Source organism: Rosa chinensis, chromosome 6 (genome assembly GCF_002994745.2).
Source record: "Rosa chinensis cultivar Old Blush chromosome 6, RchiOBHm-V2, whole genome shotgun sequence".
Classification (NCBI taxonomy): Eukaryota; Viridiplantae; Streptophyta; class Magnoliopsida; order Rosales; family Rosaceae; genus Rosa; species Rosa chinensis.
The window spans coordinates 27,689,207-27,756,361 of record NC_037093.1 but is presented as its reverse complement, the minus strand read 5'-3'; the positions used below and the strand labels follow the sequence as shown (position 1 = coordinate 27,756,361).

At 38.9% G+C, this 67,155-nt stretch overlaps 4 protein-coding genes across 4 annotated transcripts; 2 read left to right on the top strand and 2 right to left on the bottom strand.

Annotated features, from left to right (window-relative positions):
* The first annotated feature begins 16,855 nt into the window (after positions 1–16,855).
* LOC112172025 (rop guanine nucleotide exchange factor 3-like) lies at positions 16,856–20,384 on the top strand. The gene is made up of 7 exons (XM_040508507.1): positions 16,856–16,894; positions 17,316–17,354; positions 17,448–17,522; positions 17,634–17,750; positions 19,367–19,520; positions 19,646–19,775; positions 20,306–20,384. The coding sequence occupies exons 1-7, from the start codon at positions 16,856–16,858 to the stop codon at positions 20,328–20,330; spliced, it is 579 nt and encodes a 192-aa protein (XP_040364441.1). The 3' UTR covers positions 20,331–20,384.
* Positions 20,385–37,711: 17,327 nt separating this feature from the next.
* On the bottom strand, positions 37,712–50,319 carry LOC112172024 (methylmalonate-semialdehyde dehydrogenase [acylating], mitochondrial). Its single transcript, XM_024309180.2, has 20 exons — positions 50,160–50,319; positions 48,551–49,124; positions 46,985–47,079; positions 46,753–46,824; positions 46,504–46,665; positions 46,337–46,415; positions 46,103–46,257; positions 45,219–45,282; positions 42,984–43,063; positions 42,609–42,674; positions 41,141–41,191; positions 40,881–41,032; positions 40,660–40,750; positions 39,902–39,982; positions 38,740–38,817; positions 38,580–38,615; positions 38,444–38,487; positions 38,281–38,359; positions 38,057–38,147; positions 37,712–37,919 (listed from the first exon to the last, which is right to left on the bottom strand). The coding sequence occupies exons 2-20, from the start codon at positions 49,104–49,106 to the stop codon at positions 37,819–37,821; spliced, it is 2,133 nt and encodes a 710-aa protein (XP_024164948.1). The 5' UTR covers positions 49,107–49,124; positions 50,160–50,319; the 3' UTR covers positions 37,712–37,818.
* A 2,643-nt stretch (positions 50,320–52,962) lies between these two features.
* On the bottom strand, positions 52,963–54,444 carry LOC112174880 (protein FLOURY 1-like). Its single transcript, XM_024312709.2, has one exon. The coding sequence runs from the start codon at positions 54,218–54,220 to the stop codon at positions 53,339–53,341; it is 882 nt and encodes a 293-aa protein (XP_024168477.1). The 5' UTR covers positions 54,221–54,444; the 3' UTR covers positions 52,963–53,338.
* A 4,211-nt stretch (positions 54,445–58,655) lies between these two features.
* LOC112171156 lies at positions 58,656–59,069 on the top strand. Its single transcript, XM_024308380.2, has one exon. The coding sequence runs from the start codon at positions 58,656–58,658 to the stop codon at positions 59,067–59,069; it is 414 nt and encodes a 137-aa protein (XP_024164148.2).
* Positions 59,070–67,155: the final 8,086 nt, after the last annotated feature.

Below are 67,155 nucleotides of genomic sequence, written 5' to 3'. Positions count from 1 at the left end.
CAGATCAAGAGGAAGAGGTCGTTGTCGAGGATCATTTAGAGGAAGTGATAGGAACATTTTAATGTGACGTATTAATATTTAATTCCCCATATTTTGCTTAGTTATTTCCTTTACTTAATGATTTTTAATTTAGTTTCTATTTTCTAGATACATCGGAGAAAATGACAAGAAAATGAGTTTAAAGACACATGAGAAGGATGTGAGACGTTGGAGATGGCAAAGGCAAGGCACAAGGGATGCATAAATGAGCTAAAATGAAGAAATGGAGTATTCCAAGTCCGACTAGGAATCCCAGTCAAAGTAGGAATCCTGATGAGTTTAGGAAACCTGAGGGCATTAGGAGACAATGTGGCTTCAAGATGACTCAAAACTGAAGATTCTTCTAGAATACTTGGGAATTTTCGGCAAAATGAAGAACCCTAGATATTATATGGGTCTTGGAGGTAAAAGGAGTAATTTTTTGGGATAAATACATGATTTTCCGTGAGAAGATTCTGGAAAGTGACGTTTTGAACTTATCATGGAGAGTTTTAAGGGATTTACAATATTCAGGAAGGTTGAAACAGGTCCAGATACATTCATTGAGCTCCACACTCCATCCTTGGCCAAAATTGAGGAGATAAATCAGAAAATAATCATGTAATTAATGCAAAAATAATCTCCCTAGAATCAAGGTGATAATTTGAAGACTTCTGATTGGTTGGATGACATAGCAGAGCTGACGTGGCATTATTTGATTGGTTGAAGCTGTGTGGCATGAGCAGATAATTCCCAGGAAATTAATAGAAGATTCATGAAGACATGGAGACTAAGTTGTCATCCTCCTATAAATAGGAGCATCATTGAGACCATACACCACTTCACACACCACTTCTCCCATAATTCTAAATACCAAAATTTCTCTCCATTCTCTAGTCTTCAGAAGCTCTGCGTCTCAATTGAGGAGGAGAATAAGTCATGCAATACATCAAGATCCTACTGCCATCCACCCTTGTATCGTCCCTAGAAGATTGCTTGCTTTCAAGGATCTTCAAGTTCTTCATCTCAAGGCTTGTCATCCATCTTTCACGGTGTATTTCATACTTTCTTTTGTTTTCCTTTATTTGATTCGTAGAGTTATGAATTCTAGTTAACATGACATTAAGGGCAAAATTTGAAGCCCGTTTATATGTTTTGAAATAAAGTTGTGATTTTTATATGTTGATTTCTATGTTGCTTATGTGAGATTGCTTGATTGATTTTAGATTACAGAAAACTTTTATATGTATGTGTTCTTTGGTGGCCAACTTAGGATATATGCATGTAATTGGTGCTAGATTTAGGTAAACAATTCACCTAATAGTTTTGTGAACCTAAATCATAAGTAATAAAGGCTTTGGACAAAAGTCGAAATCAATTAAGGAGGATTGCAAATAGATGAACTTTCTCATACTAGGTTGTGCACTTTGGTTGACATCCTTTCTTTGTTCTTCATGCATTGTTGAGTGTTACAAGTGCCACAAGCTCAGACACCTTCAATATGAGTATCCTAGCTGGGAAGCCAATTATGCTGAGCTCGATGAGAAGGAAGAAATGATGTTAATGTCATATGTGGAGCTGAATGAAGCAAAAAGAGAAGACGTGTGGTTTCTGGATTCAGGATGCAGCAATCATATGTGCGTAGACAAATTTTTTTAGTAATCTCAACGAAAGTTTCAGGTAGATGGTGAAACTTGGAAATAACTCGAAGATGTCAGTGATGGGAAAAGGGAATGTGAGACTGCATGTGAGTGAATTTGTGCATGTGGTTACCAAGGTGTTCTATGTGCCGGAGTTAAGGAACAACTTGTTGAGTATTGGCCAACTGCAGGAAAGAGGGTTAGCAATCCTAATCGAACATGGCAAGTGTCGGATTTACCATCCAGTGAAGGGCTTGATCATCCAAACTGAGATGTCAGCCAATAGAATGTTCTTTCTGTTGGCTAGGTCTCAACCAAGAAAGGAAGCTTGTTTTCATACAACCTCTCAGGATTGGTCTCATTTCTGGCACTGTAGGTTTGGTCATCTGAGTTATAAAGGACTAAGAACCCTTCAGTTCAAGAAAATGGTGCATGGACTACCACAATTCTCTGCCTCAACAACAGTATGTATAGCATGCATGGTAGGAAAGCAGCACCAAGACCCTATTCCAAAGAAGAGCAATTGGAGAGCATCACAGAAGCATCAACTGATCCATGCAAACTTGTGTGGTCCGATCACTCCTATATTAAATAGCAACAAAAGGTACTCAATATGTTTCATTGATGATTTTTCTCGAAAAATATGGATATACTTTTTGGTTGAGAAGTTAGAAGCATTCATCTCTTTTAAATACTTTAAGAGTCTTGTTGAGAAAGAAACAGGCTATTACATTAAGTGTTTACATACTGATCGAGGAGGGGATAACACCTCACAAGAATTTAATCAGTTTTGTAAAGAGAATGGCATCAAGAGACAACTGATGGCTGCATAAACTCCACAACAAAACGGAGTTGCATGAGAGGAAGAACATGACAGTTATGAATATAGTGAGGAGTATGCTTTCGGAGAAGAAGATTCCAAATAGTTTTTGGCCAGAAGTTGTGAATTGGACTGTACATGTCCTAAATCGAAGTCCTACTCTAGTTGTGAAGAACATGACTCCATAAGAGGCTTGGAGTGGAATTAAGGCTTCAGTTGAGCCCTTTCAGGTTTTTCGATGTGTCTCACATGTCCATGTACCAGATGCCAAGAGAACCAAGTTGAAAGAAAATAGTTCTTGTTGCGTGCTGTTGGGGGTCAGTGAGGAATCCAAAGCCTATAGGCTTTATGATCTAGTATAAAAAAGAATTATGGTGAGGAGGGATGTCAAATTCAAAGAAGATAAGTGTTAGGATTGGGACAAGAGTTACAAGGAGTTAATTGTGGTTGACTTGGAATGGGGTGACAACGAAGGAGAAGCTGCCATAAGAGATGTCATTGAAGAAGATAGTGAAAGAGATAATGATGCAGAAGAAGTGGAGACTGGCTCCTTAAGCCATGTGAATGATGTGAGCTCACCTAGCTCTAATGAAGGAGGATCTAGCCCTATTGAAGAAGACCTAGAAGAAGATCGGTCTGGTTGGATGATTACGAGAGTGGTAAGGGACTTTCCAAAGAAGAAGATGTGGCTAATATGGTACTGTTTGCATTTGCTGATCCTATGCATTTTGAAGAAGCAGTGAAGAGTGAGAAGTAGAGAGTAGCTATGGACTCCGAGATGAAAGCTATCGAGAAGAATGACACTTGGTGTCACGCCCCAAATTTTGAATATCAAATTCAAATCTGAAACATGAATAATAACCAATACAAATAACGTCCTGAATTTTTTCTTAACCAGCGTCTCGCAAACCATAATACAAACCTTGTAGCAAACTACCTCTCGAGTCAAATATTACAATACCACCATAAATAAAAGTTACGCTCAAAAGAGTCTATAAAACACACCAAAATAAACCAAGTGCTGACGTCAACCCTGCTGCCCTACTCAGCTCGCTCTCCACCCTGATCATCCTGACCTGCAGGATTACCCGCTACACCGTTTGAATAGTGTACCGGGATTGCGACAACACAAAACCCGGTAAGCTTTTTGCAAAGCTCGTGAGTAAATAAGAAATGAACGGTTGATTTATTACATCACAATTCTTTTAATTCAAGTAAAATAATCCAACAATCCGAACACACACAACAACCCCAACAATTTAATCACCAACCCAACTCACGTGGCACAAAGTACTCACAATGCAATAACCTAGTTACCACCATGACTGTACTCCCACAATAGACTAGAGCTCTATCTGAATCGTTACTTGTCACCTTGGCCCAGGTGCAAGCATCCGATATACTTCGGTTAATACTATAACCATCGAACTTTGGGCATTTCTACCCGCAGAACAAAATACTTCGTTTATCACAATGATAACCATCGAACTTTGGACATTGCTGCCCTCAGAACAAAACACTCTGATTATTATAACCATCGAACTTTGGACATTTCAGTCCGCAGAACAAAATATAAACAGAATCCCACCCGTTTGACAATATCACGTCTCCACCCAAATCATACTCACAACAATACCAATTATCAATATAATCATGGCAAATAAATCCTTCATTCAAGTATAAAAACGAAATCATCAAAAAAAACCACATACTTCAATGTCACACCATTCCAAATAAAATCACGTAAATATATATATATATATATATATATATATATATATGTAATCATCCACTCAGGAATGACCACTAATACCAACTATAGTTCACACGGAGTAAAAACCAAGAAATTCATTTTTTTATATACTTAAAAATTCATTCCTTAAAACCATTTTTCATGCATAGCAATTAATTGTGCAATAAGAAAATTCGGTTCGTAAATGAATCATGTGAGATTTACTCACCTCTAAACTCCCGCTGCTTCTTCTTACAGCTCAAAAATACGATTCCCAATCGTCCGCTAACAAATCCGTCAAACACCTAATCAAAACGATATTTAACTTAATGCACAATTCAAGAAATGCACTTATACGAAGATGCAACGGTCGGATCTTCACCCGTGACCACCCAAAGTCATCGGGACAGTCCTACGATTATCATATCAAAACTATAAGTCTATCAGACGGTCCGAATCTTCACAGATCACAAATCGAACGATAGAAATCGAACGAAATCGTAAAATTCATAACTAAATCATACAATATCCAAAATTCACATGCTATATATCGAAATGATTGTATAAACATGTAGAACATAAAAATGGGCAGAAACTGCCCTTGGGACCCCCGGAGGTGGCCGGAAAAGGTCGCCGGAGTTAGGGACAGATCCGTCGCCGACCACCGCCTATGGTGTCGGGCGCCGAGCTTTTCCTCTTCTTTTAATCATTTTGAGCAACTTTCATAACTAGATCGAAGTCAGAAAATGAATGGAAGTGAAAATTACCAAAACAGTCGTGTGTGGCCGGAATTTTTCCAGAAACCGGCGAGAGCTTCGACGAACGAGAAAACCTTCACTTCAGGTGCTGTACTTCTTGGAGCTTGATCAGAAGGTTGAGGCGAGTTCAACAAGCCAAGAAACTCGAGTTTTGGTGACCAGTACAAGGAGAAATCGACGTTGAACTCAAAACGGGCTCAAACAGAAACTGTGCTCCCGCCGCCGCTACAGGCAACGAGGCGGCGCAAGGCTGCCACCGGTAGCTGCGCAAGGTCGAGGCGAAGCTGACGGAAGAAGTTTGGTAAAGATTGGTGGCCGGAGGAGTGAGAACGGAGCCGGAGAAAGGAAGCTCTGTTTTCGGCTCGGGGAGAGGAGAGAGAAACAGCAGAAACCGTGCGGCTGCCAAAGAAGGAAACCCTAGCTATTTTTGGAAATTTCCAAAAATAGCTAGGTATATATACCCAAAATGGAAACTTTTCCAAATTCTATAACTTCTTCATACGAACTCCGATTCTTGCGTTCCGTATATGCACGAACTCGTATCGACGGACTCTACGACTTTCGTGAAGGAAGTTTTCCCAAATTCCGTGAAGGAAGTTTTCCCAATTTTAGTGACCCCCCCCCCCCCCCCCCCCCTAAATAACGTTTGTTTCGAAAATAAACTCATTCGAAACCAAATTTCTCATACAACAACATACGAAACATGCCCAAAATTCATATATCATATAATTGAACAAATATCGAATTTCGAAATATTTAACTGAGAATTTCAGGTCTTCACAGTCTACCCTCCTTAAAGGAATTTCGTCCCGAAATTCAGGCGCATTCATCGACGAACAACTGTGGATATCTTGATCTCATATCTGATTCCAACTCCCAAGAAGCATCACCCTCGTCATGGTGACTCCACAAAATCGTGACCAAATCAACCTCCTTCCTACGAAGCCTCTTCGTGGACCTATCTAAGATACGAATAGGTTCAACGACGAAGGTCACATCCGGATTCACCTCAATAGTACCATGATCAATCACATGGGACTCATCTCGGATGTACCTCCTGAGCATGGACACATGGAAGACATTGTGTACACCGGACATGCTAACTGGCAAAGCAAGCCGATATGCCAAGTCTCCGACCCTTTCCAAAATCTCAAAGGGTCCAACATATCTCGGTGCCAACTTCCCCTTCTTTCCAAATCTCACCACACCTTTCATAGGTGAGACTTTCAAGAATACATGACCACCCACCACAAACTCCAACAGTCTCCTCTTCAGATCAAAATAGCTCTTCTGTCTACTCTGTGCTGTACGGATCCTGTCTCGGATGGTCGTGACCTTCTTTGTAGTTTCCCGAACAAGTTCAAGACCCAAGAGCTCCTTCTCTCCAACATCCGCCCAACATATATGAGTCCTACACGGCCTACCATAAAGAGCCTCATATGGAGCCATACGGATGCTGGAGTGATAGCTGTTGTTGTAGGCAAACTCTACCAATGGTAGATGATCCGCCCAACTTCCCTTGAAGTCCAAAACACAAGCTCTAAGCATAACTTCCGTCACCTGGTTCACTCTCTCTGTTTGCCCATCAGTTTGTGGATGAAATGCAGTGCTCATAGCCAAAGATGTGCCAAAGGCCTTATGGAATCTACGCCAAAATTCTGAGGTGAAACGAGCGTCCCGATCAGAGACAATCGTTACAGGCACACCATGAAGCTTCACTATCTCATCAAGATACAACTTACACAATGCATCACCTGAGTAAGTCTTCGCCACAGGAAGAAAGTGTGCTGACTTTGTCAATCGGTCAACAATCACCCAAATAGAGTCATAACTTTGTCTAGATCTAGGCAATCCGGTCACAAAGTCCATGGAGATCTCTTCCCATTTCCATACTGGAATCGGCAAAGGTTTCAACATTCCTGCAGGCCTTTGATGCTCTGCCTTCACCCGTTGACAAGTAAGGCAACTAGATACATACTCAGCCACATCCCTCTTCATCCCAATCCACCAAAATTGTCTTCGTAGGTCCATATACATCTTGGTACTCCCTGGGTGTACCGTATATCGAGATCGATGTGCTTCCCGCATGACCTCCTCCTTGAGGTTATCACCGCCCGGAACATACAATTTCAATCGAAATCTCAATCCACCATCAGCTCCAACTGTCCACTCAGAGGGACCTTCCTCGTTGGCATCAAGAATCATATCAGAAATCACCATTTGAGCGAATTTTTCTAGAAACCGGCGAGAGCTCCGACGAATGAGAAAACCTTCACTTCAGCTGCTGTCCTTCTTGGAGCTTGATCAGAAGGTTGAGGCGAGTTCAACAAGCCAAGAAACTCGAGTTTTGGTGACCGGTACAAGGAGAAATCGACGTTGAACTCAAAACGGGCTCAAACCGAAACTGTGCTCCCGCCACCGTTACAGGCAACGAGGCGGCGCAAGGCTGCCAACGGCAGCTGCTCAAGGTCGAGGCGAAGCTGACGGAAGAAGTTTGGTAAAGATTGGTGGCCGGAGGAGTGAGAACGGAGCCTGAGAAAGGAAGCTCTGTTTTCGGCTCGGGGAGAGGAGAGAGAAACAGCAGAAACCGTGCGGCTGCCAAAGAAGGAAACCCTAGCTATTTTTGGAAATTTTTCAAAAATAGCTAGGTATATATACCTAGCTAGGTATATATACCCAAAATGGAAACTTTTCCAAATTCTATAACTTCTTCATACGAATTCCGATTCTTGCGTTCCGCATATGCACGAACTCGTATCGACGGGCTCTACGACTTTCGTGAAGGAAGTTTTCCCAAATTCCGTACGTACAAAAAGTCGATTTTAGTGATCCCCCCCTAAATAACGTTTGTTTCGAAAATAAACTCATTCGAAACCAAATTTCTCATACAACAACATACGAAACATGCCCAAAATTCATATATCATATAATTGAACAAATATCGAATTTCGAAATATTTAACTGAGAATTTCGGGTCTTCACACTTGGAGCAAAAAAAGATTGGTGTTAAGTGGGTTTACAAGACGAAGCTTGACGAAAATGGGAAGGTGGACAAGTACGAAGCTCGTCTAGTAGCTAAAAGGTTTACACAACAGTATGGAGTCGATTACACAAAGGTGTTTGCACCTATGGCAAGGATGGATACAGTTCGATTGATTATTGCTCTTGCTGCACAAAAGGACTAGGCAATATATCAACTAGATCGATGTGAAATCAGCTTTTCTACATGGTGAGCTAACTGAGGATGTGTTTGTAGAGCTTGCAACTTTGAAATGGCTATGCCTATGGCCTTCATAATCTGGTTCATTGCTACCATCTCTCTTTAATTTGTAGGCATATGCATGATGCATGATTGTATGTATCAATCCACTAGCTAATATGAGTCCAAATTTAGGTGGCGTTGTGTACTGGTGTGGTACAACAAAAAAGAAGAGAGAAGTTTGGAGGCAGTAGAGAGACAATAGATGGATGGATGGAGGGAGAAGAGAGAGGCGGAGAAAGAAAAGTGAGGAAGAGGTATGGGAGGGCAAAAGAGGAACAATTTGGGAAAAAATAGCAAAAAGAATTAAAGGTTTGTGTATTAAGAAATTAGGGATGTGTTAATAAAATTTCTCTTTTAATCATGAACCAAATCATATATAAATAGGGTGCGGTTATTGCCACCCTATCATTTCTTTGTTCACTCTACTTGCTCATTATACCCTGCATTTTAATTTCAATTATTAAATTTACTTATCTAACCAAATTCTCTTTCCATAAATATCCTTCTATATGACATATCTAACTAAAAAAGAATTTTTTTTTTTTTTTAAATCTATCATTTAATTTGCACCAATAAAAAAACTAAAATCTATTAAAGTTTCCTAATAAAATTATAATCTGATTTACTTCCATTTTTTTTCTTTCAATAGCCCGTCTCTCTCCTTTTCTTCTCTTTCAGTTTTGGGTTGGGTGGGGTCTTTGGGAGGAGGCATGTTCCTTTCTTAATCCTATGTCGGTCTTTGAATGGTACTTGTGGCTGTGTTGATTTGTTGCGACGTACACAATTAGAGGTCTTAGGCGTTAAGATGCTCAAGACAGTGGTTCCTTTTTTAGACTGGGTAGGGTTAGGGAAGTTTATTTTGTTTGCTTTTCTTTTCGGTAGTTCCTTTAGGCTTTTCGTTTTGTTGGCTAGTAATAATTTGGCTACTTTGTGCAGTTTGTAATGTGTTTAAACTTTTTAGTTTAGGCACCTCTGCTTCGTGCAGACTTGATCTGTTATTCGATTTGTATTATGAGGGATTTTCGAATCTCTCTAGCTTGACACAGTGACGTCGTTTGATTTATTGAATGGAGCTTGACTCCGCTTCCCTAAAAAAAAATTAGTCTTTGTATTTAATTACTTGGTTATGTACTTAGTTTTCCTTATAGATTTGGAATTTAGAAAATTAGTGTACTTATTAGTCATTTTGCAATTGGGTAATATAGTCTTTCAATAATTCAAATATTTGTAGGGTGAACTAAGAAAATTGTAGGATGGCAATAGCCGCACCCATATAAATAAAAAAGGCATAAATATTCACATTTAACATTTCAAAAAAAATCCACATTTATTGTGATTTAAATTGCAATAATATTCACCTAGTCAGTAACTGACGAAGAAATTTATGCTCAATCATCGTTGAATATAAATCTAACAGTGAAAAACAAATAACAAATTTTAAAAATATAGTTTCTTAGGTGTGGGGATGAGCCTCCCAACTTTTCTGGGTTCCATACCCATTTAAAAAAAAAATTTCTTATATGGCTATATAATTAAGTATCATCAGTGCCTTGATTTGGTGGGACATGAAGTTGACGAAGAAACTTTGCTTGCTATGCATTTGAGTAACTAAAGTCACCTTTGCTGAAGCACTGGACTCTGTCATTGGTTTTTGGTTAGTTGTTGCTGTTTGGCCTCCAAAGGACTGTTGTTTGCTGGTTCTTATTTTTGTATGTTCTTACTAGTTTCTAGGATTTTGTTTTAGGTTGTTCTTTTTTTTTTTTTGGGAGGGGTTTTCGGTTTATGTCCCCCTCTCCCACCTTGTACTCTTTTCCTTTTTTATTCAATAAACTAAAATAGAGGGACGGGCAGTGGGTTTCTGGGTGTAGTGGTCCCTTCCCCTTTATTGAGAGGGTAGGCGCTCCATATGAAGACTGCTAACGAGGTGCTAATATCGTCTAATTGTGAGCCCTAGACATACTTGAGGTACTAGAGTGGAATTATTCGAGATTGAATTTATAATCTCAGTACTAAGCAAGATGCTTGGGATTATTTTTTGAAATTTTTCACAAGGTTACATCTTCAATTTAAGGGTCTAATATTAAAGTACGTGATGTCACGAGTCCGTGAATATTTTTGGAGAATTTTTCGGACACCCAAAATATTTATTATGAATTTCCGAAGTTTGAAAATTATGGAAATTCATTTTAAATAACAGAAATTATCACGGTACGATCTGGATCGTCCGAATTTTATCACCGCTTAATCTCACCCTTTGAAATTCAATTACGGAAGGCTATAAATACAACTCAATAAGATCGCACGACCCTAGAAGACGGCCAGGTCTGAAAATCTCCGTCCAGCCACATCACGGAGGCGCGCTAGCATCAACAGCTTCCTCTCCTCGTCGCCGATGTCTTTCTGGGGTCAGATCATCGAGCCGGTAACTCTTGGGGGAAAATCAAAGCCGAAAAGCTTCGTGTTTTTCCGGCTATTCTTCGACAAATTCCGGCGACGGAATGATCTGCATGAGGTAGGAAAAATACTCCTCTCATTGTGCTCTACATTGTGCTATGACTAGTTTTTGGTTTCGATCAAGTTTTAATAATCGATGTTTTTGGGTGTTTACGGGTTCTATCGTAACCACCGTCACCGTCACCGTCACCTGCGGCTTTTCTGGCTTCGTCGAGGTGTCGCTGATGTCCTAAAGTACGAGCTGGTGTCCAATTAAGCTTAGACCGCCGTGCTAGTTTAAATTGGGAGCTTCAAGTTGCAAGCTTTGCTTTGAAGTGTGAGCAGATTGGGTGATTTGCCGTGTTCTTGGTCGAAAGAGCGAAAGCAGCAGCTCACTAAGCATTCTGGAGTTTCCACTGACGTGAGCTAAGCTATTGTTGGTTTTGGTGAATTGTGGTTGCTGTTGCAATGATAATCAGTTCCTTTGACTACTTGGGTTGTTGTGTTCTAGTTAATATTATGTTTGATCAAGCTTGATTATCAATCAGAAATGTAGAAGTCAATTGTATGTGATGGTTACTTGACTATGAAACTTGAAATTGAAGGGAATGTGAGAAGTCTATAAATGTGGATGTTGAGATATAAGAGGAATATTGACAGAATTGTGAACTAGAAGTTTCACGGTAATGAAGGGTTGCTAAGACTATTAGTAATACTCCGAAAATTCGTTATTAATTCCTAAATGTTTTGAGAACTATTAAAGTATTCGATAACACGATTTCGTGGTTCGAGGATGGAGCGGAAAATATTTCGAACAATTATTCGCTCGTAATGCTTCGTCTCAAGAGTTGACTTTTGTATATTTCGATTTTGTGAAAACTTTTTCACGAAAGTCGTAGAGCGCATCGATACGAGTTTGTGCATATACGGAATGCGAAAATCGGAGTTTGTATGAAGAAGTTATCGCATTCGGAAAATGTTTCCATTTTGGTTAAATAGGAAAAAAATCCGAAAATATCAGAAAATTGGAAAGTTTCCAAAAAGGGAAACTTTTCTCTCTTCGGTCCCGACCCTGTTTCGCCCAGCCATTTTCGCCAGCGGATTTCTTCCTCCTCCGGCCACGAATCGGAGCCATTCTTGTGCCTATCTCTTCGCCTCACTCCCATCTACAACTCTGTGAAGTTTCATGACGTGGGTCGGCCGTGCACGACGCAGCAACGTCGAAAGTGGTGGTGGCGCTGCAACAAATTGTCTTGGTTGGAGTTCACGTTTCCGGCCACCATAGCCGGTGATTCTTGGGGGCTTTTGGAGCCCAGAGGATGTAGAAGCTTTCTCCCAAGGTGGCTTGCAACGATTCAACTCGTGGTGATCAAATTTTGAAGATTGGGAATCTAGGGTTCTTCAGATTTCAAACCTTGCGAGGTAAATTCCGGCCAAATGGTTTTGATTCTGATTTTGTGCTAGTTATGAATTTTGTTGGGCTTGTTGAGAAGAAGATTTTTGGTTTAGAAGTGTGGCCAAATTTTGAGTTTGACGACGGCTCTGCCACAGTCTGTGGAGGCCTTTTCCGGCCACTTCCGGCCACCCCAAGAACAGTTTATGTTCCTCTTTTTGATCTACACATCGATACGAAAATTTTGATATATAGTTTGTAATTTTTGAAAATCGTATTAGCAAGTTATGAATTTTAGCGTTTTAGGGTTTTCGATTCAATCGATTTTCGATCCGTGAGGATTCAGCCGTCCAATCGACTTGTTGTTTTGATATATTGATCGTTTAAGTATTCCAGAGACCTCAGGTGGTCTTGGATAGAGTTTAACCTCGATTGGCTTTACTTTCGGGATTTTAGTGCAAACGGGAGTTCGACACTTAATAGTTTACGATTCGTGTACTAAGTTAAGATCGTATTGTACTTAGGTGACTGACGGAGCGTATTCGATACCTTATCTGCTGTAAGAGAAGATGCATCAGGATTTTGAGGTGAGTAAATCTCACGTGATTCATTTACGAACCGAGTTATTTAATAGTCGAAATGGATTGATAATTGTAAATCATTTTCGAAAAATAAAGATTTATTATGAACTCGATCGATTACGGTTTATAGGGCTACGGCTCACAGGTAAAAAAATGAATTTAAGTATCAAATGAATTTCTTGGTTTTAATACGTATGAACTATAGTTGGTATTAGTGATCATTCTTGCGTGAATGACTACGTATATATATATATATATATATTTACGTGGAATATATATTGGTGTAGTTGTGTAATGAGGTGGAATTAACATGTTTTGTGAATTCGATGTGGCTATTGTTGTGATTTAATTTTCCAAGGAAATGAATGAGTTTTGGTTCTTTTGAATGGAAACAATTAAATTATTGACGCTTCGTAATTGAGAGTTTTACTTGTTAAATTGTGTTGGTGGTTTGTGGTGTGAAAACAATATTTCAAAATTTATTTCTATATTGTTTTTGAAATGGGAATTGAGCTTTGAAAACAATATTTGTTGCAGTCAATTATATTGTTTTGAAAAGTGTTGAGGTTGTGTAACATTTTGATTCTTGTGTGACTTTTTAAATATTTTGGTCTTTGTACCAAGGGCCACAGTAGTGACCGACGGTGGGTTATCGGAACCATGCCCTTGGCCAGGGTATGGCTACGATTCAGTTAGAGCTCTAGTCTGTCTGTCATTGTATGTCATGGGGGTAACAAGCAGGTTACTTGCGACTCATGAGTACGTATTTTTAAAAGAGAATTTGGGGTGTATTCTTCTTTTAATTGTCCGAGGAGGGACTTGATGTCATATTAAATTGTGAGTTGAAATTAATATGATTTTGTCACTTTAGTGATGTATGTTACCCTTATGAGGTAAGGTTGTTGTTTCTGTGTGAGAATACGGGAACTAAGTATGAAGCATCATGGAGAGAGAGAGAGACACAAGCATGTATAGTGGTTCACCTTTCCCTTGAGGCAAGGTTACGTCCACTTAGAGATTTCACTATGAGTGAGGCCAAGTAGCCTTTGTAATGATACAAGTGTGAGGATCATGGATCCCACCCCCATCTAAGAAGGGGAGGACTTCCCTTTATAGCTAAAGGAAGTCTCCTTCTAGTTTACATTTCCGATATGGGACATAATACACATATTTACTTCTCTTGAAGCCTTTTGGAGAGCATGGGAGGGTGGCCTCCAGGTTAGGTACTGGCCGACCTCCACCATAGCAACGTAGCTCGGGTGTCTGTCTACAGGATGCATATCGTAGGCGGGACTAATCATGTCGCGGGACCCACCTACGAGGTTGTTGCTTATGCTTGGTTGTATGTGATATAGGCAGTATGTACAAGTCCCCCAAGTCCCCGAGTAAGAGGCGCTTCTTGGTTGGGGAGTTTAAATATGATGCCGCCAAGTATGAGTGATGACCTTGTTGAACGCCATACCCATACTAGTCCCCCAACTCCTCAAGTATGGAGGGACTCTTCCGGGCTTGTCAAGTGTTCCATAGCAGGTTGGTGCCACGGGGGGCTCATCATCGAGCTAGTACCTGCAATTAAGATAAGAGTGTATAAAGAGCATATTGATTGCGCTAGGGCAATCTAAGTGACATTTGAGTCAAATGCATCGAGGTGCATGAATGTTTATATGAGATGTTGTTACACATTGTGTGTGCACGTATTATGTAGTGTTGACATACGGGGTACAATTCGAAAACGTATGTGGTTGTGATAGTATAACGAAGTGCATATGATGCATAGATGTGTGATGAACACGATGACATGTACATAATGATATGTATATGTTGTATGCATATGATGCATATGTGTTAGGACCGGGAGTGTTATTACTCGCCGAGTCCCCCAAGTCACGTAGTTAGTACTTAGGTTACACTCGAGGATGCCCGTGAGGCTGAGCATAGAGCTCCGGTATTGTAGTAACTATTGGCCATACTAGCGAGACTATGGCGTGACCATGATAGGTCCCCAAGTATAGGTTAGACGAAGGAACTCTAACTTAATTAACCCAAACGTATAAGCCACAACTTGATTGTTTGGCTCATGTGCGACGGGAGTATAAGAGTTGAGTTCGCTCATGTCGAGCGGGTGATAGGTTGTGTGAGTTTTGTCCTATGGTCTTATTAATGGGATGTAAAAAGAATTTAATTGTTGCGATCAATAATAGGTGAAAAATTCAATATTTTCATTAATAGACCAGAACATGAAACTCACACGTACCGGTGAAGCATAGGCATGATGTTTGGAGATACCTGGAAAGTATGAGCGTGAAGCTCAATGATAGTCCTGGTCGGGTACTACCTCCACTTGTGATAAGTGGTATGAATAAGTCCCTCAAGTGTAGAGAACGCTCGGGAGGTGAGATGACTCAAAAGCAAGGGACTCGACCTTGGCTTATGTAAGGAAGCTACCCTTTAGTGATCCTGTTGGGATACCTCGCTTGAGTAGAGGATTTATGAGGGCTTGAGCCTCCTTAACCCGGTGGGGTCGAATGAGGGCCTGTAGGCCTCCTTTACCTGGTGGCATGACCCCGGGTAGAATAAGGGCTTGTACCTCGTGACCTGGTGAGGTCACGTGAGGACATGAGCCTCCTTAACCCAATGGGGTTGAATGAAGGCCTGTAGGCCTTCTTTACCCGGTGACGTGGCCCCGGGTAGAATGAGGGCTTGTACCTTCTAACCCCGTTGGGTACCTCGCATGGTTGGAGGGTTTTATGCAAGGATTTGACCTTGGCTTACCCCTTGGGGGTACCGCGCTCCAGGCGAGGATTGTAAGTGCCGTATGTTACACTTAGTATCATATGTATATATGTAGCAATTTAATTGATTTGTGGATATGATATCGAAACTATCACATTTGTAGGCATGCTTAGATTTTAATAATCATTTATGAAGCATGTAAAACATTGCATATATTAGCTCAAATTGAAAGAGCGTAAAAAGGAGATATTGTGACTTATCTTATGCCGATTGGAGTAGATTGAAATTGGAGTCAACATATAAGTACCAAATCATGTTGGAGTTGTCCAAGCATGACGCTCCATGTGAATGGATAATGACCATCAATAGTTTGCTAGCCATTGTCCGTGCAAGAGGGTATCCGGTTGCGTAAATACATATTTCCTCGAAAATAAATAAGTGATTAGCGACTTATCTATATACACTATGCCAAAAACTGCATCACACTACACTTTTTAGACAACGAAAAAAAAAAAAGTGTTGTGTGATGAAGAAAAGTCAATCACACAACATGTTTACTAAACTTCCGTTGTATAAGGTGGTTAAAATTCTGAAGTTTTTGTTTAGAAGGTCATTGCACAACGGTTACAAGAATAATCTGTTGTGTGAATCAAAAAAAAAATTGCGGCAGATTTCCCTCCTAGATGGACTCAAATTTGGCTCCGAATTGTACCCTAGATGCCACTAAATTGTACAACAGTTTAGTTATTTGTGTTGTAGGAGTATACTTGCAAATCATCATACAATGGTTTTAAATGTGCCGTTGTGCAAGTAAGTGGCATAATTTGGAGAAGTCTCCAAAATGACATTCATTCCCCCCAAAACAAGAAAATTTGGCTTCAATGGTTTGTCATGCTTGCAACTTCCTACAACATAATGAACTATCTCTGTTGTGTGAATGAGAAATGCCTAGCCTAAGCGCCAAAACTGGCATTTTGATTTGCACAAGCGGGAAATTTTCATCTTTTGTTCCCTCAGCTATGTAGCAATTCAGACAACGTAAATGTATCTATACGTTGTCTGAGTAACTTAAAAAAAAAAAAAAAAAAAAAAAAAAACAAAGCTATTGCTTACTGCGTAGACAACAGAGGGCGCATTTAAACAAAGTTAGTGCCTTGTTGTTTTTCATTACCTCTCGATCTCCTCTCAAGATGCCCAACACTCACAGCTCCCCATCTCTCTCGTGAAATCTCTGTCCTCTCTCTCTCTCTCTCTCTTCAGATCGCTCCTCTCCCTGTCTCACTCTCAGTCTTCTCTCGCTCTCTTCTTTACCCAGAAATCATAGTCTTCCTCTCTCTTTCATTCTGAAATCCCAAATAGGGAAACCCCAATCTCAGATTCCCCGAAATCAACCAAATCTCTATTGGTCGAACCCTCAATTTGAAACCCAAATTTCATTGACCTAACTCTTGTCTCCACAATTAGTCGGATTTACACTGCACAACCATGGGCCAGGAACTTGATGAAGAACAAGCAGCGCCGCCGGTCATCCTCTGATGGCAAGATTTGGGCGAGTTGCCAGAAAACGAGCTTATTATTGAGGCTCCCGAAAAGGCGAGAAAGGGCGGTGGAAGATGGTTTGCAGAAGATTGCTTAAGAACAGCCGTGAATCTAGGGTTTTGTAGAAGAATACCCGATATCCACTACTAGTTTCAGGTGAACTCTCGGCGAGATTGCACAATTTCAAGAAGTCCCACTGCTTATTTCTGGGTATGATTCTTTTTCATGTTCTTCCTAGCGATAATTGGCAATTTTTGTTCTTTTTCTATTCCGTCAAATCTCTTGGTTTGATAAGCCTTACTGATCTACTTTCTGTTTTACAAATCTCATCGATATAGATCTGTCTATTCAATTTTCTATTCAATTTCTTCTGTCTTAATACCTGGGTCATATCTTGGAAAAACAGGTTGAATGGCAAAATGGTGCTAATGGCCGGACAGTAGAGGTATCTTTCACTTCAATTAGCTCTACATTAGACTGTCAATATGCATAATATATAATGTATATCGCAATTTGTATTTGATTCTTGTTTGTGCAGATTATGATTCTGAAAGCTCGTGCAGATATACACATCAATCTTCCAGCACTTAAGAAGTTGGACTCGATGCTTATTGTAGGTGGCCTCTTATATGCCAGCAATGTTCATAGCACTTTTTTTCTTTTCTTTTCCTGGCTTACATTAACTGATAATTTCTGTTCACCTCATTAATCTTCAATTTGGCAGGAAACACTTGATTCAATGGTGGATACTGAGTTTGGGTATGTAGAAGGTGGTAGCAGGGCAGAAGGACGAAACAGAACTCCAGGTCAGAGCAAGAGATGGTGGCTCCCATCACCTCAGGTACCAGCTACTGGATTCTAGATCTGTCTGTTAAGCATTAATAGTTTCTTCCATGTTTAGTTTATGGAATTGCTTATGACAACTGTCATCAATATATATAGGGTATATGTATACGAGTGAATCTAGCAATGACAGATCAACCCTATTGTAGTAGGATTTATATTAGGATTACAGGGCCACTCCATTAGGCAATTAGGTAGAGATACCCCGTTGTTTTGACCTTACTAGGCCACATGCTTCAGATTATGATTCATCGAACACCTATTAATCCATAAAACAGCTTTAGGATGAATTGGCCATGGACTTGAAAACCAAGACATTGATATATCTTTGCTGCGATAAAGTTTTAAGTAATGATTAGTCTTATGTTCATGATTAAAATGTTCATTTTTATATGTTGTTGGGTTTTGATCGAGTTCAATTACATTTGATTTCTGTACTCTTTTATATGTCCCTTCACTTTGTTCATTATAGATGTGGATACCAATTTAGACTTGGAATAGCTGACAGGTGATAACTATGTTTTCTGTAATGATTAAATAAGAAACATCTTCTATGAATTTCATCATTGATTGATTGCTAAATTGATTGATAATTTGAATATTGCTTGGCATAATTCCAATAACTCAACTACCATTTAGAAATGGTTAAACATTTCTTTCTTTAATACCATCTGTATTCTATAAGGTTTTGGCTTTTCTTTATTCATGTTCACCTAAATGATCAGCTTTATCAAATATACAAGATGCATGTACTGTATATGATGCTGCTGAAGAACATGGATTAGTTGAATTTTGCAGTTTATTTGCCTTCAGACCATATTTTTCATTGCAAGCTCAATGCTACTTGCCCACAGTTGATTTGCCTATATGACCATATATAAAGCATCTGAGGTTTTAATTTAGAATCTATATTTTCTATCATGCATATGTAATTGATTAATTATTGGATATATTAGAGCTTCTGAGATGATTTGAATCGATTATTCTATTGTTTGTTCTTGATGATGGCATATATATCATGAACTGTTTTCAATGTGGTGTGATCATCAAGTTATAATTTTTGTTATTGGAGTTGTTAACGTTAATTCCTTTCCATTCATGAGATATTGACTACACTCTGTGATACATGTATGAAGCTCATTTGTCAAGTGAGTTTTTGATTTCGATATTTGCTTTTATAATTTAGATCAATGATCTTACAAGTCGATAACAAAATCCATTTGAAAACAGTGATGTCAATAGAGTGGAAAAAAGAGCAAATTTTTAGGAGGCGATAATAGAGACAGTCAAAAGAGAGGACAAAGAATGCTTAATGATCAGAATCTGACTATTCCTAACATGACCATGGATTGTAGAAGAAAATCAAAAAGGTGGAGAGAAGGTAATTAGGTATTATTAACTTGATAATGTTTGTGTAGATGAGTAATTTTCATAGAATTTCTTTTAGTGTCCATAGATTTAAGATGGTTGACATTATTAAAACTTTTGTTTGCAACATCTGAGACATTGATCATCAAAGACAATCAGATTTTTGACAACAATGATCAAAATGGTAATACATTTTGACTAAGAATGATTTTTTACTTGAATAATCAGTGATTTGCATCTTTCCAGCTAAAATCATGTACAACTTCATTGATAAATGATCGTCCTTTGAATACAAGGATGTCAACAAACAGTGGAAAAAGGAAACTAAGGAGAGTTTCAGAAGGTGATGTTGCTAATATGAGCATGGATTGTCGAAGAAAATCAAAAAGGTGGAGAGAAGGTAACCATATATTATTAACTTTAAATTGTTTATATCGATGAATTACTTACATAAAATTCTTTTTGCATTCATCTGCTGTATTTACATATTTAACATAGTTGATATCACTAAAATTTTGTTTGCAGCATCTGAGCCAGTGTTAATAAAAAAGAATCAGACGTTCGAGAGTAATAATGAAAATGACAATGCATCTAACTATTGTGATGAGGGAAGTAGAAACGATCGACAAAATTCTGACGTGATTGTAAATGAAAGGTTCTTTTCCCATGAAAATTCAGATGCTTATAATACAAATATGATAGGTAAGTGTAATAATGTTGGATACTTCTTAGTAATAGTCGTTGTTTTTCATTTATATGGACTGCTAAAACTAAGTAATAGTCATTATTTTTCCAAACTGAGTAATAGTCTTTTTTCATTTTTTTTTTTCATTTGTACGAACTGTTAAAACTGAAAATGTAATTATTTCTGCATGACGACACTATAGTTTTCAACTCTATTTTCTATGTTTTTGAATTTAGACCTTAAATAATATCGTTGTAGTTCCGAAACCCGCAGCAAAGCGCGGGTACAATTTCTAGTCATATTAAGAGTGTAGCAATTGACTAATATACAGCTCAGAGATGTATATGACTTCTATTTGGACAACTTGACTTGCAACTTTCAATAGTTAAATCATAGGCATAACAATTGGATATATGCACTTTTGGATGGCATGCAGAAGGTTGTGTTCTGATGGATAGAAAGGAATTTCAACTTTCTAAAGCTTATTTGTTTGTATATAGGTTCTGGACTGGCTTTTTTGGCTGAGGTGTCTTTGGTTGCAAACCACTCGCTTCAACTTTAAAGGCTTGACACCATGGCTGCACAGACTAAGTTCCTGGAATAGTGGGAAGACAAGAGTTTGTATCAATATGTTGGCTATTGAAACCAAGTTCCTGCACAAACTCTATATGTGGCATGTTTTACGTAGTTGTATAAGGTTTTGGGAAATGCTTTTAACATTAAGAGATATATGAAATAGGTTTGATTACTCATTTGAGCATTTGCAATGTGCTTTCTTCCCAATTGATCAATGATCTAGATGTACCATTATTTAGGTAATAATAGAGCATTAATTTTGCCTAATTCTGATAAAAAAATGATCAGGTAACAAAAATAGGACAAAAACACATTGTAATCAATCATATCACACATCGATTTTTAACAAATCAGTGTCTTCTAATTTATACTCACACAACAGAATTAATTGAACTCTGTTGTCCTAAAAGTTAATCACACAACAGAATTAATTGAACTCTGTTGTCGTAAAAGTTAATCACACAACAGAATCAATTGAACTCTGTTGTCCTAAAGTTAATCACACAACAGATATAGTCCAAGAACTGAAGTTTGAAGATCAATCAGACGACAGACAAAATAAAAATATGTTGTCTGGCACGCTTAACATACAACAACTTAAAACTGACACTGTTGTCTGAAGGCAGCGCTTCAACTGCTGCGCAGCTGCGCATGGCATCTGCCGAGCCATCTGTCGAGCCATCACACAACAGTTATAACACATACCCGTTGCCTGTTTATTTATCAGACAACTGTGTTCCACCGTTGTCTGAATTTTCAACAGACAACGGCTCGCTCTACAACGGTGGCACTCCAAATCAGACAACAGTTTTTGTCTGTCGTCTGATAAGGATTTTGGCATAGTGATAGATCAGTTGGCTAATTTAAATATGATATGCTTGTACAATTTTGCGGCCATGTTATTTTGCATGCATCATTTAAATGGGAGAGAATAGCGTATCATATTGAAAATAATGTATATGTGTGACCAAGTTACTTGGCTATGTGCGGAGTCTGACGAAGACTAATTTATTTGTAGGCGTTAGAGCCTAGCTACCTCCACGCTTGAAAATTTTTCCTTTCTTGATGGAAGAGTATGGAGATTAACATGCTTAATTGCTAAGACAATATATATGCACGGTGGCATGAGTCCAACTATTGATATGGTAAGAAATTGTGAGTGCACCATACATATAATTGTGTCTATGCACTAGTGAAAATTAGCATCAGTAGTATGCTTAACAAGTCACAAGATTGTGTCATATATAAACATATATGCATGGGTATGCACCGACACTAATGCAAATGTGCTATATTGGTGTGCAGCAGATATGTTCTGCCAATATCATCTATCATGTTTAATTGCAGAATGGTAAGTCTATGAATTGTGCTATTGAGTCTAAGTTGGACATGTGTGCATGTTGAACACAATAGCAATTATGAGCCAAGGTATGCTCTTGCAACAAGTATAGGCATAGGAATATATAGCTCATAGTTTATGAAATATGTTGTAGCTTTGAAAATAAGGAAATTGATCGACCACCAATAAAGAACACATGTCTATGTATAATTGTGCATGTTAGTATGCGTTGTGACTAGGATAAAATATATAATTGTCAGGAGTGATAATTTGCTAAAGCTCTAATCAATGTGGTTATGACAATTGATAAGAGTCATGCATACGTGAGGTACAGAGTTATTGCGTGTATATAATTTTGTAGAACTCTAGGAGGGCCATGCTTGTCATGGATACCTCTAGATGATAGTCATGCTTTGATTATAAAGTCATGAATCATAAGTTTATGTAGGCATGTAGTGTTTGAACTTGACATTACGAATATCATGCTTGACATGAACGGAAAAGAATCACATGCATGCATATTATTAATACAATCATATATTTGTCCCAATAAATGGGACTTGGCATGCATATGCTTGTGCATGTGCACCACGTGGTGGTTTAGTTTAAAAATTTATGAAAGGGGGCCATTCCATCCTCATGAGATAAGACACACAGGGCAGCTATATTTGAATGTTAGTACACGGTGAGCAATGCAGCTGTTTTTTGAAAAATAGACATGCGTACAGAGTATGCAGTAATTGCTGAAAGAGCAACAAACATACAGACACACTCACACACATGATTACTGATAACTTTGAGAAATGGTAAAAGTGCGAAGACTTAGCTTTGCTTGCTCGCAAAAGTATACTGCCGGGAGTAATACAAAGTTCCGAGCTTCTGGCAACGCTCCGAGTACCCGGACAAAGAAGATTCCGGGTTGAGTAGATCGATGGGTTCCCGGGTGGGAGTTGGTGTGCCGGGTCGAAAACATGTTCAGGTGATCCCCGGTGGCATGTGCTCTACGGGTTGGTGTCCACACCAGCTTCCCGGTTGCCAAGGGCAATTGTCTGGGTGTTCAAGAACAGGTTTTTTTTTTTTTTTGGAGGAGTTTCTCATGTTCATGAGTTGGTGAACCCGGGAACAAACGATGTTGACCGGGAATCAAGATGGTTTCGCACCAAGGGGTGAAGAAGCTGCCGGTGACGGATCAATTCCGGGGTGTTTCTCTTGCGTTGCTCAGTAGATGACGTGCTGACAAGGTACGGAAGCAGATTGGATATTGAGCTGGCTGATAACAAATTAAGCTGGAGATTCGCACTGTCCGGGATGGGAAAGGATCCGGGTTGTCGATTTTTTTTTTTTTGGGGTGATAGCCGCCACTAGTGATTGAGTGATCTCGGATGTTCCGGGTTGAGTCTCGGCTCGGTGTCCCGGTTGCTGCTATGGTCATGAGTGAGGGCTGGTGGGTCTGAGAGTGAAGGTTGTTCCGGTGGACTGATGAGTTGTGTCGGCGGGTCTCGTATAGTGATACCGCACGGGTTGGCAATCTCGATGGGTCGCCGGGATTTGTCGTAACTCGTAGAGTTCTCAGATGGAGGGGGATGATGAACTTCGCTCAGTTGGGTCTGAGTTGACACCGGTGAGAGAGGTCACGACCAGGTCGGGTATGGAGTTGGTTACCGGGTGCAAGAGATAAAGGTTGGATATCTGAGAAGTGATGCTCAATGATCGAGACCTTGAGAGCCGACCAAGACTGACGTTTCTAGGTACCAAAGCTTCTGATCTCTCCACCTCCAAGAGCTCATAAGACCCATGAGTTTGTTGTTGCCGTTGGTCTAAGAATGATGTGAAGTGAGTACGAGTGCCGGGTGCAGAGATAAAGATCCGGGTGCAGAGAAGAGAAGATCACGGATCTGTATAGTTGTACCCATGCATTCTAGGTAGAAGTCAGTCTCCTGGGCTTTTTTGATGTGCGAGACTAGCTCTACATGTAATTGGACATATACTACTAGGTCGGTGGCATGGCAGCGTGATCATGAGAGTGGTATCGGAAACTTGGCCCGATGATAGTCACCGGGAAGAATATGGTCCCGGGGGGGGGGGGGGGGGGGGGGGGGTAACATGATTCTTGGTGGTACCCGCTGACTCCTCGGAGGCCCGGAGAAGAGTGAAGCTTGGGAGCGGAGTTGAGGGTGTGGGGTGTTCGCGTACCCGCTGACTCAAGTACCCAAGGTCGGAGGTTCAGGGTGAGGTGTCCTGCATGTACCCGGTGGCTCGTGGTACCCATACATGACTCGTGGTACCGGTACATGATTGTTGCACAATGTCGGAGGTTCATACCCATACTTAGGGGCCCTCCTTCTAGCACCAATGTTTCTGCGTGAGAATACGGGAACTAAGTATGAAGCATCATGGAGAGAGAGAGACGCAAGCATGTATAGTGGTTCACCTTGCCCTTGAGACAAGGCTACGTCCACTTAGAGATTTCACTATGAGTGAGGCCAAGTAACCTTTGTAATGATACAAGTGTGAGGATCATGGATCTCATCCCCATCTAAGAAGGGGAGGACTTCCCCTTATAGCTAAAGGAAGTCTCCTTCTAGTTTACATTTCCGATATGGGACATAATACACATATTTACTTCTCTTGAAGCCTTTTGGAGAGCATGGGAGGGTGGCCTCCCGGCTAGGTACCGGCCGACCTCCACCATGGCAACGTAGCTTGAGTGTCGGTCTACCGGATGCATATCGTAGGTCGGACTAATCATGTCGCGGGACCCACCTACGAGGTCGTTGCTTATGCTTGGCGATATGTGATATAGGCGGTATGTACAGTTGTCGAGTTTTGAAAACGAGTCATTTTGTGGGATCGTCTTAATGGAGTTGAGAGGGTGATTTCTACTATATTTAAGTTGTTTGATTTTATTAGTGATTTCGGTTTTATTTGAATGGTTTGTTTTTAATGTAATCTCCTTAACTAAGTTATATGCAGGGATTACTGTCTTTTGAATTGTTTGTTTTAATGTAATCTCCTGAACTAAGTTATATGCAGGGATTACTGTCTTTTGAATTGTTTATTTTAATGTAATTTCCTGAACTAAACTATATGCAGGAGTTGCTATGAATTGAATTGTGTGATTTTAGGTGATCCCTGAACTAATTTTCTACGCAGGGATTACTAATTTTTACCTAGTGCGATTGTATGTTTGGTTGTGTTTGTAGAGCTAAATATTGTTGCTTTAATTTATCTGACGAGCTGAGAAATTATAAGCATGCGTGACGTGAGTCATTTTAATTAAGATTACTCATACGAGCTTGAAAAGCTTACCGGGTTTGTTGGTTGCAACCCAGTGCACTATTCCATGGTGTGGGTTTATTGTGCAGGTTAGAATATCGAGTGATCGTCGTCGAATCTGAGCTGTACGTTCGGTAGCGTGGACGTCGAAAGGTACTTTTTAGTTTAAATCTTCCGCTGTGTAGTGAGAGAGTGTGGGTGAGCTTACTTATTGAATTGTTGTTCAGTTTAATTTGTAAACTCTTTGTAATGTAGTATGTGACTCTAAAGAACGAGTCAGTATTGACATTGTGAGCTCAGTTGGTATAGTTGCTTAATTTATATGAAAAAATTTCTATGTGTTTTCTTGTGCTTGTTAAGTTTCACGTTTCGGATTTGAATTTATTTATTCAAAATTAGGGGCGTGACACTATTGTTGATATTGGGTGCCCTTAGTAATTTTTGAGGTGCACCTAATTGAAAATGAAATTGTGTTGATTTGAGAAACGTCTTGATATAGTTTGTAATTGGTCAAAAATGGTTATTAGTCGTGATTGGTCAAACATGGGTCAAACCATGGTTAACTCCTGGTCAAACAAGGAAAAGTTGGTTGGATGATTTATTAATCATTGAGACTATAAATAGTAATTCCATAGATTATTAACGATTGATATGTTGGAAATTATGACTCCAGTTACCGTAGGAACGGAAGGTTTGTGAATTTAGGACAACGTGAAATGGTAAAGCTTCGGAATCTAGGTAGGGGATTTGGGACTCACTTGGTTAGTTGTTTTCATATTTAATTTAATGGTGATGCATGATGAGTTGAATGGCTTGATTACATTAAAATGCAATGCATACTAACCAAACCGTGAGAGAATGTGTGATGGCTTGAGAGTGAAGGGTGGCACTGACTTCCTTGGGTTCGATCCGCTTAACCTCTAAAGGGTTAGCTACACCGGTCGGACGGTGAGCGATCGCAAAGACGACTCGGTTCCATGTGTGTAGCTACGCTTACCTGGTTATTTATTAATTCGAGATAAGATCGTGTAGTGGGTTTACAGTACCAGCCATCAGGTAATATATGGAGCCGTATTTATTTGTGTTTCATGCATCGGTTTTGGGTAGAGGTGGCAAACGGGCCACTAAGCACGAGCACGGCACGGGCCCAGCACGCTTAAAAGCGACCCTGCACGGCCCAAGCCTGTTAGTGGCACGGCACGACCCGAGCACGTTAGAATAACGGGTCGGGCTGGGCCTAAGAATATTGGCCCATTGGCCCGGCCCGAGCACGACATATTGTGGGCCGGCCCGTTACAAACACAAAATTTCATTTTGTTTTTAAAAATATTAGAAAAATACAATGATGAGATTTGAATATGAGACCTTTTTATTTAAAATCTCATGGCAATTCCACCAATGTTTTATTTTATATTGTCAAAATAATGAAACAAAACATTATATCCTTGTTTTGACATAAGTATTTTTTCTAAATATTAAATATATGTTTATTAATAAAGACTAATCTCATAATAATACAACTATAGAATGAAGGAAAGAATAATAGATACTAAATCTTCATTATATTAATAAAGATTAATCTCACAATAATATACTAAAAACAATATATTTTGAGTTTTTTTTTCTTCTTTCTTTCTTATAGTGGAATATAAAAAATTATTAGAAATCTAATCTTAAAAAGCTAAGATTAAGGACGAACGCTCACCCCTACAATAGTGTGGTTGCAAGTACTGTGCACTGGTAACAGGATTGTGGTGGACGGAATTGGGTGTGCTGGATTCAAGAACTCTTCATAAAGGAAATCAGGTTCCGGATGTTTCTCTCGACTTTTATTTCTTGACACTAGTTATCTCAGAACTTCTTGTTGGCTGTTTGTTGTGGTTGTTAAATCCATTATTCCTTGACTATTTGAAAATGACGTGTTCTAGAAGAACAAAGTGAATTTAATAATTTTAAGAAGTTTTCACCTCAAAAGTATTTTGAAATCTCCGCTGTACATTTTACGAAAATCATTATAAAACAAAATGCCTTGCGGGTTTCTAGGATGTAAATCGAACTTTCGGTTTATGTCTTAGAGAAACGCGGCACTGTGACATGCTCAAGTTGGAGAGGTGCAGTTCGGGGCGTTACACTAATCCTCAATTTTAAAATTTACATAAAAAAAAATAATACCACCATTTGAATTTACATCCAGAAGTGATTAAGCATAATTTCCTTAGTCAGTCACGGACCAGGTGAACACCATTGTTTAAATTGTTATAATCTAACATTTCTAATCATCCTTTCAAAAAAAAACATTTTTTAAATCATATAATTACTCTATAAAGGAAAAAAATGTAAATAAATAAATCACATAAGTCGATCAAATCATAAAATGGGCAAAACATTTGGTGCTACCATTTAGTTTGGTGCCAAGACATTTCTTTTTAACAAAATATTGGTAGAATGTCTCCCCCCCCCCCCCCCCCCCCTCTCTCATGTATTATGCGGTTCCATTAATGATCAAGGCTTAAGAGCAGCCGTACTGGCCCTATTTTAAGAAAAAAAAAAATATTGGTAGAAATCTCTTATTGTAGGATTAGTGAGGCTCCTATTATCATGCATTAGGGATACTCTTCCATTGATTAATGTAATTTGGGGTTTAGCTACCTAGGCCTCCCCCTCCCAACCAAATTGTATTCAGTATTTTCACTAATCGAGGAGGCTTGAGAGCAACCACACCAAACTCTTAATTTCAAAAGAAAAAAAAATTGTTCGTGGAAGTTGCACTTTAGAATAAAAAATAAAAAATAAAAACTAACGCTCTGACTTTGTATCACATTAAGAAATAAACGCTATGACAGTTAACCTTAATGGATGATACTAAACTACACATTGGATGATGTCCAAGGTTAAAAGATTATGTTGTGTTGATGAGTTAGGATCTTTCCAAACAAAATAACTCAATACAACTGATTTAATTAACTCAACACTACCTCCTTTACGCTGAATTGAATGAAGATTTGACGAGGTCTTGATCACTACTACTTCCTAATTATAGATCTATCTGTTTTAGGCAACAATCTGCAAGCAGTTACACCACCGAATTACAGTAGCTTCTTCTCTATTTTCTAGTTTTTTGGGTGCTCAGGGTATTATTGTCTGCTTGGATGTCCCAATTTTCTCTTTGAATCTGTACTGTTCTTTTATTTTCTTGCCTTCCAACTGTTGTTAGGCATGATTACTTGGTAGGGGTCATCATTTAGCCCTTAGGCCCTAAACCCGCCCCGCCGGTAGGGCTGAAGCCCGACCCGGCCCTTGCATTAGGGCGGGCCGGCCGGACCCTTTTTAAAATAGGGTAGGGTATGGGCCATGAGAATGAAACCCGGCTCGGCCCTTTAGGCCCGCCCGAATAAGCCCTAATAATTTTCTATTTTTTCTATTTTTTAATTATGTTTCTCTTTTTTCTATAATATGCAATTTATCTCTTTCTTTGTAATTGATTTCTTAAGCTTTGTTTTCTTTAGTTTTTATTTTTCTTTGTTACATAACAATTAATATTAGGAGATTTAGAGAGATAGTTAATTGAATATAACCACCTTAACTAATATTAATAAATGTTATAAGTTACAATAGGACTACTTCCAAAAACCCTAGGCGCCGCTCTGACGCCCCAAAACCCTAGAACTCTCATATTTGCTTCTCGATCCCTCTCTCCATGGCAACGATAGATGATGTTGCAGCAAGTTTTGCATCGTCGCTAGCTTTCCTAGGCGACGATGTGGTGGATATTTCAAAGATGCCAGGAGCAGATACCAGGCGAGGTTCTCAGGCATACCTCCTGGCTCGACCTCTCACGCCAAAGCCGTTTACTGCATCGGATTTGCAGCGTCATTTCAAGCGTATTTGGGCTCTCAACGCTACATTCAAGGTGCAGGAAAGAGCGCAGAAGCGCTTTATGATATCTTTTGATCTGCACAAGGACAGGAACAAGGTCCTGCGAGGCGGGCCCTGGTATTTTCAGCGTGCACCAGTCATCATCCATGAGTATGATGGATTGCAATCCCCTACTGCAATTCAGATGCATGATTTGTTTTTTTGGGTGAACCTGCATAACATACCGCCAGCCTTAGAGGTAAAGAATACAATTGTGAATGTTGCTTCGATTGCAAGCAGGTTTCTGGAGTGGGATGAGAAATTGTTCAAGGCAACAGGTGACATTAGGGTTCATGTGGCACACCCTATTGCCAAACCCTTCTTCCTGACGAAAACCCTAAAGCTCACGCCAGGGGTTATTGAGGAAATCTCGTTTTATTTTGAAAATCTGCTTGGTCGTTGTCAAGATTGCAGTCTTATCTTTCATGAGAATGGGGAATGCATGTACGTAGGTAAGAACGCTCAACTGCGCTTGGATTCAAAACTGATTGAAAACAAGGTGGAGTTGCCTAGTTCTTTTGCAGGTTTTGCGCACTGCAATTTCAATGGAGGTGCATTTCGTTTTCAAGGCATCCAAACGCCCATTCTGTCTCCTGTGGCACGAAGTCTGTTTAGCTCTGGTTCTACCTCCAAATTGCGCAAACCTCTGGTTGTCCGTCATGCCAATCTGCAAACCCCAGAGGAAGCCAACAAGCAGCTTGCATTAGTACCTAGTGCCGAACAGTCTCCCTTGAAGCGAGGAAGGCCTGGCTCTCCCTATGCCTCTCCTAAGAAACTAAAGCTCATACTAGGGCATCTTGTAGTTGGCCACAACGGTTCATCCGCACCAACAAAGAAGATGAAGATGCTTGCTGCCTCAATCAAGCTTTCTGCCAAATCATTGGGACTAGTAGAAACACCAGGTGGAATGTTGGTTCCTGCACAAGTCATGATGCCTAGGGGAGATGTCTCCCATGACTCCACTTTCAAAAAGAAACGGGGCCGGCCATTAGGGTCCCGAAACAAGCATCCTCCCAAGCCAAAGAAAGAGGTCTTTGCTGAAGATGTGCTTTCCTATCTCCACTCGGAAAAGCCGACTAGCCCTAGCTCAAAGGGCAAGGAAAAGATGTAGCCTTTAGGGTATGTTGCCTATTACTATGCTTTGCTTCATAGTACATAGGCTCACTAGAATAAGTGAACATGACTTGTTTGAATGAATGATCTAGACTATGTATCATCGTGGTGTGTTTTACATCACAACTTCTTGACTATCTGTACATGGTAGTGAAAAGATATGTAATGGTCATTCTGGCCTTACCATATTAATGAAATCCATATAATTACTTTGTCAAAAAAAAAATTGTTATAAGTTAATTCCTATACACACACACACACACACACACACACACATATTAAATATGATCAACTAAAAACAATGTCTTATATTACCTATATAACCATCGAGCCACATTTTGAGGAAAAAAAATAATGTAAGTTTTTTTTTTATTAAACAAAATAAGGCCCTTTTCGGCCCTATTCGGAAGGTCGGTTAGACCCGGCCCTTTCGGCCCTAATAGATCGGGCTTTTAGGGCGGGTAAGGGTTAACATATTTAAGCCCCAGCCCTAAATTTTGTTGACTTTGACTAGGGTAGGGCCAGCCCTAGCCCGGCCCATGATGACCCCTATTACTTGGGTTTGTTTTTGTTTTCGTTTTGGGGTTTGGGTTGTTTGTGCTCCCTTGAATTAGAAAAATAAAATAAAAAATTATCCACAAAATGGTCATATGTGTAACCAGTCTCCAAAAAATCCCCCCTGCGCAGCTGCTTAGGCGCTAGGCGGTGGCCAACCTCCTCGATTAGTCTGAGAAGCACCTAGGTAGGCCGGTTTTTAAAAATGTTCAAAATATTTATTTATTTTTTATCAAATACTAAAAATGACTTTTCATTGTAAGTACTCATTATATATTTAACTTTTTTCCAATCTTTCCAATCAACTATACTACTAATTAATGAATTAAAAAGGGCGCCTGAAGGCCTGAAAAGCTTGATTTTCCCTTCTAAACGCCTCTGTTTCGGTAGCCAAGCGCATAAGTAAAAACAAGGTGAAGGCGTACGCCTGATGAACCGCTGCTGCAATCCAGCTCGTAAAATTCAGGGATCCAAAAGTTCCAAAGCTCTTGCGCCATTATTACCTTACACGCGCCTGAGAGAAATGAGAGTTTTCTTAACCCTGTCCGGTGGCGAGCCCTTTCGCCATCGTCGGACGGGCCTTGTCGACTCCATGTGGGTCTAGGGAGAGGTCGGGTACCTCGATTGTCGTGTTCGTATCAGGGAGATCGAGGTGCTGGTTTGGGCAGTGAAGAGAGGGGAGATTGCGGCGGCGGTCGACTTCTGGTTTGTCCTTCGCGGGTCTGATCTACGTAAGGAACTCATGTTGAATGGTTGGAGGCTGCTGGGGGGTGACTGGATCGCGGCAGATTGGTCGGGCTTTGATCGGACAGATCCAATCCAGGTTGGATTCCTCGAATCTGATCTGGGGAAGGCTTTGTTTGGCAGAAGCAATGCTTATCCATGGCGCGGTGATGGAGGTTTGGCGACGATCTGCCTGTTCTGGCTGGGCGGAACACTCGGCGGTCCGGCGACAGTGGGTTTGGACCAGGCTTGGCTGACGACATGTGGTCTTCCTGTTTCCTTGGATGAGGCTTGGGCTTGGGCCCATTTTTTGGGCCTGGCCTGGGATGGATTTATTATTTATGTTTTTTTATTTATTTTATTTGGTTAGTATTATTGTCTCGCCTTTGGCGTGAAATAAATCCCTACATGTATCTTGTAGGGCTAGTCGGGCTAAATGTTCGTGCCTGCACTCTTAGTGCCTTGTCTGGCCTAGTGAGGAGGCAATCCATTGTTAAATGGTCGCAACCTCCTAGTGGCAGAATGAAACTAAGTGTCGTCGGATTTATTTTCCCGCGGCAACATAGTAGGAAAGCTGCGATTTTAGTAATTATGCTTCGTTGTAATGGAGTAGCCAGCAGTGCACTCTTTGCTAATTGGTGCTTGTTAGAATACATGTATTTTGTAGAGTCGCCTAATATTATTTCGGGACCTCTAGATGCTTATTGTAATCAGGGATTTAGGCCCAATGTCCCCCACTCCTTGTATTCGGCAATTTCATTAATTAAGACTTGAGGGCAGCTGCACCAGCCCTTCTTTCACAAAAAAAAAAAAAAAAAAAAAAAAAAAAAAAAAAAAAAATCCTCTATCTCTCTTTCCGCCATCATTATTACTTTGGAATGGAATCCGTCTAAGCAGTCTTCTTTTCTAGGTTTGAGATTCCCGTAAATAGGATTGGAGAATCCTAAAGGATATAAATTAATGGAAGAAAAATTCCCTTTTTGAAAGCAAAATGAAAAGAAAATAAGGACCTGGATAAATCAATTAGGACTCATCAATCAGACCTTCAAAATAATTGAAAATAAGGGATAAGGATAAATTGACCTAAAATTATTCAATTGATAATGATAAATTGACCTAAAATTATTCAATTGATTTTAAGGCTTACGCCTTTGTGAAAACGTCTTGAGTCACGCCTTAGCATTTTAAAACATTGCTACTAACTATAATTTTTTATTTTAATTTCACTTATCTATATGTTGCATAGTACAATTAAAATAATATAAATTCCCGCCTAAGCCCACCGCACCTAAGCTGTGCCAATTTGGGCCTTAGATAGTGTAGCTCTAGATATACTTTGTCTATATGAAGTATTATGACGGTTGCCACATATATAGACCTACCCAAAAAATTCTAAAATTAACATGACATTAATGAGCCATCATTTTCTGTGGGAGCCATGTCTTCCTTAGATAATTAGGGTCCTTTGACCCATAAGGACAATCAGTGGTGTTCACCTGGTTAGTTGCTGACCAAAGAATTTATGCTCAACAACCCTTAGATTTACATCCAATGGTGGATAACAAAACACCTCAACTTAATAATAATTCTCTCTGCCCTTGGATTTACATCCAAGGGTGGTTGAGCATTATTTTCTTGGTCAATAACTAACCAGGTGAACATTTTCGTAAGGACAATAGTCCTTAAAATTTTTTCCATAAGTTGAGGGTCTAAAAAAAAATTTCCTAAATGGACACTAAACCCACAAGCTTCTTTATTACATTTTACCAAAATGTTTTTTCTTACCAAACTTGTAAGTTAGTTAAATAGCTTTTTACACAACATAAGATGTGCTAATCTGGGCCTTACATGGTCTAGCTCTAGGTGCTAATCTGGGTCTTAGACAGTCTAGCTCTAGATATATTTTTGTTAAGGGTCCTTGACCCAAAGTACCAAAATGAGCAAAAATTATCTCACTTACCCCAGCAACAGATTTTTATTCCCATTTATCCTGTTTATAGTAAAATAATAGTTTTGCCCTTGATTTAATTAATTAATTACATGTGGCCCTCTCTCTCTCTCTCTCTCTTGTCTAGATGGCAGACGGCGAGATGAGGTCGAAGATGACCGGTCGCCGCTGGTAGGCCATCTCGGAGTCAGAGCTTGTAGGCGATGAGGAGTCGGACATGGTAGGGGACGAGGACAGGCCGCCGCTGGCAAGTGATCTCGGAGTCGGAGCTGGTAGGCGACGAGGAATCGGAGCTGGTAGGCGATGAGGACTGGTCGCCACTGGTAGGTGATCTCGGAGTCGAAGCTTCGAAGAACCGGCGAGAAGCTGAGTCTCCACATCATCTTTCGAATTCTGAGGTGCTGCTGCTTTGGAATTGACGCTTTTGCTATTTTACGAGAAGATGAAGTACAGAAACAGAGGCCGAGCTTGGATCCCTGAGCTGCACCCGATTTCTAGGTGGTTTGCTCCGATTTGGTGCCCACAGCATTTTCTGGGTGGCCAAATCATATATTTTTTTTTAGTATACTGTGGGCTCCGAAAGTGAAAGAAATTTTTTTTTTTTACAATTCTTGTTTTATACATGCACAGCTTTGAAAAGAATTCCATCATCTAATTTGGTCTTGTTTTCATTACACAATCTGTTCTTTTTTTTTTTGGTAAAATGGGGCAGAAGGCCGAGAAGGAAAGAAAAAAGGGAAAAAAAAGTTTTATTGGGGGGCAATACAGGTGTATTGAGGGGCAATAGACGTCTATTGGAGGGTAATAAATGTTTTGAACTGATGTAATCTTCTCTTTTTTTTCCTTAATCAAAGTTTTATTTGTCTAAATTTAGGGAGATTAGTTCTCATTCCAGCGACCGAAAGTTCTATTAGGAGGCAATATACGTCTATTGGGGGGCAATACAAGTTTATTCAGTGGACGATAAACCTCTCCAGGCCCATATGAGATCTACAACAACCTCTTTAGAGACTTCCGGCGAGGTTTCATAAACCTCTATTGCCCCCCAATAGATGTGTATTTGGGGGCAATAAACCTCTTCCGCGACCTATGAGATCTCCGATGACCTCTTTGGGGACCTCATGCGAGATTTTCAGAGAAGTCTGGTGGCCGGTGACAGGATTCCCGCGCCGGTGACCGTATTCTAGCAAAAGATGGCCGAAATTCGGAGACCGGTGACCGGGCTCCAGCGAAGTCTCCTATGGTTTCTTTCTCTTCCATTTTCTCTCTCTCTAAGTAACAAAAGGGTGAGGGTAAAATAGTCTCAAAAAAAAAAAACAAAACAAAAAAAACTTGATGGGGTATTAGGGAAGACTTCCTTGGAGTGTTTTAGGTAAGGGAACAATGAGGGTAAAATAGACCACTACTGTTTACTTTTTCCACCACTACCACCACGACCTCCTCGTCCCCTAGCCACGACTCGGATCGCTCCGGCCGCTTCCCCTGCAAAGACATATCGGAACCGGGATCGGGCTGGACTGATTCGTGAAGGTAAAAATCTGAGGAGTTGTAAAGATTTGGACTTTGTTGGATTTGATCAATTTGGTTTAGGTTGAGGTTAGTATTGATAGGGATTTGATTTGATTGAGGGGAAGGTAAGAATATGAGGATGGTTTGGTTAGGGATTTTGGAAGAAGAAGATGGAGAGGAGGAGACATGGTGGAAGAAGAAGGGATAAAAAGAAAAAGGAAGAAAAAAAAAACAGAGAGAAATTTTTTTTTTTTTAAATAATCAGTGAGGGTAAAATAGACATTTTGGAGTGAAATGGATGCCAGGTCAGCAATTTAACGGACAATTTGGACAGAGCTTGACGGCAAGGACTAATTGGGAGGAAATTGAGAGTTTGAGGAGTTTTTAGGTGAAATTCGAATGTCAGGGACTGAAACGATAAAACCCTACAAGTATAGGGAGTAAACAGTATTTAACTCTTAAAAAAAAAACTTAATTGGGTAAGTGGAAAAAAAATTCCTAGAAATTGGGTAAATGGACAAAATCTCTTTTGTTAGGCATCCTTTTATACAACGTAAGTTGTGCTAACTTTTGAATTAAGCTTTTTATTTTGCTACTTAACTTATACAGTTTTTTACACAACATAACCGGTGCTAATTTGGGCCTTAGACAGTCTAGCTCTAGATATACTTTGTTTATGGGAAGAGTATATAGTGACATTAGAGCAAGTCCACAAGTGCTTTCTAGCACGGCTACCACATAAACCTACCCCAAAAATTCCAAAATTAAATGAGTCATCGTTCTCCCCGACTCATTTCTTCCTTATTTGCATGATCCATTCTAGTTTTGAATAATTAATTATAATGCAAAAAATAAAAAAATTTTGCCCTAACCCTGACTTTGATCTAAATGAAAGCAAGTATTAAAAAGTGAGTCAACAATGTTTCACGCCTTTACCCACTATTCATAACTTTGCCTCAACGGGTGAACTTGTTCTTAGTGAATGATGAAGCAATGCTCTAAATCCTACTTCATTATTCCTATGGACAAGCTAATACAACTGCAGATACTTTGTGCCCATGTTGCTTTATCACATGCACAATTGAATCTGCTGACAAATTAAACAATACTCTAGCGAGATTTTCTCTCGAAACCTAGCGGCTCTCTCCCTAAACCCTGCTACCTATCTAGTAGGCGACTTTTGCCGCCTTCACTTCTTCGCTTCCTCAATGGCTTCAATCGACGCCGTCACTGTCAATTTTGCAGCCTCTCTGGCTTTTGCTGAAGGGGGTAATGCCCCGGATCTGGGGAAGATTGGAGGAGGTCCTGTTCGTCGATCTTCTCAATCTTTTCTTTTAGGGAAACCTCTCACCCGTAAACCTATTAACTCTAATGCTTTCAAATCGCATCTCTTCCGGATGTGGATGGTGGAGAAGGACTTTAGGATTCAAGAGAAGACTGACAACCGGTTCCTGTTTTCCTTTGATTCGGTCCGGGATCGGAACAAGGTGCTTAGGAGCGGTGTGTGGTGCTTTGATAGAGTCTGGAGGAGTATGATGGTGTTCTTCCCATCGCTGAAGTCCCTCTGAAGCATGTTAGGATGTGGGTTAGGGTTTCTGACATCCGTCCTCTCTACGAGGAACCTGACAATTTCATCCTCATTGGAAACTTGCTGGGTGGTTATCTGGACTACGATAAGAGAGAGTTTCGAAAAGGTGTCGTTTGAATTTTCTTCTCTCATGACATCTTCAAACCGATTATTCTTGAGAGAAGGGTTTTTCTGGCCCCAGGCATAGAGCCTATTCTGTAGTTCCAGTTTGAACATCTCAAAGGGAGATGTCCTCAGTGTGGATTGATTACGCATTCTGGGGCTAAATCTGAGGAGCCCAATGCGGTTATCTCTGCTCCTAGGGTTTTGAAGTTTAGTGGTGGCCCCTCTACCTCTGGCGGCGCCTTCTCCTTCTTTGCTCAGACTACTCGAGACCTACCTATGCCTTCTTCTTCCTTGCTGAAAAAGAAGAAGCCAGTCATTTGTCTTCTTGAGCGTTCAACTTCTGGAATTGCTACTCCTCGGGATACTGTGCACACCACGTCAGAGATGGAAGGTATGGATCAAGAGGTTGTGTTGCAGGAAAAGACCAATGGGCTGTCCTCGGTGGAACCTTCTGAAACAGGTTCACAAGATCTTACTACTACTCCTACCATGCAAGCTGGGCAGAAGCAAACCTTGACCTATAAGAAAAGAGGTCGACAAGAGGCAACTGTCCCTTCTCCTAAGAAATTCAAAACCATTCTGGGTGGTAAGCTTCTCACACTCCATGCGGAAGCTCTTGGTTTGGCTGAAGCTGAGGATGATGTCGCACTGGTGACACTAAAGAAGAGGTTGGGCAGACCGCTTGGAAGCAAGAACAAGGGTCCCCGGTCTCAAAAGAATGTGGGATTGACCCCTTTCCGTCTCACCTATCCTTCTGCTACTATTGCTCAGAAGGTTGGCCCTAAAGCTAAGGGCAAGGGGAAACTCTAGGGTTCCTGCTTCTGTGCCTACCTTTTGATTTAGAGTCTAGTGCTATGTAAGTTAGCTCCTCTAGTCGTACACCAATTGAGGTCTCTAGGCGAGTAGAGTTGCTAAGGCAGGAACTTAGATAGTTTTGGATTTTACTCATTTGGTTAGGCACTTTAATTTTAATAAGTGTGCGTATTATACAGTGAAGGTCACTTGTCATTTGTTTGGCGGTTTGTGCCATCTAGAACAGTTGGTATGAAACATGTGATGTACGTGCCTTTTGGCTATGGATAAGTTTAATGAAGTTATCTTTTCTCAAAAAAAAAAAAATCACATGCACAATTGACTGGAGTAATGTTCCTCCATATTTGATATTTCATTTCAAATGTTTTGCTTTCAGATTGTAATATTCCTTGAGTTCTAAAGAAAGTTGATTTTTCCCTCAGACGAAGGGAAAAAAAAAAAAAAACTAACGGATGAAGATATACATTGATTAATTAATCATTCATAAACACCATATTTTGCATTAATTAACTATCCCCAATTCATATGGACAAACAAATGAAATTAAACACTGTCAAGTTGACATTAGCAAGGCTTGTCCATCACTGTCAGGTAAATCCTTCCATTGTTGAGTCACAGTCTTCATCTGGGTGTAAAACTGAATCCCTGCTTTGCCTACAGTTCAAAGATCTCTAGCTTGAAGTTCAGAATGATTAATAGGGAAAATCAGAAAAATTGCTCATTTAATCCACTTCAAATAACTGCCTCCATTAACTGAAGAAATTTGACCATTATCAAGGACATTAATTTACCATCAAAATTAAGATCACCGGCAAAAGATGGCCGGGAGCTCGTAAACAAGGAATAGGGCAATGGAACTGAGATGGGAACATTTATGCCAACCTGAACCAAACCCAGTTTATATCAAATTAGATGAGGTAAATCGATACAATTTAACAATTTAGAGATTTAGTAGTCCTATTTTTTACCATGAAGGCTAGCTCAATGACATGATCAATACAATTTAACAATTTACCTGGCCCACTTCAATCTCAGTCTGGAATTTTCTTGCAGCCAGACCAGACTTTGTAAAGATAGAAGCTCCATTGCCATATCTACAACAGAACAACAAGATATAAGATTTTTAAAAGGTTCCGGCCGTATGAGGGAAACAAGAGAGGAGCTCTGTTTGAAAATACTTATTTTTGTTGACGATGTTTATGGCATCTTCAATGTTGTCAACCTGGGCAATAACAACTTCAATCTTTTAATACATTCTAAAGTGGCTAAAAAACCATTTTGCGATTATCAAACAACAGGTATATGAGTAGTAACCTCCATACAGAGAAGAACTGGGCCAAAGATTTCTTCCTGCACAACATGAGATGGAGGAGTAATTTGTAAATTAACATTGGACTATGAAATTGTAAGAGTTGAGTCTTCAACTGACATGATATTATCTTCCATTTTCTAAAAAGAAAAAGTGACAAAAAACCTTATAACACTCCATCTCTGCTGTGACATCGGATAAGATGGAGGGACCAATGAAGTTGCCATGCTCAAATCCGGGAACCTATTTCAATATTCCAAAATTTTGAACAGATTACCGTAAAATGTCCTACCAAACAAACAAATTCTTACAAATGATAGATAATCAGTATATGAAACTGTTACAGCATATAAATGCAATTCCCAAATAAAATAATGAGATTGTTGTGTACTAAACCACTGAAAGAAAATAGAACTTTCAAAATAGATAGAGTTGGAGCATGTTTTAGAAGTCTAACAAGTTTACTCTTCAAACTAGACTTTGTTGATCTAAGCGGCAAGTTGGAGTGATCTGCAACTTAAAAATTTTGTTTTGCAACACTCTTTTACTTTCATCAATGGGTCGTCCTTTTTATTAATTTAATAGATTTTGACCAGTGCCCCCATTTCTTCCATTTTCACAATTTATTTCCTTCCCAACTCCAGCTGATCTATCAGAAAGCATCAAAAATCAAACTTATGCCTTTAACCAGCAAAGATCAGACTTCCATTTGTCCCACAAGACATGGTCAGATTCTCAATGATCAATACACCATATTTCCATGTTTCATTTTGAATAATCATGAAGCTATATCAATATCTACAAACTCTGTCTCAATCCAGCCTAGCATCGGTGGCAGTCCATGGAGGCAGCTTGGACAGTGGCAAAGAGAGAATTTTGGCTTATTGAAGGGCGAGCTTTCAAGAACTACAAACAGGGGGGTATGCTAGAGAAGACAGAATGGGCAAAACAGATTTGACTCCATACTTACATGGTGAAACACATAACTACTCTATTAACAAAAAAATAAGCAATTAAAACCATATTTCAGTGTTTCTTTTTATCACTGTCGTTATAATTTTTCCTCTGTTATTGATGACTTTTTTTTGGGCATGATTATTAGAGGTTTAGGTATCATGTTTGAATAAAGATAGATAGTTCCTTTTAGAAGTCTTTTTATGCTATTTGTATATTTCTAACTATAGAACCTCAGTCTCCAGCAGGCTTAGTCCTAGTCTCACAGTGTTTTGGCTGATGTTGTGATTCCACAAATGGAAACACCGAAACAGTAACAAGTAACATTCCATCGGTTAACATGGTGAGATATAAAATGTAGTTCAAAAATTACCAAGATATTTCTACCATCAAGCACCAGTTTTGCACCACTTTCAACACCTGTTTGAATCAATCTGCATATCTGTTCCTTTACCTGTAAGTAACAAGGAAAAAAGTATACTTAAGAACTGATTTTAGCTAGAAGCAAACAAAAGCGTCCAAGCTCTGAATCATGCTCCAAATTGACGACTCAAAAATTACTTCACTTGTATAACTATTAACATTATTTCCTTGAAACTAATAAATGACAACTGTTGTAAAACAATGAAATAATATGCAGAAAGGATTAGAAACTACCAGTTTCACAACCAGTAGGTTTCTAGGAGTCACTCCTGAGAGAAATAAAAAATAATGGCTTCACACCGGCCTTTGGCATCATGCCAGAGGTGTCTTGGAATCTCTCCAATTCAACCCATGCTTCACACACAAGCAGAGAATCTCTATAGCTTTTACCTATCAGCTTATCTTTCAAAGCTTACAAAGTATCCCTTTTTTTAGAGCCACTATCGGGCAATCATTCAAAGAACCCAAATAAATGCACCGAAGAATTTTGACATAACTTCTGACTAATAACAAAATAACTTACGGCATAGAGCATGCGTGAATTACATTTATTACATACTAAAGAATATACTCTTGGTTGTATGGTGCTTAGTAACAGTAGACATATTCAATATAACAAGCATGTTGAATCTAAACTAGGCATGAATAAGCTCCTCTTTACAAGTTTAATGCTAAGACATCTGTAAAAGGCATGAATCATGTATCAACCTGCTTGCTAATCACTGGACCAATGTCTACATCTGCTTGTGATCCGGCATCAACCTTGAGTGCTTTGGCACGCTCTACAAGTTTGTCTTCCCTGGAAAAAGGTCATAACAAAAGAAAATCCCTCTACAACAAGCTATTTGATATTGACGACTAATTTAACTTTGACATGCTATACATACATATACAAATATTGAATAAGCAAAGGGGATAAATTGCTATACCATAGATGTATGCCTCCAACAAAAACAACTGTTGTAAGTGCTGTGCACCTTTGTCCTGCAGCACCAAAGCCAGCAGCAACTAGAGCATTCAGAGTAGCGTCCATGCTTGCATCAGGCATGACAATAGCATGATTTTTCACTCCAACATTGGACTGAGACAATAGATAACCAGCTGATTTACATTGACTTCAACTATTGTATTGGTAAAAAAGTGCAACTGCATTGCTCATAGTACGAACTGCATAGATGCTTGGAATTACCTGAATACGTTTCCCCTTAGCCGATGCTCGGGAATAAATGTAAGCACCTGCCTTTACAAAATATCAAAAGGAATATTACAATACATCAAAGAGTAGACCCACATGAAATGAAAGTAGAGAATTCCAGGGAAAGTAAAGCAAAGGAGCCCGAATGAAATACAAACGTAAATGTTGAACTAAAATGTAATGCATATAGCACATCAGGAAACTATATTGAATAGGAGATAAAGTAAAGTAAGTGACTGAATAGAGAAACTACAAAGACAACTACTATATCATGTCAAAATCAATTCTTCATATAGAGCAAGGTGATAGATGTCTAATAACCGTACGCAAGCCAACATGAATATATTCTAGAAAAGTCCCGATCAGGTTAAATTAACCATTTAGGCCAGTAGTTTTCTTTTCCCGTACTGCCACTTTACTACAGTGCAGTAACACTGCACTGAAAATTATTGGAGTATTAAGCTTTTGATATATACAACATGAAATTTCAAATAAAATAAAAGATTAAAAAAAAGAACATAAACAAAAGAGATATTGCCTAGTTGCAGACTTTAATACAAGAGTAGAACAATAAAATTTAAACGTAATTATGAATTCAAAAAGTCAGATGAAAATTTGGAAGAAGAAAAAAAAAACTAATACTAGCACCATAAAAATCAAAACTTTCATAAATTACACCAACTTCCCACATGACCATTATCAGATTAACTTTTTAATACCGGACATGTAGTTTAAAATCCTAAACATTTTAATGATGGAGATAGTATTGACAGTACAAATGCTTCACAGTGATGATTACTATATTGTTGGAATATTGAGATGAGTATAATTACTATATTCTGAATTTAATTGCAGTTCTAACGGATGTATAAATCAAGAGAAAAAGAACCCACAATGTATTTTGCTATCTTCTAAATTTATCTCAGGCAAGTGTAATTTCTAAGATACGAGAAAATTTTCACTAACCGTGGTGACGTGTAGTTATTTGCTTATTCAAGAAATATTTCATATATTCTCTTTATTCTATGAATCATTATCACATAGAAGATTAATATATTGGTATCATTATAACATCTGGATCCAACCAATGGTCCTCAACCTCATTAAATTCTCCACCCTAACAACAACCTGAGCAATTAAAAAAGAAAAGAAAAAAAAAAACCATATACAAGTCACAGAGAACTCCTTATATTATGTGCTATATAAATTATTGGTCGTGACCGCTCCACCTTGTTAGCCATGATTACAATTGAGTGTCTTTTCGTGTAGCTATATGGTCGTCAGCCCACCATATTTAGCCACAGGAGTCTACCACAACTATTCGACCAAACTAGAACACAAAATTTATAAAATAAAATTGAAAAATCTACCACAAGTACAGCCTATCCATAAACCCTAAATTCTCTTACAGAGATGATAAATCTGTAACTTGTAGTGGTAGTTCAACTGAGGATAAACTTACTGCTTTTGTTCCAACAAATGAGATAGCTTTAATGTCATCATCATCACAAATCGCATCAAAAGTTTCCTGTTCAAAAATTTAAATTATGTTAAATTTCCACAGAGAAAAAACCATATGTTAATTGATATGCAATATTGAAACAATAAGTCACAAAAAGTTGACTGTTGAACTTCAGTTAAAGCTTCTGGAAAAAGACAAGGACAGTGAACAACGCAAGTGGCGTACACTAAATAGAAGTGGATTTGTTTGCCAACATTCGTTGAAACTGTTACATGGCTTATTAGACAGTTCGAGTAATATATCACTTCAAACATTTGGTAGAATTTCAAATTGCTGAATGGGCTGAACAAAAAGTTGATAAAAGGAAAACCTTACATTAGTGCCATGAACAATATTTAACACGCCACTTGGCAAGCCAGCCTCCATTGCCAACTCTGCAAGCATCACAGATGCACCTGAAAAGTACCACCAAATATATCACATATTTCTAAAGCAAAAGCATAAACATATAAATGTTAACGGGAAACAAGGAACTAAAGATAAAAAGAAAAAGGTTAACAGTAACACACACATTTAGTATGTATATACATTTACACAGATGCACAAACAGATTGTGGGCAGGGGAAGGTCAAAACATGCCTCCCACAAACCTGCAATCATCACCAAAATGCAATAACCAAGGTATAAATCAAAGGAAAATCGATACTGGAAGAACACCTAGCATTTTGTCCAACTAGGTTATAAGAAGAAGCCAACCAAAATTTCTTCCAATGTAGTTAATACCAGACTAGAGTGGTCAATCCAACTAAACTGACCAGAAATAAGCCTGTCGTTTCACTTTATCAATAAAAGAAAAATTGGCCAAAAGCAATGCAATAGTCAGTTCACACATGGACCTATAAAACTGACCACAGTTTAACTAGCCAGTTCATATAGTGCATGGCCAATTTAACTAGCACGTTTCTTTTACATAAACTCAGTAATAAGTGTTTAAGTTACAATATGTTTAAATGTGATAATTTACTTATATGAAGTCACCCCCTCCCCCCGGTTCACTTCAATCAACAGAGTTTGGGTTTCTAATTTTTAATTTTTGCAGATCCTAAAATCAAATCCAAAGCTTAATTTGCTGATATCTGAGAATGAGGAAGAAAAAAAGAATGCCAGGAGCCCAGGAATTGGAATGCTTCTGCAAATTCTAAAATTTACTGAAGGGCATTCCAACCAATAACTCCAAAATACTCCAATGTAAAGAAATATTATATATCTTTAGATTATAAGGGATATATATGCTTGCATTTATTTTTCCTCGGTGTCTTGTTGCATTTATAGTTGGTTGTTTATTTCATTTCATTTGAATCTCAACATTTAAAAATGTCAGGATCTAAGATCTTCGCTACTATTCTCAGTTTAATAGCTCAATCGTTATTGACAAGGAAATCTGGAAATGTTTCAGCTAAAACAGTTCCAAATTATGAAAAGTTGAAAACTCCACAAAATGTGACCATTCAAAAAAATTAGAATAGGATGGTGAAATTCCGAAATTTGCGGTCTGAATTGAAATGAAAATTACCTTCCAATGTTTTTGCATCGGAATTGGAACAGCTTGTTTCCAATCCAACATGTGCAAAACATATCCTAGCTAAGTCACACCAAACAAGGAATTTGGCCCAACCTAACGTGAATGAGCTATATAACAGTTAAAAGACACAATGCCTAAAACAGAGGAGAGAACTTTAGCATACCTTGTTTAGTCCAATTTAGCATACCTTGTTTAGTCCAATTGTTGCACACAGAAAAAGAAAAAAGAAAAATATGTGTGTGTGTGTGTGTGTGTCTAGAGAGAGAGAGAGATGCATGGCTAGATAATGGCATGTTGTGTCTCCTACAGTCGAAATTGATTTCCATGAGATTGAGGTTTTGTCAAGATAAGGTCTCCCATGAGATTGGCGGATTGAGGTCAATTCTTGAACTAGTTGAGGTGGGCATTCACTTTTAATATTAACTATTTCATTTGCTTACCCTTGTGAGTTTTGAATATGGACACTCGGTTTGAGTGAACATCCATATCTTTATATCTCTAGTAAAAGAAAACAAAAACAAAAATTCAACGGTATATGCTTCAGAGCAATAGGATAACTGAACAGACCAGCCCACATTATACAGATGAAAACTAAAAGCATTTCAAATGAAAAGGATGTCAAGTTTAAGAGAAATTATCACAAAAGGTACCTGAACTCATCGCTATCTATCATATTTGTACCTGAACAGATTTATCATTTTGGTGTCACCAGCGACATGCCAATCGGAAAAATATAAGCAGCATAAGCTCCAAGGCAAAGAACTTAAATGAAGTAATTCTGTAAAGGTACTAAGATTTCTAGTTTTCCTCAGTTTAGGAGGTTTTATGTTAATTATGTCTGCTGATGAAAAAATGAGATGGAATCACAAGTTCTCAGTACTAGTTCTGGTGAAACAATGAGTTCGTGTTCCTAATGGAAATTTGCCACGATTTCAGGAAACCTTCTGTGATAATTTCTCCAAATTTAATGCATTATACTTTTAAGAAGTAAAAGATCTATATTTTAGGAGGAAGGATTTAGCAATCACCTGGATCCATCTCTGATGGCTTTAGAATAAATGAATTACCACATGTCACTGCAGTAGTGAACATCTGCGTATAAAAAGATGAATACACAAATAAAACACCTTTTTAACTAAGTTCCATATATGTCATTGGAAACTTGCAACGAAAAGCCTATCAAGCACAACAGTCATTAGGTTTTCATGGAAGTAACTGATAGAAAAGCAGCTTATATTAACAAAATTCATGGCAAGTTAACATTAACCCAAAGTCTTATACACAGCCGCAACTATCAGTTTGCATATTGAACGTGTTTCTTGATCAAAAGCCTATACAACTGTCTCTGTATTTTGTAAGATCATAACGGTTGCACTTAATAAGGTTGTGGATTTCTGTATCTTTGTATTCCTTCATCTCTTTCTGTTTAAGGACAAGTAGCTTATACTATACAGCCGAAGTGACATACTATCCCAAATCTAGGAACATGACATAAATTATGGCATCCTAGTCAAGCTTACCCTACAGAATCAGGAGATGAGACCAAGGGGGTGGCTTAAGTAATGACATTTCCAACCAATAACAGTAAAATGAACTGTTTCGAGCACCATAGAAGATTTTCTACTTCTAAGCTTTTGCAGTAATATATTATGTATACTTTAAACACATCCAGTACAGTTATTAATTTTTTCTTTTCTGAAAAGCACCACCATATTTTCTTTTTACACATGTTGGCTAATCAGATCAACCACGACTTGTTGTCTCATTTAAAAGGCTAAAAAACCACGTGTGAAAATGCTATACTATTTGTCTATTTCTAATTAATCACCTCATAAAGCACACTCAAAACAATAGTGTAGAATCAAACAGTGAAGAAACAGCAAACTGAAGTATTAAAGTATAGCGAGCTTACCCATAAGGGAATCATGGCTGGAAAATCAAAAGGGCAAATCCCAGCACAAACACCAAGTGGCTCCCTAATGCTGTAGCTATCAATTCCATTTGATACATTGGAAATAAAATCTCCCATCTGCAGAGTTGCAAGTCCACAAGCATGTTCGACCACCTCTTTGGAAGGAAATCAAAGAATTATTGGGTAGCCATAACCAACGGAGAATGGAAAGCTTATCAAAATCTAAATACCAACCTAGCCCATGTGAGACATCATCATATGCATCCTTCAATGCTTTGCCATGTTCACTTGTAATGGTCATAGCAATCTTATCCTAGAAATTGTATTACTTTCCATTAATAGGAATATTCTAACTATAACACATTAATTTACCTTATGTAAGTAATAACTTAAAAATTTACAATGTCTCTGCGTATAAGCTCTTGGAACTTGAACATAATACGCTGACGAGTAGTAATAGGTGTACATCGCCACAATGGAAAGGCACGTTTTGCTGAAAATACTGCAGCTTTGAACTCCTCATTTGTTGTTAAAGGTACTTGAGAAGCAACTTGCTGTGTTGCCTACAACAACAGAAACGTGTACCCAAACAAAAAAATTAACTCGACATTGACAAAATGAATAGAAAATGTTATTCTTTCTGAACTTACAGGGTTTAAAACATCAATGGAGGCATATGACTGTGAATCAACAAATCTACCTCCAATGAGATTGGGAACTCTCTGTCATACATCACAGATTTGCAGTGTAAAATCAGATAACAGACAATGAAGGGAGATATAAAGCTGATAACCAAATTTATTTATTTGCAGGTATCACCGAGTATTTCCAACATAAGGAACTTATGTTGAGTTGCACTGCATTCAATAACATCTAGCTTACCGGGGGGTTGCGCTGCCTCCAAGATGGCTCGATGACCACAGAGTAATCGTTCCTTCCCAATGATTTCTGTGGACTCAAAGACTTGAAGTTTCTAACTGCAGCACAACATGTCATCATCAACTGTAAGGAACCTGATTCATTTCTTTTCTTTTTGTATCTTATGCAGAAAAGAAACTAAAAACTTGTGATATATTCACAGAACTATAACGAGAACTTGTGGTTAGAATTGCAAGAATTTATTACTAGGAAAATGCAATGATGAGTGCAAATGAGTAATCCATGTCCACTACTTGCAGTTGTAGTTAGAAGTTTCTGAGATAATAAAACTAAGCTTATTTGCTGAAAAATAAAAGACATGCAGAACTTGCTCATTGGCACAACATCACTAGAACTTAGTCACCAGAAAATGTGGAGTACTTGAATAAAAAGTCAAATAAAAGAGAGCAATAGAAATAAGGGGCATACCAATTACCAATATGCTTACGCAGCAAGTTCTATTATATAGAAACTCAGTTAAAGTTGGTTGGCCAAAGCAACATACAAGGAGACTTGGGAATCTAGAAGAGCCAACCTCCACTCCTTCACATAGAGTTGATTCCAAGAATTAAATCCTTAGACTTATACCGGAACCCACTTTCCTATCTGCTTGACTTCGGAATGACCAAATCCAGGGTCTACCATTAACTGGAAATTAAAGATGAATGAGCTCAGCAGATCCACGCTTCTAAATAAATCTTACTATTTGACAGATGGCCTCATAAAATATACATTAGCTATAGCCTATAATCCAACATTAATGGTAAAAACTCATCCTGAGAGGGACCATGATTGGGCAGGCCTGCCTATATAGAACAATCAGAGTGACTGAGCGTCCTAGCCAGTTCACAGCTGAAACTAGCATTGATCTTATATGAGACAAGATTCTACTAAACCTGACAAGCCATACACACAAGATGTCCAATGAATACCTAAACTACAAGTATCGAAAAGTAATAATATATCACTCCTCTATATGAGAACAGTCCAATCTGAAGAAATAGCCAAAAAAAAAAAAAGGGATATCCTTGAATTCTGAAGAGATCAAATGAAAGAATACCAAAACCTTATTCTATCACAGCTCCCTAGATTCAAAAGTTCTACCAAAACCAGGTGATTACACCACACATATAATAGCTTTGTCCCTTCCCTAACAACAATGTGATCTCCTTCCCCATTATAGTACAAGATTTAAAACAGCACCTTTGAGACAATAATCACCACCATCTAAATCATCTATGAAGTTTTAATCAGAGCCTATCTCCATACATAATCCCAAAAAATAAAAAAAATGTATAGCATGAAAATAACTTGATCAGATCATATACAACCCCAATGATATTAACCAACAGTGTAACCTGTAACCCATCTATTACACCCAATTGTTTACCATGAAGGACCTTGTGCCAGCTGGTTTAGTAATTACTAAAGTGTTTTTCATTTGAGGAAGTGAGTAAAGATTTGAAGATCACAGCCACTCAAACACTCTTTGTATACTTAAATAAAATGAACAAGTTTAATGTCACCTACCTCCCGTGTTTCCTTGGCGAAGCTTTGCTTTAACATTATAAACATGCTTCGGAGTTGACAAAAGATCTGGATTGCTTTGTCTTAATCTCTTTAGAATTTGGCGAGGTTTTAAACCAGATTCTGTCATCTCTTTAATCATCAAAACTTCTCTCTCGTTGAAACGACGAGCAGAGGGATGTTCTGAAATATCCTTCAAGGGTTCATGGTTGTGGGTTCCATTTTTGACAGTAAGTACCCACAAGCCATCACCCTTTTTCCCCACAGCTTCAAAAGGACAATTTGTCAGCCGAGATCCTGCTTTTCTCCTTTTGTTCTGTTCACTACAGGACTCATCAACCTGTTTCTGCCTATTACGGTAAACACCTCCTCTGTCACAACCAAGGATAACTACTCTATCCCTCTTAGACTGCTTGATAGTTACAACATAACCCTGTGACACAGCAAAGTCCCCAACATGTTGAATGAGTTCGTCACGATCCACAAAAGATCCAGGTGGAGGTGGAAGCATCTGTCGTGGGTCATTTAATCCCATGCAACTCTCAAGGTCCATCCTCATATTACTGGAAGACAAAACCTGCAGTAAAATGTCCTCATAAATCATCATTCGTGTACGCAACTTTACTCATATCCGATACTAGAGTTGTGTTCCTGAATTATGATGCATTGTGTAATATGATCCCTTAAGAACAATAAAGAGATTTTCTTTTGAGTTTTAGGATGTCGGACCTCTGCAGTAGTGATGCATGCTCTTAATCTCAGATTGCTGCAAAAGTAATGCTGAGATATCTAACTAAGAAATGAAACCCACACCATATGTCCATGAATGTTCACAAATATTTCATTTCCTGTGGAGAGAAAACGAAAAACACATCATCAAATTACTCAGGTTCTATTTTTCAATCTGCTGGTTCCCAACCATCAACTCATGCTATGCTTCATTAAAATACAAGAAAACCCGCTTTCCCCAAATTAAAATTGGTTGATGACAAGTATTAACCAAATGATGCTACAATAGCCTTCGTGCTTCAATCACAATACCATTTGGAAATTATATTGTATAACAGTTGAGATTTGAACTAAAAGCTTTGTAGTGAGACCAAAAATCCTGGAACACTCAAAACCATGCAATGTACTCGGGCATTCATCATCCTTTCATAAAGTTTATTAGAGGTCCATTTTAAGATAGTTGTGCTTCCACTTGTGTATAAATATCCAATCAAACTATAACTGACTAGAATATCCCAAACAGATGACAATGAACAATGTTAGGCAATCTACTCAGGCATTCATCGTTACGTATTTCGCAAAAGTTAATTTGATTCTTCAACCTCCAAAGAGCATTTCCTTTAAATGGAACTAGCACAATACTTGACATCATAAGAAAGTCACATTACCCATGACCTCTCCCAAACAGATGAAAATGAACAAGTGAGCAATGCTCCTCTTTCCACCACAATTAAAGTGAGATGCATCAGAAAGATATTCAAAATCGAAAAAGAAGAACAAAAAATAAAATTCCAAACTACTCGAGCCATCTAGTGTTGAGTAATTCAATTCCTTCTTGTTAATATTTTGAGTTTGTCCGCAATCAAAGAGAAGATAGGCTCACCGGGAGAATAGACGGTGACGGAAGTCCGGGAAAGCCAGACCTTTTGGTTCTTCGGCAAATGGCTACGACTCTGTGTCGCTCTAAAACTTGTTTACCGAAATAGTTGGACCTTCGTTCTGGTGTTTTCTCGGTAACCAAAAAATAAAAAAAATAAAAAAAAGAAGAAGAAGAGGTTCTCAGATTAACCTGCCAAACTGAAAATGAAGCATCAACCAATAACCATTGGGCATTTGACATTTTTTTTTTCCTTCTCTTTTTGAGTTTTATGTAAAAAAGTAATAAAAAATAAAAGAAAACCAGACATTCAAAAGCAACCGATAATAAGGTAGTAAAACATTTAAAACCACACTATGAAGCTCCCTACCACCAAATTTCGTTACATTCCGTTAAATTATATCATGTGTCGCATGCGTGATTAAAAATTGAGGTTGTATTTTTTTTTTTGCTAAAAGAATATTACTTTTGAGTCCCTACTCTCTTGAGCTAGGGTTTGGGATTATTAGTGGTATGGTTGTGTTATTATGGTGTCACTCTCAGAGACTATTGGAATTATTCTCGGTATCATCTTATGATCGAGGTATTGGGGAAGAGCTCCTGCACGTGGTCTGGCGGTTTTGGGTCACGGTTGAAGGGAGTCCTTTTCTTCTTGAGATTAGCTATGAGGAGGTATGGAGACTTCTGGGTTGGTTTATCTGATGAGCTATTATTATGACGTTACTTCCGAGGACTATATGTGATATTATCAATGGTTTCTGGTGGTCAATATGGCGGCGATTTATCCTTGTAAGTGGTCTGGATACTTGGAGACACGGTATGGAGGAGGATGACATGGCTGTTCTTAGTATTGGCGGCGAGATTTTATCGTGACTCTCGGGATTGGTATTGTTATGTAGCCCCAAGAAATGAGTGATTAGTTTGGTTAGGAGTTGGGCCCATTTGGCTCATGGATGTCATGGTTGTTGATAGACCCGTAACTGAGGTTGTTCTTAGGGAGGAGTGTGGGGAACTTATGTCCACCACCGGTCAGAATCTTAGTATCTTGGAATAAAAGTTTTTTCATTCTCAAAAAAAAAAAACAAAAAAAAAAAACTTGAATCAGACATAGAAATATCAAACTTTCAAAAGTGATCAATAAGATACCTGACTTTTTTAAAAAACACACCATGAGGGTTCCTATATCTATTCTCAGCTATAACTTAACTGAGATCACATATTAACTTCATGATTCTTGTATCTTCAACAAATCTTGTATTTTTCCGAAGCTTTTCCTATTCGACAAGACTAGAGACTAGTCCAGACTTGCTCCTTGAGGCCCTTAAAGTCTAGGCTTCATGAAAGCCACCACTCCTCTAGTCAATTCCATTTACCATATGTTGGAAGCCAATGTCAGAAATTCATGTTTTCTGTTTAGAGTGGAAGCAAATCTGATGCCCTGAACAAGGGGCGCTTCAATAGTAGAATTTGTAAAGCACTGCACCGATGAACTAGCACGAAAAGCCCCTTCCAGCAGTCCAACCACACCAATTCCAGCTTATTTAATGTGACTATCCCAAAGAGACTTGATATTTAGATAGTCTGTAATTGCCCATGGACGATTGTTTCAGGGGCCGGCAACGCATTATTATACACCTGCTCCTCCAACATAAAATAAGCAACAAAGGTGACCGATGAGGTAGTACTCCCTTTTCTTTTTTGCAACTTCTTGTTTCCTGGCCAACTGCGCAGTTAGAACCTCCTAACTACTTTACAATGGCCTGCAGTTAGAACCTTCTTTAACCTTTCTCATACATCTGGTTTTTGAGTACTCTGCAGCAGGCTTCGAATGAAACAGGTATCATACATTGTTTTAGTTTTGGCTTCAGGGTTCCTTTTCGACTAATGACTTTATTTAGAGAAGTATCATTCCTATCATACGGTGGGAGGGAAGACAGTAATGTGTCTAAAAAATTTGAACAAGGTAGATAAGCTAAATTAGCACTCACATGTGTATGCCGTACATGTAATGTTTCTACTACTGTATGTGCATAACAACTTGCAGAACAAATATATTGCCATAATACGTCAAGTTTTTGTTACTGAATTCAACACAATGATTGTGGAATGGGGTCTTTGTACATGTTATTAACTTACGCAGAAACAAAGAAACACAGCAAGCTAAAAACAGACGGTTTAAGATATTACTGATGCATGGTCAGAACAATTATGAGAATATAATCAATATCTATGGCTTCTTAAAATAACCAAGAACCTAAATTTTTACTAAAAATGTCATCGAATGTATGTGAATACAAATTACCTCTCGAACACACGCACGGCAATGTGCGTGGATCGACTTGCTTCTGTAACAAGAACAAGTAAATAGAAAATCTCCATCCATATGCCCTTCATTGATAAAATGATGATATGATGTTAGTGCACCAGACTCCAGAGTATTCAATTGAGTACACATATGCAAGTGGGTACTTCAATAACATACCCAGAATCCCACACATATTTGCAAATAGAAATTTGCGCTTCACATTAACAAACCATTCAACAACACTAGGAGAATAATGGAGTTCCCTGCTTTCCCTGATCAAGCACAAAACCAAAAAACAACTCAGACAAATCCAGTAACCACTGGGACCACTACTATCAGTGGTCCTAGTATCCTTTGGGACCATTATAACTTCTAAAGCTAAAATATAGAAGAGTGAATGCACAAACTTCTTAGAATGATTCATTACCTAATGATAATATATAAAACAAGATCAAAACTAAATGAGACCAGAATCTCAAACAACATGAAAAAGAGTGCATTGCATAGCAGCATTTCCTGCTCTTTTTATTCAATTCATAAACATGAGAGTTACATTATGTCATACCTATATGGGGGGCTTCCCTGCAATATCATAAACCTGGTTGTACTACTCACTTCTACTGAACCCAAATGAACAGCGAAACCAAGCTATATCAATGCATTATTCAATATGTTTCCAACAGCTTCAAGAAGAGTATAGCTATTAATTCTAGCAAATTTATGAATCACATTGCAGACGTCATATATCCATTTGTACTCACTCATCCATGTCACTCACCTCATCCGAAAAAATGATTTGTCGGTGCTCAAGTGGGTCCTACCTCCGTTTATAGAAGAAGCTAAATCCATAATGCAGTTCATAAATGTGATTCTTCTAGCATTACTCGTATTCAAAATACCTACAATGTGCACCAAAGACATCTTCGAGGCCATCATCTTCCATGTTGGTGGAATCGAACAGGTTTTTACTTGGATCACCTTCCACAGACTGACCATTGCACATTTGCCTGCACAGTCTTAGTTGCTCTTCCAATTGACTCCTCTCAGATTCGTGTTTCATTATAATCCACTGCAAGGACTGAATCACTGCTTCATCATATTGCTGCTTCTGCTCAGCTATCTGGCGATAATGACTAGCTTGGATTTCAGTAGAACTCTTCTCGTTCTGAAGACGCAAGATCATGGCCATTGCTTCCTCAGCTGCAGATGCAGCAGCCATCCTTTCCTTCTCGAGTTCTGCACGTGCCTCATTCCCCCGCCGGCGCTCAATCTTTACCAATTGCCTCAATGACAGAACATCAAACACTTCATCCTCCTTACAACAAACATTCTCATCATCATTGTCACCATCATCATCATCTTTTCCTTCAATTGCATCTTTTGCCTTGACAATTTTGGTTAACAGAAAACCATCTGCATTTGTTGACTGTAAATTCTCCAATGATTTCAGTGGTTCAGATTTGCAAGACACGGCCTTTGAAGCACAAACTTCATGAGAACCGCATTTTGAGCAAAACCCATTACTAAAGTCACTGGCTTTCGCTCTATTGTCACATAGGAATTTAATCAAATAGTTGTAATGGTATAACAAACCAAACCCGAACATGAGAGACAACCCTGACACAAAAAGCGGCGAGAAACGACCGTACAACAAAACCCCAAACACAAAATCCATCCCAAAGAATCCCAGAAAATTTTGAACAAACTCAAGAGCAGCAGAAAAACAAATAAGAAACAAGTAAAACTGAACCAAACTTTGCATCTGGTTTAATCAGCTTCACCTTATCCGACACTACCTAAATCAATCAATCCACCCAACCTATATATAAGGAGTGAAACAAAGAATGAATTATCCAAAAGGGTTTGGGTTGGTCTTTCTATATACGACGATATACACATTGAGAAGGTTATAACCTCCAATTAACTAGAGGGGATAGAGAGACTTACACAGAGTGGGTATGAAACACTATGAGCGTGAGCAAGAGATATGGTATTACCGTATTGAGAAGCCAGAATAAATTGAAGGCGTGGACAACGAGGATATTTATATGCGAGTCATCAAAGGCTGGCTATATGTAGATGACACAATTATAGTAATTATAAGGCCAGTAATCAAGTCCTGAGGCTAGTAATGCTGCACATGACCGTTGGTGCGTTACGATATTGTAATCAAGGAGGAGGTTAGGGGAGGGTCGTGTTTCTTTATGCGTCTTCTAGTGGCGGCCTAAAGAGCAACGCCGGTGGTCCTTAGAGGGATGAGACTTATTGCGAGGTGGTTTATATTTGGAATTTACCGTTAGAAATGGTCTTATATGTGGGAGATTTAGACCATGATTATCTTCGGTTCGGAAAGAATGTTCAAGGTTTGTGTTTGACGGCTCAAAGTTTCAAGTGCACGTTGTCATTTTTATCTTATGCTTGTTGTGGATACTTGAGGCAGACTTCTCCAGTAGCTGAGTTTGTAAAGGATGCAACGCTCTTGCAAGCTTGTGTGGTACTTCGTTGATTAAGATCTTTATTTAGGCTTTGGCAAGATTTGGTCTTTCGCTTCCATAGTTGGACTTCACATCCTAGTAGTTTCAGGAATCCAACCTAGCGAAGCCTGTTTCCGTCAATAAATCTCCTTTAGAAAAAAGACTAGGAAAAGTTCCCATTTTGACTTGGACAATATAAGCGATCCAAGTTTTGACCCCGATACGGCGTAAATACCTAAGACCAAGGTTTTAAATATCGGTATCTTCATATTTATCGGTACTTTGAAAAAAGAAGATATTTCTTGACTTCCTTCTGCAATGTCATTTGTCCTCATTTGAATAATTGAACATTTATCTTTTTTCTATTATTCAACTTCAGAGTTACAAACTACATATAGAGTTACATACATAGTGCTAGTTTGGGATTGCTGTGACTTTAAAAAAAAAACTAATGCTACTGTGTTGTGAGAATAATCAGCTGTGAATTAAATGTGTTTGGTAAATAATATTTTTTTAAATGCTGTCTGTACATAAAATAACTTAGAGTGTGTCTTGATCCACAACAGCTTCTAAAAACAATCTCTAGGCTGCTTCTAAAATCTGCTGTCAGTGACCTATAACTTTCAATTAAAGCTGTTTTTTATTTATTTACCAAACACAATAAAATCTAAAATTTTAAACAAAAGCTGATTTTTTTTTAAAAGTGAAGCAATCCCAAATGGGGCCATAGTCACAGACTACACAATGTCAAATCTCTCCTCATACAAATTTGCATTTAGAGAATTACTTCTCACCCAAAATCGCCTTGAGGGTATTTCTCCTCACCTAGATTCGCCTTGAGGGGATTTTTTTTCCTCACCTAGATTCTCCTTGAGGGATTTTCTACTCACCTAGATTCACCTTGAGGGGATTTCTCCTCACTCATATTTGCCTTGAGGAGATCTCTCTTCACAGAGATTTTCTTTTAGAGAATTACTGAGTTTTTTTTATAATTTTTATATCAAATTTTACATATATTTCTTCACTTTATCGAGGATATATCGTAAATATCTAATATACGGGGGATATTTGACGATGTTGGAGAAATTTCACAGAAACGGTAGAAGATAAGATATTTACGCCCCAAGATATATTGGTCCGTCGAAAAAATGAGATATCGGGGGATATATCGAAAATATTGCAGATATTTAAAACATTGCCTAAGACACATAATTCAATTCTTTGGGCTCAAACAGTTTGGTTAAATATTTATGGTTTAGCGATATCGAATGCTCCTGGGGTGGTTTAGCACATAGATTCAATTCTTTGATTCATAATCGGTAATTGAAAGAGACTCGGGATTTAAAAATCAGATTAAAGCTTGAAGGAAATTTCATTCTGGACTAATTGGCTCGCATAGTTTTCTTTGTAAGTAAAACTTGTTCATAACTAAATAAAAGGGCTTAATGGCCTCAAACTTACTTAATATCATAACAAAATGGAACGAAAGAAATACTAAAAATAAAATATAAAACAAAGGTTAATTCACCAACAAAATAAGTACAAAAATAATCGAGCGAAATATTTATTCTAAATGTACACCTTTATCGCCAATATCTAAAAATCAGACCAGGGGGCAATAGCAACATCGTAAAAAAAAATTTCATTAAAGCGAAACGTCTCTCCACTTACGGTTTCGAGTCTAGCAGCGGTGCCACCATCCCGGCTGGTTTCCGTCGTGCCTACCGACGTTCACCGTCAAGATTTTGGTTTGGAGGACTATATCTCCTTGGGGGAGAAGAAGTCTTCTTTGAAATCAATTACGGGTTCCAGCAGATCGATCTCTTCCTGGGTCAGGTCATCTGCCGGTTTCCAGTGCAGATGAATCGGGGCTGGAATCAAGTGTTTTTCACCGCCGGGCCGTTTCGTTCAATGGGGCAGCTACTTGGTCTGCAGAGAGGAGGCACCTTCGAAGGCGTTCACCTCTGGTGATCAAGAAAGCATCAAGGTCAACATGCGTCGGTCTTTTGCCGGATTGATGGGGTGGTGGAACAGCAGGGCTCTGGAAGGATGGATGGCAATAGAGGAAGCCTAGCCAATGGAGGCTAGGGCTGCTGTTGTCTCTGCTTGGGTATGGGTTTGGGCTTTTGGGCCTGGACTTGAATTTGGGTTGATGGGCTCTTCTCCATCTGCTCGGATTTGGGCTTGGTTTTTGGAGCTTGGGCTCAATCTCAAGCTTGGGCTGGTTGAGTTTGTTGTAGTTGTTTCAGGTAAGAAGAGCAAGACTAACCTGATGCGGAGGTTGTTGGCTCCCAAAGAGGCCGAAGATGGTGCTGGCTCCAACCCCAAGGGGAAGGAGCTAGCATTTTTCTAGGTCTCTGCTGTTAGACATCTAGTTACAAGCCTTTTCTAAGATGTTTCTAGTCGTATTTGTACCACAATCACGTGCTGGCAGATTAGACTAAATGAATGATGTTTCCTTAGAATAGTGAGCTTGTCTTGCTTGCTTAGGCTTGCTATCCAACGAGCGTCTCTTTAGACTTTAATGAGTTTAGTTCGGCTTATATAGGTTATCTAGATTTCTAGATTTTCTTATATAAGTTCTATTAGACTCTGGCTTGTTTTTATGGCTTGATTACTAATGAAATCAATTTCTATTCAAAAAAAAAAAAAAATTCACCAATATCTATTGACAGAATACCATCAACTGTCAGTAACATATATCATGTCATACTTATAGGCTCAGTTTGATTATACTAATTAGTATTACTCTTGTTCAGGTTGGTCAATTGATTATGTATTAAATTTTGTTAAATTGCTTTTACATTTTTTTTTTAAATAAAGGTTCATTGCATTAGATGACCAGCCAAAAAATCAGAGCCTAACATACACTTAAAGATAGAAAAATGGCAAGGTAACAACCACGCTCCTATCTAAGTAATGTAAACTCATTAAAGCAAGTTCACCCGTTGGGTCACCAGGTAGGAAACTATTCACTGCCACTGGATCTTTGCTTTCACCCGTTGGGTCAGAGTCACCAGTCAGTTACTGTTCATCAAATATATATATATATATATATATATATATATAAATGAGAAATGTATGATGTAAATAAATAGTATTGATGAACAATTTGGAAATGCAACCAAAGAAAATTTTATGGGTAGACAAATTATATGTCCACCGACACTCTTTTTTTTTTTTTTTTTTTTTTTAACTCCACCAACACTTTTATCACATGTACACCACCGACAAAGTTTTTGAAAAGTGTGAAAAAATTTAAAACTCCACGGACACTTTTATCACATGTACACCACCAACAAGATTTTTGAAAAGAGTGAAAATCTGAAAACTCCACCAACACTTTTATCACATGTACACCACTGACAATTTTTTTTAAATGAGTGAGTGATAACCCACCGACACTTTTATCTGTATGAAAAATTTCAATAAATAGACATGATGTTTTCACCACATACACACACCATCTAAGCTTAACAAACCTTCACCCTTTTCATATCTCTAGCATTACATATTTCCTCAATTTCCCTCGTATCAATGAATAGGTTGTGGGATCAAATTCGCCGGTCTCAGGATGAGGATGATGAAGAGATGATGGCCACCAACGCCATTTTCATCGCAGCAATCGCAGAAGAATCTGGAAACCAACACTGAAGGTGTGATTCTCATCCGGGTCGTGCACCAAATGAGGAAAGACTTAGAGAAGAAAGGGGCAAAAATATGATGGCCAACTACTTTGTCTACCGACCAGTGTTCAAAGATTGGGAGTTCCGAACACGTTACAGAATGAGTCTCAATCTCTTCAAGCGTATATCTACTGACCTTTGCCAGTATGATCGTTACTTTGTTCAAAAGTCAGATGCTACCAAGAAAGTCGGACTGCTTCCGGAGCAGAAGATGACAGCTTCCTTGCGAATGCTTGCTTACGGTGTTGGGGCAGATCAATGTGCTGAGTATTGTCGGATGGCGAAATTCATCTCTGTCGCAGCCCTTCAGCGATTTACACGAGGAATTATTGATCTTTACTCAGCAGAATACCTCTGCGCTCCTACCGCTGTTGACCTCAAACGACTTCTTGCCGAAACTAAGATGAGAGGTTTTTCAAGAATGATTGTGAGCATCGACTGTATGCATTGACAATGGAAGAATTGTCCGACAGGTTGGGCTGGAAAATATAGTGGTAGGAAACAGATCCCCACTATCATCCTGGAAGCAGTCGCATCTTACGACATTTGGATTTGGCACACATTCTTTGGAATGCCCAGGGCATGCAACGACCTCAACGTCTTAGTAAAATCTCCGTTGTTTGATGAGCTTACTGCCGGTAGAGCACCTCAGATCCAATTCTAAGTTAATAACAGATTTCACAGTTTAGGGTACTATCTCGCTGACGGTAATTATCCTCGATTGGCGACTTTCTTGAAAACAGTTCGAAATCCTACACGCCCCAAGGAAATTGAGTTTGCAAAGGCTCAAGAGAGTTATAGGAAGGATGTAGAAAGATGTTTTGATATATTACAGTCAAGCTTTGGTATTGTTAGAGGAGCTGCTTGTGGGTGACATAAAGAGGACCTTCATTACATCATGTTGACTTGTATTATATTACACAACATGATTGTCGAGGATGAACGATCTGAAAACAGCGATGATGAGTTGGAGTCCGATGATGAAGAGGATAAAAATATGAGGCCCAAGATTGTTGAGGTATGGGAGGGACCAACCGGTAGAGACTTTGATACTGTTGGTAGAGATGGTCATAATATGAACGGATTCATGGACCGCTACCAAGAAATTAGATCTGAGCACAGTCACTCCAACCTTCAGGAAGATCTCATTCAACACTTTTGGGAATTTCAAGGCAACAAGCGTATCTAGATCTGCTATTTGCAAGTGTTTTCATTTAGTTTTTATGTTTATAATTATGTTTGTGTGGTTTTCATTTAGTTTTTATGTTTTTAATTATGTTTGTGTGGTTTTCATTTAGCTTTTATGTTTTTAATTATGTATGTGTGCTTTTCATTTATAAGGGTATATTATTCAAATAAATTTTCATTTCATCAATCTAATATCACATAAGTGAAAAACCAAGCATTGGAATCATAACAATACAATTATTTAAAATATATAACTCCCAAATTTTCCTAATCCTCATCTTCATTAAGAATCCAATTTGTGTTTGAAAGGTCATCCATATGGTTGGGGTTGGTGGATTCACCCGAAGAGAAAGGTAGGAAAGGGACTCCACCGATGAATGGTGGTGTTAGAAAACCACAGGGGAAAGGAGATTGTGGATAATATCCACCGGTGAATGGTGGTTATGAGAAGCCACCGGGAAAAAGAGGTTGTGGATAATATCCACCGGTGAATGGAGGTTGTGGGATGTTAGGTTAGATCCACGGGTTGCATCTTCATCTTCTTTCTCTGTAATTGTTTTTATATTTTCTTTGCTGGTATTTCTTTTTGGTTGGCGTCATCTTACTTGTGTCCATCTCCATAATTCGCTCTTCCCTCTCTTGAATTTTGAATGTCTCGTTTTGCATATCCATTTGCAAGTGTATATAATCTCGTTGTTGTTGGTCATGAAGATGTCGAGCATATTCCTCATCACGTTTTGTCCTTGGCAGACAACATTGATGTTTGGTTGGTTGCTATAGTCTCCACAACTGCTGTCAGAGGACTGGAATCATTAAATGCTTAATTTCTTTCCTTTCTGAATAGCTTCTTTGGCAGCCTTCTTTCCTTGAGGCCTCACTGAAGGATTGGGAGTTGCATCGGCATTTACCTCATCTTCATCTATGTCCAACTGGACATGAGAATCAGGAACGGATTGTTGTGTGTGCATCCGTTCAGTTCCTCCCCTCGAGGTTCCTCCAGTCGAAGAGGAATGGCTTGGAATGTCACCAAATTGTTGAAACCCGGCCTTTAAAATCTCGTAACATTCTAAACTAATGAAATCACCTTTTTTTTGTTTTCCTTTTGATTTGGTCATCACAGCTCTCCACAAATCTTGTGCTTGACGTCGCTATGTTAATTTAAACAAAAAATATATAAATCTATTAGTACAAATATAAACGAGGTACAATGTATCAACTAATTAAATCCACCTACATCACCTACTAACTTTAAGTATAAGGTGAGTATAATTTATAAACTAATAATTTTAAGTCTAAAGTATGATTATGAAGTACTAATTTGAAGTATAATTATCAACTAAATTTTAATATATCAACTAATAATTTAAGGTATAATTATCTACAAAATATTTCAACTAATAATTTAAAGTAAGATGTTTCAATTAATTAAATTTTAATATACACTAAAAGAATCATAAAAATTAATATTTGTGTTACACTACAAATTCATACCTCATCAATCATATTTGCACCACTCTTGTACCAACTTTTCACTTGCCTTAACGCACAATGCCAAGCAAAAAGTTTGACTTTCAAGGTTTTCCACCTCCCTTGAAAAGCTTGCAATGATTGGACATATCCATCCCAATGTTCGGCATAGTGTTGGCGTACCTCTATCCATAGATCATCTTTTCTTCGTTCCGTACCCTTTGCCCGATCTTGGCTAACAGCACTCCAAGGCTTGCACAATTGAATGTCTTCATTAGTCTGTCAACGTGTCCCGTCAATACTTGGATCTGCTACGGGTTGGACAATCGTATTGCCACGTATGCTCATATTGGAATTAAAAAATTTTGGAAGATGAAAGCTATGAGGAGAAGGAACAAAAAAATTTGAGGAAGAAAGATGATTTTTTTGGTGTGAGAAGTAAAATAGGAGCTGAGGTATTTATAGGAAATTTTGGCTATATTTTTTTTGTTACCGTTGTAATCTAACGGTTAATTTTTTTTTAACCTCTGTAAACAACATTTATAGCCGTCAGATCCCTTTAATTATCATAAGCAAGGTCCAGATTTGTGGACCGTTGCATTCAAATTGCAAAGTAGCCCAACGGCTACACGCCACGTCGCACCCGCACTGACAAGACCCACCCCGAATTCCACCCTGGAATCCGAAGTGGCCCTGCGGGACCCACCTTTAAAGGAGATTTACCAAAAATTTCGGCATAACCTCCCTTAAAAATGGATAACCCAAAATCCTGCGGAAAACAAAATTCACTTCTAATAATCCAACCACAACTCCTGGAGCCACCCTGCTCCCAAATTCCACCAATCCCATCTCAAAGCTAACAACATCAAACATAATCTCCAAAAGGTACAAGTTACTACAATCACCAAAGTTAGGTCATAGACCTCAAATATTATTCAAACAAGTTTGGGTCACACATCCCTTAGTAATCAGAGCATTCTAGGAATATAAGTTTAACATAGAGTACAGTAGGCTAAATAAATAACCTACAAAATATGATGACGGAAGCGGATGCGGTCAATATGGCTCACTTCAGAACGCCGAGCAGCAACACTGAAAACTGGGCATTTGAAACCGAAGGGCCCAGGGGGAAGTACATAAAAACGTTAGCGTGAGTGGACAAAAAATAAAAGATTTTTAAACCAAATGGATTTTATACTTTCCCATATTTATTTCTTTAAAATTCCCGATGCATGCAATGATTAACGAAAATAAAACAAAAGGAGTCCCACTCATGAAAGCCGACTAGCCCCGCTAGTCACAAACGAATAAAAGAAAAGGTTGAAACTCCGATACTCAAATAAATAGAACCAGCCCCGCTGGCTAAAATAAATCGGACTAGCTCTGCTAGTCGAAAATAGTATAAAGAGTAGGGGAAGATGATAGCCATACGAGTGAGCCACCCAAGCTAGGGTGATAGCCTCCCAGGCTAAAGTACTCCCACTACTCCCGTAATATACCCTTAGGCCACTATGTGTAGCGATAGGATACTAGGCTTTAGAATTACTGTCACAAAGACAGTAACCAGTGCCACAAAGGCGGAGGGCTTCGGTAATCCCATCACCTCGCCACAAAGGCGGAAGATCAATGCTAGCAATGATAGTAGTCACCCTAAGTATGGCATAAGAAACCCGAAAACCAAGTAAAACCACAAATACATAAAGCTTCCCCATATCCCGTAAAAGAATTTCCCATGACGTGTCCCACACGCCAAGATAATCTAAAGTTCGAAATAAATAGGAGGTAAATAAGTATAAGGATTTACTCCATCGAAATCTCATTAAAAATCACAAATCACCGAGTATAAATAAAATATAAATAGTATAAATCCGGAAATCCCATCAGAGATAAATAAATAAAGGAAAATAAGCATAATCCAATGACGTGACCCCGCACGCCATAAAACCTTCAAATATTCAAATAACCAAACCCTTCCTAAAATTAACCATATACTCGGGAAATTAATACTATAAACAAATTATAAGCTCGGAATCAATTAAATAAATGCATGCATCATTCTTTGAAAAATAAAAGTCCACTCACAATATATGCTCAATCCTGACGTCGCTCGGTATTTTCCTCGTACGAAGACTCCTCTCGTCCTGTACGAATAGCACTCGTAAAAATACATTTATAGGACGACAATTAACTTTACGATAATTAGAAATTGAAATTCATAACGTCCCCCCCTTCAAAATCCAACTCCTTAATTCACAATAAATCCATCCACAATATTCCATCAATATTCCTTCATCGATAAATACATTCTAGAGTGAATTCGAAAGAATTCCGGCGATCGAATTCACATAAATCGTTAATTAATCAATTAAACTCAATTCGTAATTCCTCCGATTTCCACCAAACTTCATGTATAAACTTCTACAATCGTTAAGGGATTTATGGAGCCAAAATAGAAAATAAATTTGAGCTCCACGCGCCACCCACAGTGGCCGCGCGTGGGGCCCATGTGCCACCGGCCAACCACCACCAATGGCCACCAAATTTTGGCAGCACCTCCTACTCAATATGCCTAATCTCTTTCTCAACTACAACAAGTGCCAATTTTACCTGGAAGAGCTCCAATTAAGCTGATGAAAATTTTCCAGAAAAATTCAAGAACCCTAGGATCGGGTTCGATCGATTCGACGTCCACACTGCAAATTGAGAAGCAAGACCTTAGGGGAAATCATCTCCAGCAAAAACCCGACCTTCGACGCCGGTCTGGTGACCGGAGAAGGCCGGAATCGCCGGAAATCGGCAAAAATTGCAAACTGAAACCATTACCTTCCCGGCGCGAAATCAAGCGTCTCCGGCCAAATCTTCACAAAACACCACCGCCAATGTGTCAAGGGGGAGGAGACGAGCCTGGAGATAGCCGGATTCCGTCGTGGGTCGGCCGGAGGAGGGAGAAATCGGAGGTAAACCAGTTCGGGCCGAAAGGGGAAGGGGTCGGGGGAGAAGAGAGAGGGAGAGTTACCGGGTTTCCGAAAATGGAAACCTACAGTGGTAACTTTCCATATTTATATTTTTGTTACCATGAACAGTAACTTTCACATTTTAAGCTATAACTTTCACATACGAACTCCGATTTTTACATACCACATATGCACGCGCTCGGTTTAACGTCCTCTACAACTTTAATGAAGGAAATTTTCTCAAATTATTAACTCATAAAAAGTCAATTTTTAACCACCCCCTAAACGTTAAAATTATAACCGCTAACGGTAACCATAAAGAATTTCATGTAACTCAGTAAAAAGGGTATATTAGATGTGGGGTGTAACACGCACGCCACTAAACGACAAAAAGCTTGCTGCTACACGCCTGTTGTCTTGTCGCTACTAGATGACAAGCGACTGGCCTTCAGTTCTTCTGCACGGCGCATCTCCCTCTCCTCTTCTTTTTGGGCCAGCATGGCATCCTGGGTCACGGGCTCAGTCACCATCCTACCCAAGCTGGTGTCCTAGGCCTCCCACTATGCTCTTGCCCCAACTCCGGTGGAAGCAGGAATAGTGAAAATATGGTCACCCAAGCCTCAAAATGACGTTGTGCCCGGGCATAAGAGAGCCCGGTAAACTTGCTCTTACAAGTCAATTTTGAGCCTGCTTTGAAGTGAACCCATAAACAAAAAACAACTCCGTGTCTTCTAGGGCAAAATCATTTACTAGCATCCTCATTAGCCAGGCGCGCAATTGCGGGACCAACAAAGAGCCACTTCCCAGCAAAAAAATAGGAGTTAGTTCCTCATCCATACGCCGCTTCCTCCAGTCCAACTCAAGACAATTACCAATTCCGAAGAATCATGATTTGAATTAAGACTGGCACTTTAAAAACCTTAGGCCCATAATGTGGGCCTAGGTTTATAGCCTCGCAACCCAAGTTTGTGCCCAGGCCCAAAAGCCCAAGCCCAAACCCAAGCAGCTAAGATAGCAGCCCTAGCCTCTAGTAGCCAAGCCATCGCTACCGCCCTCCATCCCTCAGGCGACCGACCCCGACCGAGCCTGGCCATGGTGACCTCAAGCTGCAAACCAAGCGACATCTCCGAGCACCTGCACTAGACCCCGGGATCGATCACCTTCATTGAACAACCCAACACCAACAACTGAGATCGAAAGATGATCAAAAACTGGTCGCCCCACAGAACCCATTCATGCATATGCCTTTCTGGAAGCAGATCAGCCCTGCTCCTCTCATAAGAAGGACCACTGTTTGTCGCCCCCTTTTCTTGCCGGACTCGACCTGCCCAAACAACCAGAGGAGATGTCACTGCTACTAGATCTGATAGAGCCTGCAAAGACTGTCGCTGTTCTCTCTACCACATGCTCAAGAAGGCTCCGCCGCGGTGCTATCCCCAGAACTAGTATGGGCTCTGCTCTTTTCTTTTTTAAATTTCTTTTACATTTACATCCAACGGTGGAGAATAATGATGCAAATTAACTTATTTCAATTGCCTCAATATCTTCCACTCTTGCATTTGAATCAAAAGGCATGCAGTTCAACACAACTTACTAAGGTAGTAATTGACTACTACACTGGAGTGTAATTAGTATGAAATAGAGGAAAATAATTCAACTGTGTTATCGCTTTATTAGGATTCCCTAATTTGATTTCTCAAGAAAACATCAGATAACACTCTTTCATTCAAGGACTATAAAACCTAACTCTAGGGTTTCACGTGTTGAGCACTTTGATATGCTATGGAGGTTCCCTATGTCATCACACCAATCAATGGACCTGGTTGCTTGGCTCTTTCCTCATTAGTTTACTTTTTGGGGTTTCTTCCTTGAGAGCTAAGTTTTGTTAGGTTTTCCTTCAACTTCAAAAGGTTGATGGCACTTTATTGTGGTGATTCAAATCTATTTGGATCATGTCGGTTGTATTAGGGTCTCCCTAGAGGTCGATGTGGGACTCACGTAATAACTGAACTAAGAAATTATCCTTGGGGAGGGCTAAACAAACAAGTGATTGATTACAAAATTTTCTATCATTTTCTTTAGATCCATTTCTTTTATTATTATATGATTTGTGAGATTTATGTTTAGAATAGACTTTAATTCTTATGTATAGATTTTTTTGTCTTGGTACATTTTTTTTTTAATAAAGGGCAGGTGCGGCTGCCCTCAAGCCTTGATTAATGAAATTGCCGAATACAAAGGGAAGACAATGAGCCTAGACCATCTAGAAAACATCCTAAAATGATTACAGGAGTCTCTCTATCAAATAAATGTAGGGCTGGGTTAGGATCGGTCCGGTCCGAAAAAGTTGAAAACCGAAATCGAAACCGGCACTATCGGTTCGGTCCGGATCGGTCTTTTGAGCATGTTAAAACAGATGAGAAACCGACCCGAAAACAATCGGGCCGGTCTTTCGGTTTTTCGGGCCAAGAAACTGATTTTTCCTGATTTCACTCATTTCAGTCTAGGACTCTAGGTAACCTGCTTCCAATTTTCATAATCCCAGATAAAAGCTATAAGCTAATGGAGCTGCACAAAACATCAGAAACTGTGCTTACTGCACTTACTGCAGAATTGCAGATTCACACATACACACACTGCATAGTGCAGATTGAAGCAATTTTGAACAAATTATGAAGTAGCAGACTATCCAAAGTTGCAAATAAAGCAGTAAAGCCATCCAAATGGACCAAATATGCACTGAAACTAAAGCCATCCAATCCAACTATGCAAACTTAGATAGTTAAGTCATCCAAATGGACCAAATATGCATTGAAACTAAAGCCAATAAGCCATAAACAATCAATAGAATGCAGTTCAATATTTCAATCAAAAACAACACTTATTAAAAGTTTAAAACTTCAAGGCTTCAAGCCATGTCTTGCTTGA

Coding starts and splice junctions, on each gene's coding strand:
- LOC112172025 (XM_040508507.1), top strand. CDS start 16,856: ATGGGCCAGGAACTTGATGAAGAACAAGCAGCGCCGCCG. Junction 17,355..17,447: donor CTAATGGCCGGACAGTAGAG/GTATCTTTCACT, acceptor TTGTTTGTGCAG/ATTATGATTCTGAAAGCTCG. Junction 19,776..20,305: donor GACGTGATTGTAAATGAAAG/GTTCTTTTCCCA, acceptor GTTTGTATATAG/GTTCTGGACTGGCTTTTTTG.
- LOC112172024 (XM_024309180.2), bottom strand. CDS start 49,106: ATGAGGATGGACCTTGAGAGTTGCATGGGATTAAATGACCCACGACAG. Junction 41,192..42,608: donor CATTTGTTGGAACAAAAGCA/GTAAGTTTATCC, acceptor TATTTTGTAAAG/GCAGGTGCTTACATTTATTC. Junction 38,818..39,901: donor TTGATGGTAGAAATATCTTG/GTAATTTTTGAA, acceptor ATATTGAAATAG/GTTCCCGGATTTGAGCATGG.
- LOC112174880 (XM_024312709.2), bottom strand. CDS start 54,220: ATGCAAAGTTTGGTTCAGTTTTACTTGTTTCTTATTTGTTTTTCTGCT.
- LOC112171156 (XM_024308380.2), top strand. CDS start 58,656: ATGGCCAACTACTTTGTCTACCGACCAGTGTTCAAAGATTGGGAGTTC.